The sequence below is a fragment of the Cnephaeus nilssonii genome, assembly GCF_951640355.1.
Source record: "Cnephaeus nilssonii genome assembly, chromosome: 19".
Classification (NCBI taxonomy): Eukaryota; Metazoa; Chordata; class Mammalia; order Chiroptera; family Vespertilionidae; genus Cnephaeus; species Cnephaeus nilssonii.
Window position 1 is genome coordinate 8,784,790 of NC_137090.1, and position 67,597 is coordinate 8,852,386.

The 67,597-nt window shown below is 57.9% G+C and overlaps 5 protein-coding genes across 6 annotated transcripts; 1 reads left to right on the plus strand and 4 right to left on the minus strand.

The window, feature by feature from the left end:
- Window positions 1–5,553: 5,553 nt before the first annotated feature.
- PGAP3 (post-GPI attachment to proteins phospholipase 3) lies at window positions 5,554–16,696 on the plus strand. 2 transcript variants are annotated; one of them, XM_079797148.1, is made up of 8 exons: window positions 5,560–5,851; window positions 7,082–7,179; window positions 8,249–8,401; window positions 13,998–14,060; window positions 14,860–14,921; window positions 15,101–15,237; window positions 15,491–15,695; window positions 15,866–16,696. In XM_079797148.1, exons 1-8 carry the CDS (start codon window positions 5,671–5,673, stop codon window positions 15,915–15,917), a joined length of 951 nt encoding a protein of 316 aa, XP_079653274.1. In that variant the 5' UTR covers window positions 5,560–5,670; the 3' UTR covers window positions 15,918–16,696. The 2 variants fall into 2 exon arrangements, with proteins under 2 accessions (XP_079653275.1, XP_079653274.1); XM_079797149.1 differs by lacking the exon at window positions 8,249–8,401 and having other exon boundaries at window positions 5,554–5,851.
- A 1,594-nt stretch (window positions 16,697–18,290) lies between these two features.
- PNMT (phenylethanolamine N-methyltransferase) lies at window positions 18,291–19,722 on the minus strand (the record flags this gene model as incomplete). The annotated part of the gene is made up of 3 exons (XM_079798648.1): window positions 18,291–18,732; window positions 18,824–19,031; window positions 19,527–19,722. 3 exons carry the CDS (start codon window positions 19,720–19,722, stop codon window positions 18,291–18,293), a joined length of 846 nt encoding a protein of 281 aa, XP_079654774.1.
- Window positions 19,723–21,886: 2,164 nt separating this feature from the next.
- TCAP (titin-cap) lies at window positions 21,887–22,681 on the minus strand (the record flags this gene model as incomplete). Its single annotated transcript, XM_079798962.1, has 2 exons — window positions 22,464–22,681; window positions 21,887–22,280 (listed from the first exon to the last, which is right to left on the minus strand). The coding sequence occupies exons 1-2, from the start codon at window positions 22,571–22,573 to the stop codon at window positions 21,887–21,889; spliced, it is 504 nt and encodes a 167-aa protein (XP_079655088.1). The 5' UTR covers window positions 22,574–22,681.
- Window positions 22,682–24,195: 1,514 nt separating this feature from the next.
- On the minus strand, window positions 24,196–43,806 carry STARD3 (StAR related lipid transfer domain containing 3). The gene is made up of 15 exons (XM_079798381.1): window positions 43,669–43,806; window positions 33,730–34,002; window positions 30,782–30,859; window positions 30,320–30,397; window positions 30,144–30,197; window positions 29,420–29,537; window positions 29,124–29,222; window positions 28,842–28,897; window positions 28,373–28,465; window positions 27,643–27,705; window positions 27,384–27,479; window positions 27,034–27,113; window positions 26,838–26,942; window positions 25,700–25,793; window positions 24,196–25,275 (listed from the first exon to the last, which is right to left on the minus strand). The coding sequence occupies exons 2-15, from the start codon at window positions 33,949–33,951 to the stop codon at window positions 25,171–25,173; spliced, it is 1,341 nt and encodes a 446-aa protein (XP_079654507.1). The 5' UTR covers window positions 33,952–34,002; window positions 43,669–43,806; the 3' UTR covers window positions 24,196–25,170.
- A 790-nt stretch (window positions 43,807–44,596) lies between these two features.
- On the minus strand, window positions 44,597–53,882 carry PPP1R1B (protein phosphatase 1 regulatory inhibitor subunit 1B). Its single transcript, XM_079798142.1, has 7 exons — window positions 53,469–53,882; window positions 51,455–51,515; window positions 51,129–51,151; window positions 50,638–50,713; window positions 46,954–47,151; window positions 45,456–45,575; window positions 44,597–45,368 (listed from the first exon to the last, which is right to left on the minus strand). The coding sequence occupies exons 1-7, from the start codon at window positions 53,547–53,549 to the stop codon at window positions 45,319–45,321; spliced, it is 609 nt and encodes a 202-aa protein (XP_079654268.1). The 5' UTR covers window positions 53,550–53,882; the 3' UTR covers window positions 44,597–45,318.
- Window positions 53,883–67,597: the final 13,715 nt, after the last annotated feature.

Below are 67,597 nucleotides of genomic sequence, written 5' to 3' on the forward strand. Positions count from 1 at the left end.
CGCAGGTTCGATTCCTGGTCAAGGGCACGTAATTGGGTTGCAGATGTCTCTCTCTCTCTCTCTCTCTCTCTCTCTCTCTCTCTCTCTCTGTCTCTCCCCATCCCTTCCACTTTCTCTAAAAATCAATGGAAAAATATCCTCGGGTGAGGATTCACAGCAACAACAACCAACCACGTGTTGGAGGAGCTCGTTCCTAAAAGTGTCCCTGGACTGTGTGGCCTTGTACGGGCTTCACTTTGTCGTCTGAAATACGGGAGTTTGATTGAATGGTTTCTGGTCACCGAGTTTCACGATTTGGAGTAGGGAGCAGTGACCCCTTCAAACCCCCATGCTTCTCCCTTAAAGCCCTCTTGAACCGTCCCGCTGCCAAATTTCCAATTCTTTATTTCACAAGCACTGGTTCTTCCCGCTCCATTTAGCCCTCCAGAACCCGGAGCCCATCCCCCTTCTGCTGGACATACCACTGGGGCTGCGAATGAGGATCTGCTGGCCTTTGATTTGAGGAAGAGGAGATAGTAGGGGGGGGGGTGGGAACAAGTCTCCCCAGAATGCACCACCCTGGCAGGCAGTTGATTTGAGCTGAAAACAGTCAAAGCCCAACAAACGCTGAACGAGTTGTGGTTTCACCTTCCCTTCACCTGTCCACAGAGTCAGTCAGGAGCTCCTGCTTAGGAAGCAGCCTTGGTTAGCACAGTCGCCTTCGCACATAGGAATGAAGTGTGGCAGGCAGGGGGGACCCCAGCAAAAACCTGTGTGCCAGATTACCCTTGTCCCATTGTTTCTAGCTAGCCCTGCAAGGATTTGTTTGCTCGGTTTTTTTTACTATGAATTGCCTACCTCCCCTTCTTTGGCCCAAAATCACATAGATACCTCGTCTTGCCCATCGTCTTAGGAATTTTCATGCTTGTGTGAATTCCCCGTGAGCACATATTAAAACTTGATTTTTTTTCTTGTTAATATGCTGTATATCTTTTAAACATTTTATTGATGTTAGAGAAAGAGAGAGGAAGAGAGGGAGGGAGGGTGGGAGGGACATCCATTTGTTGTTCCACGTATTTATGCAGTCATTGGTGGATTTCTGTCTGTGCCCTGAATGGGGATTGAACCCAAAACCTTGATGTATTGGAACGAGGTTCTAACCAACTGAGCTACCTGGCCAGGGCTCATGCTGTATGTCTTTTGAATTATTTCACCAATCACAAGTACTAAAAGAGTAAGGGGGAAATTTCCTTCACCCCAACACTAAGAAGCTTCTAGAAGCATAAAACTATGGCAATCATGATGACCTGATTTTGGGGGACAATTCTGGTTTCAAATAATTTTATTCACTGAACCCATTGTTTTTTTTTTCTCTTTTTCCTCGCCCTTTGCAGCCAATCATTCTTTAAGATCGGCCAATTTCTCTTCCAATACGTCTACGATTTTCCCGGTTTCACCTTCCTGAGGGCCACCACCCGCTGGCCTAAGCCCACCAGTTGTCCTTGAAGGAAGCACTGCCTTTGATCTCCCAGTGCTGCTCTCGTCCCCTTTCAATCCCCCCCCCCCTCCTTCTTCCCCGCAACAGTGAAAGTAAATGTTTTAAATAAAAATCAGATCACTTAGTTCACTCCAGGGCTAAAACACCTCCCAATGGCTTCCCCTGGCCTAAGCCTTTCACCTTGACCTTCTTTTATGTTTTTCAAAGATGCCAAGTTTGTTCCTGCCTTAGGGCCTTTGCACTGGCTGTCCACTGAGCCTGGAACAATCTGCCCTGAGGTGTTTGCAGAGCCGGTTCTTTCTGGTCGTGCAGGTTTCGGTTCAAACTGTTACTTTCTCAAAAAGGCTTTCTCTGACCACTCAAGGTAGTCTCTCCCTCCCTCCCCACCCCCTCACTTTCTCTCTCTCTCTCACTATTACATGATCCAGTTATATAACTCAACACTTGTGACTATATACAATTTTTAAAACATTTTTTCCTACCCTAGGCAGTTTGGCTCAGTGGATAGAGCGCTGGCCTGTAGACGGAAGGATCCCAGGTTCGATTCTGGTCAAGGGTGTGTGCCTTGTACCTCGGTTTGGTTACAGGCCCCTCCCGGCCGGGCCCTGGTCGGGGGCGTGCAGGAGGCAACCAATCGATGTGTTTCTCTGGCATCGATATTTCTCTCTGCCTTACCCTCTCTCTTCCACTCTCTAAAAATCAATGGGAAGATATCTTCGGGTGAGGATTAAAAACGACGACAACAACAACAACAAAACACATTTTTCTTTCTTTTTAATTGGTGATATATACAGATGGTACAAATTTTAAAAGGTATAAGAATAAAAAGTGTCCCTCACTTCCCTGTAACCCAGACACAGTTTCACTCCTGTCCAGATCCAACAACTATTTCCACTTTCTTATGTCTTTCTAGATATATCCTCTAAAATAACAAACACATGTACTCTTATTTTTCTTCACATGAAGTAACATGTATAGACACACACATATACACACACACACCATTCTTTTTATTTTGTTTAAAGTATTACACATAGTAGTACATATATCTCCCTTTTTTTCCCTATTGACCCTCCCCCAGCCTCCCTTACCCCCTGTCACATGCCCTCATCCCCCCCAAGGTGACAAAGACCAGTGGGCAGGGGCCAAATCGTGCAGGGCTTGGGGAGTCATTGTGCTTATAGACATGCATACAAGTCCTTCAGTTGATCTCTTTCCCCCTCTCCCCAGCCTTCCCGCTGTAATTTGACAGTCTGTTCGATGCTTTACACACATACCATTCTACATCTCTCTTTTCATACTTACCAAGAATATGAATATTTTCCCATGTCAGTGCATTACAAATCTGCTCCATTCCTATTAATTGTTGTGCAGTATTCCATTGTAACTGAATGGATCTCTCTCAGTTAATGTAAGCCATTCCCTATCAACATACATTTCATTGTTTCCTTTTCTATTGAAAATAACCAACAATGTTGCCATGAATAGCTTTGTACTTATACCATTTTGCACTTGTGTAGATATACCTAGGAGAAAAGTTTCTGGTTAGAGGGTTTGTGCAAGTTGCTGGTTTAAGGGTGATGTATAATTGATAGTCTGATAGTGCTAAATTATCCTATATGGTGATCATACCAATGTGCTCTTACATTAGCAGTGGAAGTATCTTAGTCTTTTGTTTGATACTTGTTTATTGCCTGTCTCCCTTCTCTGACCATGAGGACAGCGTCCTGTTCACTCTGTATCCAGAGCCTCACACCTGGTAAACTGCAATACATATTTGGTGAATGAAGAATCTTCATTGTAGGCTGTCCCCCAGTTTTTGTTCTAAGAATATAGTCAGTTCGCCTATGAGCCTGCAGCACACTGAACTGTTTGCTTTGTCTTTCTCCTCCCTAGACTGGGAACCATTTCTAATGCGTCTTTCTTTTTCCGTGTGCAATGGCTGACACACAGTAGTGCTCAATAAGCCTGAGTTGAAGGAATGAATTGATGACTTTGAAGGCCATTACTCACATAGGAGAGTCAGGAGCACATGAAGCTCAGTGGGGAAGAGGTGGCCCTGGACTGAAAAGTTGGGAGGGGGAGAGGCCCCGGAATGATCTAGAGATGCAGGGCGGTGCTGAGAGAGAAAACCCACAGGAGCTGTCCTAGAGAGAGCACACGCCATCTCCCACCAGGACAACACGACAGAAGTCTCCACCCTCGCCCTCCACCTGACCTTTGGATTGTTTTCTCCATCAGGCATGTAGGTATGAGTTATCAAGAACCTATGAAATGTTTGAGACTGCTGAATTAAATTTTAAAGTTAGCTCCAAAATATAAGAAAAATATAAAAATTAATATTTTATTAAATGTATATAAAATATAACAATATGTCAACTATTAACAGCAACTCAACAATATATACTTATTTGTAAGTTTTATTTAATGTGGGATATTGACACATTATATTAATGTGTTTGATATAATATAGAATGAGGTTTCTGAAACTGGAAAATTGAAAGTGTTTTTTAAAAAAACTTATAGTGCCTGGCCTGTGTGGCTCAGTGGTTGAGCATCATCAACCTATGAACCAGGAGATCATGGTTCAATTCCCCATCAGGGCACTTCCCCAGTGTGGGGCATGCAGGAGGCAGCCGATCAATGATTCTCTCTCATCATTAATGTTTCTATCCCCCTCCCTCTCCCTTCCTCTCTGAAATCAACAAAAATATATATTTTTTAAAGTAAACCCTTTTAGTTAATTTGGAGTTCTCTCAAAGAGAGACTCCTGTATTATAAAAGGACTAGTCTAGCAGTTGCCAAGTAGTATTAGCACCTGATTGTTTCTGATCAGCTCCTGGAAGGGCTGAGGGGTTGTTTTGTTTATTTCAGCTTTCCAATCGGTAACCACCCTGCTCAACTCCAGGGGACACTATACAAATACAATATGAATGGTGCCTCCTGGAGTCGGGCCTTACCTCACTTGTGCTGGAGGTAAGGGCTCAGGAAATGTTTGCTTAATGTGTAAGTGAACGCAATCCAATTTTACTTCCTGCTCATTTCACCTCCCAAGATAAAAAGAAAAAGTTGACTAGGGTTAGGGTGAAGAGAGAGAGTAGGAGAGGAAAGTCAGTCATTAACACACACACACACTAATTATGCATCTAACTACGAGGCTTCCACGCTTCATTGAGATGGGTGTGATGGGTGTGTGAGTGTGAGTGTGTGTGTTGGCGGTAGTGCAGGATGGGGGAATGCTAAGGCCAGTATCCTGTTCCTAAAGTCCTCCTCTCACTCTTCCTTGAAACATTGCACCGCTCCTTCCTGTTTTCAGTGTGTTCTGAATCACGCTGGCGATTTGACAACCCTGGAGCTGCACCCAAAGCCTTACGTTTAATTACATTGCTCATTCATTTAAACACAAACAACTCGTTCTTAACGCCTGCCTGGGGAAAACAGACCACTGCCTGGTATATCACCCCCCACGTGGTATCACCCTCAGCAGGGGTGTTTGAACGGAGACCAGGAGGATGAAAAGGAGTGAGAATAAGACGGAAACAGACGGGACAAAGCCAGGAGGCTGGAGAGACATGGCCCTTTTGAGGCAGGTCTGGGGCAGGGGGCTGACGAAGACCAGCGGGCAGGGGCCAAATCGTGCAGGGCTTGGGGAGTCATTTTATCCCGAGGTAACAGGGAGCCAGGAGAGAATTTTACGAAGGAAAGCGACAGGGTCAAATTTGAATTATTGGAAATGGAGCGCGGACTGGAGGGAGAGGAAGGAGAGGCGGGGAGACTCGTTGAGACGCTACTGAAGCGACCGATGGTCTTCAACCAGGGCTGGCGTTGGAGCCAGAGGAGACGGAGAGGGCAGGCCGAGGACGTTAGGAAGTGAAATCCAACAAGGCTGGTGACAGAAAAACAGCCCGACCTCAAACAGAGGCCCCGGGGAAGCAGGAAGATGGATGCTGATAAAGGACCACTTTACTTGGCGCCTTAATCCACCTGGCGTCCTCCTTCCCTAAACCCAGCCGCCTCTTTATATGGAGATGACAATAAAGCAAGGGGCGGGGCAGACGCCCACGAAAATCCGGGTACTTTTTATTTAAACGAAGCAGACGTCAGCGGAGAAACGAAGACAATCAAAGTACTTCCGGTGACTCCGGATGTGAAGACTCCTAAGCTCCTCCGCCGGCGGAGGGCCAAGGTGAAGGATGGCCGGGCGGACCGCGCGGCTGGTGCTGCTGGCCGGAGTGGCCACGCTCGCCAGCGGCTCCCAGGGCGACCGCGAGCCGGTGTACCGCGACTGCGTGCTGCGGTGCGAGGAACGGAACTGCTCAGGGGACGCGCTGAAGCACTTCCGCTCCCGCCAGCCAATCTACATGAGCCTAGCAGGTAAGCCCCGCCCCGTGAGCCACGCCCCTCGCCTTGGCCCCGCCTCTCTCACACCCCCGCAAATACCCTCCTGCAATGTCTGGACCTTAATTTCCTGCCCAGGAGCCGTTGGGACTGTGAGCGGAGCCCCAGGATTACGAGAGGCTCATCATTCAGTTTTATTTTTCCAGAAACTCTCATTTACTTTATAATTATTCGGTCAAACGGGTACTTATTTAATACTTCAGAGTGCAGGACCCTGCAATGTCACTGAAATCAAACCAGGGTCCTGCCCTTCCATGCTCACAGTCCCCATGGGGACGAACTTCTCAAGTGCAAGGTGCAGGATGATTTGAGCCATAAAGGATCTTTAGATTAAGCAACAGGACCATATAGGGGAGGAAGGATTCCTTTCTAGCGTTGAGGGTTTGGGGGCAGCGATCTTAGAACATCTCGAGAAGGAAGGGCTTCCCCGGGGGATACCTTACATTTGGACCTGTGGCCATCGTGGGCACCTTCTGTGTGACAGGTGTCAAAATAGTCCATTTTAACAACCCTTGGAGGTGGATTCTGATTTTACAGATAGGGAACTCAGAGAGGTTAGGTGCCTGCCCAAAGTCACACAGCCGGTAAGTGGTATGTAGAGTTTCCAGTTCTGGCCCGTTTAACGACAAGTTGGTTCTCTTTACTATCCCTTTCCAATCTAGACCGAGGAAACGGAGCGTGGAGGCTCTGGGCAGATGAAGGCACATCCAGAGGGCTTAGTTTACTCAGGGAGCAGGATGCATAAAAAAGGAGTATTGGGCAATAAAGTTGGAAAGACAACTTGGGGCCTTAAAAGTCAGACTGAAGAATTTGGGCTTTGTCTTTATAGGAAGGGGTTAAGATGGCAAGTGTTCCTCCCTGGTGAGTGAGAACAAACCCTGAGTTCAGGAAAGGCAAGCATAAACCCAGGAATCCATAGATGAGTCCATCAGATGCCAAGATCCTCGTCTTGAGTGAAAGGAGAAGAGAAGAAACATCTCTGTTTGCTTCTTGTATACCTTCACTCCTTAGAGCAATATATGCCCCTTTCCTTATGTATTTGTCCCATCTCCTATCCATCCAAGCGGGAACCTAGGATTTTGAGATTTCTTCTAGTTCTCTTCAACCTGCAGACCCTGTTGGCCTGCATTCAGGTTTAGGACCTATTCAAGCTCTCTCTGTGCCTCCCATACTGGGTGGTTCACTAGGCCCATTTATCTGTTTCAGGCTGGACCTGTCAGGACGACTGTAAGTATGAGTGTATGTGGGTTACCGTTGGCCTCTACCTCCAGGAAGGTCACAAAGTGCCTCAGTTCCATGGCAAGGTAAGTCGGAGGGTCGGGGAGGTAGATGGTGGTAGTGTAGCAGGAGTAATATACCCCCCCCCCCCAAGTTGGACTACACAATCTGAAGGGTGGGGTAATGTGTATTTGTTACAGGTGCCTGTTCTTCTCGGAATATGCTGGTTTTCATATGGGAATCGGGTGGGACCAATGTGTCCTGCCTCTAGGTTTGGAATAAGATGTAGGGTCTCCTCAGAGAGTGGTGCTGGGCTTCTTAGAGTTGTGGGATGCCCACCTTGCTGCAGGGACGCGTTCCCTCACCGACCACAGCATCTTCTCTGTTGCTTCTTCAGTAGGAGCCTGGATTAAGATAGCAATACCCCTCAGATTGCCTAGGGAGGACCCTGAAATCAAACCAGGGTCCTGCCCTTTTGATAAGATATTTTTTAAATATATTTTTTCTTGATATCAGAGAGGAAAGGAGAGAGAGATAGAAATATCAATGATGATGGGGGGGGGGGGTCAATCGGGGAAAAAGGAGACATATCTAAAACTTTAGACAATAACAATTTTTAAAAAAATATCTATGATGAGAAAGAATCATCAATCAGCTGCCTCCTGCACGCCCCCTACTGGGGGTCCAGCCCGCAACCCAGGCACGTGACCTCCTCATAAGTTGACGCTCAACCACGGAGCTACACCGGCCGGGCATGATCCGATAATGATCTTGTTCCAGTCCGTAGTTGGCAAGAATTATTCTCCCCGGTTTGTCACAGAGTAAGCTGTGGCTCAGAGGGCTGTGGTCAGAGGTAGAGGAGGGATTAGGACCACTGTTTCTGGATGGCAGGACTATGCCATACTGAGCCATCTATACCGGCCCACCCAGTCTTCCCAGAGACCAGGCTTACAGTGCCGAGTGCTGGCCAGGATTGAGGGGTGACGCTCAGCCAGGGAGGGAGCTGACTGACTCAACGGGACTGAACGTGAGGCTTTGGCCAGGTCCAGAGCTAAGGGCCCAGCTGAGGAACTGTTGGTGCAGCAAGCCAAAGATAGGTGGGGCCAGCTGGGGGTCGCTTGCCCCTCAGGCCCCCTCCATGTGTTCCTTTTCCAGTGGCCCTTCTCCCGGTTCCTGTTCTTCCAAGAGCCAGCTTCTGCTGTGGCCTCTTTCCTGAATGGGCTGGCCAGCCTGGTGATGCTCTGTCGCTACCGCACCTTCGTGCCAGCCTCCTCTCCTATGTACCCCACCTGCATGGCCTTCGCCTGGGTAGGTACCCTGGCAGGATTCTCGCTTTACACCCTCGTCTAGGAAAGAGAAACGCTGAGATCCCCACTCTCACCCTCTAGGGCTCCCACCCACCAAGCTTCCCCTCTGTTTTCCAGGACTGGAGTTGCAATTGAGGGGTGGTCAGGCCTGGGGAGACAAAGGGAAGGTGCTGAGTCGGGCCTTGCCTTTCCAGCAGAGTCCCAGGCCAGGCTGTTTGGGAAGGAAGGAGAGAGGAAGGAGACCTCGTTCCTGCCTACAGGGGGAAGCCACTAGAAGCACCAATAGGGCAGCTGACAAACACAGAAGGGAGATGGTGGTAGGAAGCCACAGGTCTTTCCAAGGGCCCTTCTGGAGAACTTGGAGCAATCTCATCCCTAGCCCCGGCCAGAAGCGGTGGCAGCCACAGCACTCCCTCAGCCTGGTCTTAGACCACCCGGGGGACAGCCGAAACAGGTTCCATCTGAGTATCCGGAGGAGGCTCTGAGCTTCACAGTGTGACTGGTCAGAGCTGCCTCTGTCAGCCTTAGGGAAACAGTCTCCACTCACTCCCCTTCCTGACATAAAAGCAGCCATTCATTCACATGTTGAGCACCTACTGTGTGCCACTCACTTTGTTGGGTGCTGGAGATCCAAATGCGCATAAACACAGATGGTTCCCTGCCCTCTGGTACTAATCCCACAGTTGAATGTAGAAGTTCAGTGGAAGAGAGGTGCTGTAGGGGCATGTGATAGGGGACTAGATCTGAATGGGACAATCAGGGAAGGCTTCCCTGAGGAAGGGGCAGGCAAGGAAAGGTCGGAATGGTAAGTGAATGTTAACTAGGTGAATTCAGGGAAAAATGAAGTCATTGTCTATGGAGAAGACTCGGAATGTGCACAGGCAGGAGAGAGCTCAGGTTATATGAGGACCTAAACGGCCAGGAGGCCTGCCGTGCAGGGAGCCAGGAACTGGGGCGTGAGCCTGGTGAGCAGGTGGGCCGTGGACAGGGCCAGCCCATGAGGAGCCTGGGGGTACATTGGGCACAGCCATCGCCAACCGGTGATCCGCAGGCCACTGGTGGTCCGTGAGGTCCGAAAGGTTGGCGACCACTGCCTTAGGGCACTTCAGATCTTGACTTGCAAAGCATTAGGAAGCAATGAGGATCAGAGAGGAGTTTCATGAATAGATGATTTGGAAAACTCATTTTGGCTGCTGTCTAGAGAACAGATTGGAGGGGGCAGAAGTGAATGCAGGGGGCTAGCGGGTTTTAATATATTTTTATTGATTTCAGAGAGGAAAGGAGAGGGAAAGAGATAGAAACATCAATGATGAGAGAGACTCATTGATCGGCTGTCTCCTGCACGCCCCACACTGGTGATCGAGAAGCCACCTGGGCATGTGACTGGAATCGAACCGTGACCTCAGAGGGTCCCAGCTTGTCTTCATGCCTTGTGGTCATTTCAGGAGTCCTGTCTGCATCTCCCTGATTCTCGGATCTTTCATTCCACTGTCATCTGCCACTCAGCTTCCTTCTTGCTGGGGTGTCACACTTCCCAGGAGTATCCGAGGACCCTCAGGACAGAGCAGGCGCTGTGAGGTTGGGAGAGGCAGGCACTTGGGGCCTGTGTCTTAGGGCGCCCTACAGAACACTGTTCTGGGGCATGGAATCCCCTCATGCCATCTGTAGGCCTGAGGGACAGAGTATCAGCATCCACGCTCCCTTTAATGATCCAGTTTGGATTTTACACTTGATCTTTCGTCCTGTGTTTGCAGGAGGGAGGGATCCTGCCTGTGTGGAGGGTGTGGCAGTGGACTTTGTCCTGGGCTGGGTCCTCTGAGCAGTGGGGCTCCTGATTTCTGTTGGGGTGGGGTAAGAAGGCCCCTCACCTGCTCCAGGTTAGATGTCGGGGGGGGGGGGGGCGGTTGTCTTAATCTTTTCCTTTGGGAAATGAGGAGGCCCTGCCCCCAGCAGGGCTAATGCAGCGTTGAGGTTTAGGTCTGAGCTCTGCTGGGCTGTGGGCAGGGTTCGAGGGAGCCCTTCAGAGCTCCGCATACCACGGACCTTTGACTGGATGGCACTGGGAGCCCCTGCTCTCTGCCAAAGCTCGGAGGCCAAACCAGTTCCTTGCTCCTTCATCCCGCAGGGAAAGGACCTCAGGGGTAGAGGTGAGAGTGGGGTCCCAGGAACGCCCACCTGCAGGGTGATTTGTGGAGGTGGGGGCTGCCTGTGCTCTTCTCCTGCTGAGGAAACTTCCAGAAGAGATGGGTTGAGGCTGCAGCAGGATGAAGGTTAGACTTCAGGAAGGACTTCCCAACCATCAGACAAGAGCCCTTGAAACCAGCAATGGCAGGAGATCAAACAATCCTTTTGGATGGTGTAAAAAGCCCCCCTCTCCCCCTCCATCCGCCTCTTCCCCGTCTCTCTCTGGAGTGAGCTGGGGCAGGCTTGCCCTGCGTGAGGCAGGGGGTGAGACACCGTGGCCTCTGGGGGGGTGGGGGGGCAGGATGGCAGCAGGCGTCATATTTAACATTCTGCCTCCCCCACCTCTGAGACACCGAGCTATTTAAAGACCCACTTGTTCCCACCACCACGGTGTCAGTGACAGCCCCGAGCACCGGGGCTTAGCACAGGGGTCGAATTCCTGACAGATCTGGCTCGCTTGGCATCCAACCAGCTTCACGGCGGTGATATTTTTGTCTCAGTTTTCTCATTTTCCAACAGACTGAAACAGTCTCCTGCTCGCCCTCCTCCCAGCCTTCCCCGTCCCCTTCATTTCCACCCTCACTGGCACCCGGCCCCTGGCCTCCCCTTCCCTCCGTGTTTACAAGAAGTTCTTGGCGCCTGCTGGGCCAGCCCATCCTCTGACTGGCCAGTCACCTCCTGTGCCTCCCCGTTCTACTGGAGCTTAGCTAAGGAGCCCAGGAACAGCGGGACACTTGCATCGCGGGGGCTTTCCCTTCCTTCTGCGTCCCGTCCCTCTGTCCACTTCCCTTGAGTCTGATTACAAGCTGAGTGAAGGGAGCTGGTGTCTCTTCAGTGCCTCCTGGTGGGATCGTAGCTCAGGAGCCAGGAGGCGGGGGCTCTTCCCATCGCTGAGGTGTCTGTGTTCTGGGATCAGAGACCCGTGGTTGGACCTGGTGCATTGGGACCCTTAAGGAAGAGGAAGATGGGGTCAGGTAAAGGGAAATGGTGGGGGGGTCAGCTTGCTGGACATGATGGAGGAAACTGACATTTATGTGGCACCTACTGCATACCAGGCCACAAGTAACAGCAGCCTTTTATTGAGTGGCTCCTCTGTGCCGGGCATTTCGCAGACATCATCCTCAGGACCCTCAGGCAGTGAGTACTATGATTAACCCTGTTTTGTAGGTGAGGCAACTGAGGCACAGAGAAGCTATTTGCTCTTTAGGGGCTAAGTCAGAACCTGAACCAAGGGCCCGTCTCTTTGTAAAGGCTCCGGCATTCTGCCCCCAGCCTGGAACTGTGGGATGGGCCGGGCAGCTGTGCGGAGACCACCTCCTCTCCACCTGGACTTGCTTGGCCTATAGGGAGCGTGGGAGGCGGACTTGGCCGCTCGGGTCTGTGGAGAGGCGTGAGGGTCTCATGCTGGTCGTCAAGGTGGGGAGAAACAACCCCTCATGTTGTACCCTGTCCTGGGCACCGGGCTGTACACTGCACCTGTATTACTCCTTAAATCCTTGTCAACACTATTATCATTCCCATTTTACAGATGAGCAAACTGAGGCCCAGCAAGGCTAAATAACCTGTCCAAAGACACAGAGGGAATGCAGAGCTGGAATTTGAACCCTGGCTGTCTGGCCTTAGGCCCTTCATTCTTAATGACACTGTCTTTCCTGAAGAGGAGCTCCCCAGAATGGGACACTACCCAGTGGAGAGGGGACTTTTCAGGGGTACAGAGGCAGTTGAACAGGGGACTAAGCAACCCCCACCCCTGTGCCCTACAGCTCAGCCCTGGCCTTGTGCAACCCCCCCCCCCCACTCCCCTGCTCTCAGTGTTCCAACCGCCACTTAGCTCAGTCTTTTGTCGCCTCCCCCTTCCTGCCGGATTACAAGGAGGCCTGGCTGGCTTCCAGTCCCTTCTGCCTTCCCCTCCACCTCCCTCTCGCACTGGCTCCAGGGCCATTCTCCCCAAGGATGTCCCTGTTCCAGGCCTGCCTCGGAGACCTGGCCCACGTGATCACCTGGGTCTCCAGCCCCGAACCTGCTCCTCTCCCCAAGCTGACTCTGAGCATCACACTTTGTGGGAGCAGCGTCCCAGAAGCCCCCCTGTTCGGTCCCATTTCTGGCCTCCAGACCATGCCTCCATCACCGCCTCTGGGGAGGGGGCAGCACGAGGGCTGGGACAGGAAGCAGCCGGACCCAGAATAACCACCTGCCGTCAGGGCTGGAAAGGGAGGACGGAGCACGGGCAGCCTCCTTTGGCCCAGGTCTTGAGCGTAAACAGCGAGATTCAGCCCAGGACCCCGGCCAGACAGGCTGGCACAGGAGCGAGGAGAGCCCTGCTGGCCCCGCCCCATTCTCTCAGAAGCCCCCTGGGGCCTGCATGAGGGACCATCCTCCGGTCCGAGCTTCCTGCTGCCGTACCTGCTGGAGAGTGGCTTCTTAGCCTGCTCCCTCGGTCCCCTGCCGGGCCAGTGTTCCTGGTGTGCTGGACCCATCTCCGGCTGGATTGTCCCACCCTAGCGCATCCCTCCCTGCCCCCGGGGCATCCAGGCTGGCTGCGGCTTCCTTTGACTGGTTGTCGCTGAGTTCCCAGCCCTTCCGCCCAGTCCCAGTGTGTATGCCGCCCCAGCCCACCCGTCCTTCAGTAATGTGGGCCTCTCATGGATACAGCGGTCCCTAAACCAAGTGCCAGCACCGAGCCCACGTGATCTGGGGCTCATTTGCCAGACGATGTGTACTCTCTCCCGGCAGTTAATTTCCAGGAAGGAGGCACCAGCTGCTCCCCTGGGCCCCTGACCACCCCAGCCTCTCCAGCCCTGCTCCTCGCTTCTCCCAGAACTCGGAGCCGCAGCCACTGGGCCAGCGGGTTGGGCCGGCCCAGCCAGGAGGAAGCTGGGCTCGGCTGGCGGCTGGCGGAGCCTCCTCCTCAGAGACTTGGCCCCAGTGAGATCTGCCTGATCTCCCTCTCTTGCTTGCTTGCTCCAGACACACCCCAAGCTGGCTCGAGCCCCTCCACCCCACCCACTTCATTCCCGCCCCCAGAGGCTGAGGTCACTGGCTCCCCTGGCCCAGGTGGGGCTGTCTTCACCTGCCAGTTGGGGAAGGAGGCGAGGCCCCCCAGGGGCTGTTGTCTTAGGATTGAGTAACCAGGGAATTTGACTTGGCCAGAACTGGTTCCCAGGCCAAGCCAGAAGCCTGTGGAGGCTCCAAACCCCCACTCCCTTGGGGGGTTCAGGTGGGAAGCTGGGCCTGAGGGAGCTGGGCCAGGAGGGAGGGGAGGGGCACAGATTTGTGTGGGGGGCTCCAGGAGCAAGTGGAAGCACATTTCTCTGCTCCGAAGAGCCCCTTCCCAAAAGCGAGACAGGTGTGAGCCCTCTGTGGGGGTCTTTCCCACCTTGGGGTGCACACTCACCAGCCACCTCCCTCCTCAGGTCTCCCTCAATGCTTGGTTCTGGTCCACAGTCTTCCACACCAAGGACACGGACCTCACAGAGGTGAGCACCCCTCCTGCTCCCTCTCTGCGCCCAGAGGGGTGGGGCGGAGCCGGCGCCTAGTTTTCCTGCTGACTCTGCTGGGGAGCCTCGCTCTGCGCTGGGCATTGTAAACCTGTTCGTGCACTTGAGCCTCACTCAGCCCTTGGTGTGATGGTTATTGGCTCTTCTTTTTTAAAATATATATATTTTTTTATTGATTTCAGTGAGGAAGGGAGAGGGAAAGAGATAGAAACATCAGTGGTGAGAGAGAATCATTGATCGGCTGCCTCCTGCACGCGCCCCCCTGGGGCTCGAGCCCCTGGGCATGTGCCCTTGACCGGAATCAAACCCGGGACCCTTCAGTCCACAGGCCTATGCTCTGTCCACTGAGCCAAACCAGCCAGGGCTGGGCTCTTCTTAGCTGATGAGGCAGCTGAGCCTTGGAAAGGCGAAATCACGTGGCCTGGGTCGCCCAGCAGCGAAAGGGCGCAGAGCCCACAGCTGTGGGGCTCCGACTGCCTCCGGACCCAGGCACGCTTTGATGCCCTGGAGTCTCGGCAGGCACCCTCCGCCAGTGCCGCAGAAGCTCCCTGCTTGAGCAGTGAGTTAAAGGGGTGTGATGTGCACACGCGGTTCAGTCTGTTACCTGCAGACGTGAAGCAGCAGGAGACACCAGCCCCACGGACCATAGACGGGGCCTCGGCCACCCCTCCTTGTCCCAGTCCCCGGAGGGTCCCCTCTGGGTCCTGCCCTACAAGAAGCCCCGTCCACCCCCCACTCCCCTCCCGCGGGCCCCTCATCCTCTTCTCCCTGTCCTCAGAAAATGGACTACTTCTGCGCCTCCACCGTCATCCTCCACTCCATCTACCTGTGCTGCGTCAGGTGAGCCCACCGCGCTGCGGGCCCAGGCCCGGGGAGGGCTGGAGGCCTGCCCAGCTGGCCTGTGGGTGGGGGAGAGGGGCAGTGGCTTCCATGTGCTGATGTTGGGGTGAGGCGATGCCTCCGGGAATGCCCCTGGGGACGGGCCACCCTCCGTCTGAGCGGCTCTGGATGGTGGGCAGGACTGTGGGGCTGCAGCGCCCAACGGTGGCCAGTGCCTTCCGGGCTGTCCTGCTGCTGCTGCTGACCGCGCACGTCTCCTACCTGAGCCTCGTCCGCTTTGACTATGGCTACAACCTGGCGGCCAACGTGGCCATTGGTGAGACAGGGCTGGGGCCCCGGGGGTGGCACAGCTGCAGAACTGCTGGCCTCGGGGGAGGAGTTGGTGCTGTTCCTAGAGAAGGAGGTTCTAAGAACCTTGGGTGGGGAAGGGAGAAGAAAGGGGAGACTGGGTGGAGAGTCTGAGGTGATCCTGGGGTCAAAGGGCCCAGGGACAGGGGAGGCTTTGGGTGGGGGGTTGGAGAGGTCCAGGGAGTGAGCCTCTGCCCCCCCCCCCCGCCCCGCACCCCCAGGCCTAGTGAACTTGGTGTGGTGGCTGGCCTGGTGCTTGTGGAACCGGCAGCAGCTGCCTCACGTGCGCAAGTGCATGGCGGTGGTCCTGCTGCTGCAGGGGCTGTCCCTGCTCGAGCTGCTGGACTTCCCGCCTCTCTTCTGGGTCCTGGACGCCCACGCCATCTGGCACATCAGCACCATCCCCGTCCACGTCCTCTTTTTCAGGTGAGTACTCGCTGCCCGGGGCTCGCCTTCCTTGTGCCCTTGCTCGCCACTCTTAGGGGAGACAGTTCTCCGCTGCTTCGCCCCCTGCCGGCTTGCCTGCGCTCACCCCGCCCCGCCACCAGGGGGCGCCCTCGGGGCTGGGCTTCAGTGGCTCCTTCCTCCGCTCACAGCTTCCTGGAAGAGGACAGCCTGTACCTGCTGAAGGGATCGAAGCTGGACTGAAGGCCCGGGAGCCAGTCTGCCCTCGTGGGGACTCTGCCCGCCCCCTGCTGGCTCCTCTTCTCCCCAGCCCTTGCGGTTATTTATTTTTTGAACTTAGACATGAGGGTGTGGGCCCAGAATCATGTCATAGGCCCACCACCTTGCTCGCCCCACATGGCCCTCACAGGCATGTGTTGGGGCCTGGCCTCTGAGCATCTGGGGCTAGAGGATGGGCAGCCCCTCTGGTTCCTGAACTGAACTGTGTTCTCCGCCAAGAGGAGAGCTGCCTCTGCTTTCCCGTCAGCCACCTCCCCACAGCCCCTCACCGCCTGGTGGTGGCCGGAGACCTCTGTCCAGCTGGGAGACCGGCCACCAGGCCTTCTTGGATGCAGTGGGATTTCCTCCTGTTACCCCCGTGCCGTCCTCCAGGGACCGCTAGGTGGCACTAGACGCTTGCTCTTTGGCTGCCCATGTTTCCAGGCCGGATGCACTCCACCCCATGGGGTCTTGAGAGACCAAGCAGTTGGGACCGGTGGGCACAGGCCTGAGTGTGTGGGATGCTGGGTGTGTGGGACAGTGTGTGTGAACCCTGGCCTGGTGCAGTGTGGAGAGTGGAGGCGTGGGGTGTGAGTGGTTTTAAAGTGTGTGTGTTGTTAAGCCCTGACCGGGTCTTAAAGCTCAGCTGGTTAAAGCGTCGTCCCGATGTGCCAAGGTTGGGGGTTCAGTCCCCAGTCAGGACATATACAAGAAACAACCAGTGAATGTATAAATAAATGGAACAACAAATCGATGTTTCTCTCTCTTCCTCTCTAAAATCAATAAAAATTTAAAAATAAATAAAGTGTGTGTGCTGGGGGAGCAGCAGGTTAGTGTGGGTTAGGGGAAGATACACGGACTGAGTGTGAGTGGGTGGCCACAGTGAGGGGAGGTTGGAGCAGGATGAGGGGATTCAGTCACCGTCAGTAACCATTTATTGAGCACCAACTCTGCACAAAGCCCCAAGATCTGGCTGGGGGTGTGGGTGTCCCGGCTGCATGTGTTGGTGGATGTGTTTGTCTGGGACCCCCCTCCCTTTGCAAACCACAAAGGGGCCCCACACAACTCAAGATCACCCCCCAGAACCAGAACCAGCCCTTTGGGAGGCAGAGGGAGGAGGGAAATGGGGATCCTCTGGGCCCCTCCAGCCTCCCTCCCTCCCCCACCCCGGTGCCGGGCCTGCTGAGCCCTTTTGCCAGAGCCCTGACCCTCAGCAGGGGGAGAGGCAGTCTGAGGCTGGCTGAGGCCACACTCTGCCTGCACCCTGGCAAAGGTGAACCCCGCTAGTCGCTGGCAGTCCCCGTCCATTCCTGCTCCACAAGAATGTGCAGCTCCAGAAACTTCCATCCAGACGCAGTCTCTGTGATTGGAGCAGGAGCAGGACTCCTGGTCCTGTGTGTTTCCCTGCGCTCACCTATGGATTCTTGCTCTTTCCCTGCCGCCTTGTCCCTCCTGGGGGTAGGGGCACTATGCTAGGACTCCAACTGCAGGGACTTGGGTGGCCCATGGTAATTTATTTTGATCCTGAGAAATCTTTTAAGGTCGGACGGTAGCAGGGACTTACTTAATACACCAATTTTCAGCCTCAGCTGCCCTTATTCAGCTCATGTGTGAGAGGAGGACGGGCTGGAGGGGAGGGGGAAACAGTGCCGGCTGGAGGCAGCGGACAGGTGGGGTCTCTCTGCCTAGGTATGTGGGGGCGGGGGGGGGATGGCAGGGACCAGACACAGAGCAACAGCAGAGCCCACAGAGCCCCAGTCCAGCTGTGGGGGGGCTGGCGGAGGGAGCTGGTGCCTGTTCTTCCTCTCACTTCCCTGGGTCTTGGTTTGTGCCTGGACTGTAACCCTGCCCCTTGCAAGTTCCACTTCAGCCTCCTAATTCCCCATCCCACCTCCCCTCTGGTCTGAGCCATTATGAGCGGCACCTGCAAACAGGATAACAGGACCTGCTGCTGAGTGTGAGAATCAATGGACTAGTACAGTGGTCGGCAAGCTCATTAGTCAACAGAGCGGCAAACCGCGGCTCTCGAGCCTCAGTTTGCCGACCACTGGACTAGTAGGTGCCTGGCACACAGCAGATGCTGGCTGAGGTCCCTCTGACCTAAGCCTGCCTTAGTTTGGGGAAGATGCATGATACAGAAATCTATGTTCATGGAAGCTTCTGGGAAACAAAGGCTAGGGTGGTGCTCCGCCCCCCCCACCCCCCCAACACAAGAGAGAGCTCTGGGCCCTGTAGCTTCCCAGGAGAGCCACAGACAGCACTGACACGCAGTAGGACAGACATTTCTTTATTAGGTGCCGCCTCAGGTAATAGGGAATCTGATGGCTGAGGGCTGCCGGCACTGGGTGCAGGGGGGCCTCACACCCCCACCTTCTTCTGGGCCCAGGCAAAGAAGATGCCCTTGACATCGTCTACTCCTGTCCGGAGATGGGCAGGCATGGTGTAGGTGCGGAGGTCTCGCACCTGGTAGCCGCTGCGCACCAGGGCCTCCCTCACCTCCTCCTCACACAGGGGCACCACCGCTAGCCGGGCCTCCCCCGCCAGGTACCAGGACTCCTCCAGGGCCCCGATGAGGAGGAGGTGCCCCCCAGGCCTCAGCAGTGTAGTGATGTGGTCCAGGGCCCGCTGGAAGCTGGCGAGGTCAGGGCTCACCGCCTCCAGGCAGAAGGTAGAGACCAGGGCGTCGGCAGGCAGGGGCGCCGGGCTCCCCGCGCCCAGGGGCTGGGGCTGGTGCACATCGATGGGGAGGACCCGCTTCACCCTGGCTCGCAGCTGGCGCTCCTTCTCCTGCCACGACTCACTGCGGGGACAGAGGATGTCATCAGGGCCCGGGGCCGCCCCAGCACACTCCACGGGCGGCCCCTGCCAGCCCCTCCTGCCCCAGCCCTTACCCCTTGCCCTCAATGAGGCAGACGTGCTGGCTGTACACGCTCCAATCGAAGGCCCCCGGCTCCTCCCGCAGCCAGAGCCGCAGCTCCTGGCGGTTCACTTGCAGGAAGTCGGTCATGGTGATGTCCTGGAAGTGGGCGCAGGCGCTGAGCAGCTGGTAGATGGTGGGGCCTGAACCGATGTCGATGAGGGTGTGTCCAGACACCTCCCCTGGATGGGGCAGAGGAAGAGGGTCCTGGTGCCTGCCTGGCCCTGCTTCTCCCGCCCTCCTCTCCTCCTCTCCCGCCCTCTCTTGCCTCTTCCCTGGTGTCTCTTCTGGAGAAAGCGTTGGCTCTGGAGTAGGACTAACCAGAGTCCTAACAACGTACCTTGAGAAAGGAGCTTAACTGTAAAAGTGTCCCCGCCTTCTAGGGGTACTAAGTGGGGAAAGCCTGGGGTGCTGGCCGTTTCTCCCCGTGTCTCTTTCTCTCCCCAATCTCTGTCTCTCTTTCTTTCTCCGCGTCCCTCCTGATCTCTGTCCCGCACCGTCCCCCTCACCTCTCACTTCTGAGCATCCTCCCCTCCGCACCCCTGTGCACGGGTCTCTCTCCCATCGCTCCTCTTCCTCCTCTGTTGTCACCTCCCAGCTCCCCGCTCCACGGTCCGCACTGGCTCTCCCCGCAGCTCCCCGCTGACCCCGGGCCTGGGCGCGCCCCCCGCGCTCACCGGTGGCGAAGGTCTGCGCCAAGCAGCGCAGCTTCCAGGGCCCGACGCCGGCCGGGCTGCTCAGGTCCCCCCGCGGGGGCGCGTAGTTGTTGCGGAGGTAGGCGCCGGGCTCGAAGCGCTGGTAGGCCGAGGCCACCTCCGCGCGGCCCGGGTGCGAGTCCTGGGCCGCTCCCGCAGCGGGACGTGGGTCTGCCATGCTCCTGCTGCCACCGAGGCCCACCCGGTGCCCCGCCGGCCTCGCAGCCCCTTTATCTGCGGCCGGACCCCCGCCCCATCCCTCCGCGGCGAGGGGAGGGGTGGGCTGGGGCGGGACGGAGCTCGGAACCGCCCGGGGCCACGCGCGCTGCGTCCCCCCCACCCCATCCATCTCCCTTAGTGTCCGGGCCGCAGACACGGGGGCGGGGGGGCGGCGGCCCCCGCGGGAACCTCTGTCCCCGCCCCCGCCCGCGCTTCCCCCGCCGCCCTCCACGCTCGGCCCACCCGGCCTGCTCCAGGGCCCGCAGCTCGGCTCCCCACCCCGTTACCCTGCGATCCCCGACCCCGCCGGCCCCCCGCGGCCCCCGTCGCTCTCCTCCCGCCCCCACGGCCCTGCACCCCCTTTGCCCGGCCCGCCACCCCTTCTCTTCCGCCATCGGCCCCTTTCCCAGGCCCCCGCTCAGCGCTCTCCATCCAGGGCCCGGCGCCCCGTCGGGCTCCCCTTCCCCGGGACGCCCTGTCCAACATGCACCCCTTTCCGTGGTAAGGGCACCCCAACTCCCTCCTGCAGGCCGCTCTTTCGTACTTTCCGACCCCTCCTCCGTCCCCCGGCGCCCTCCGCCTCCCCCCCCCCCCCCCCCTGCGGACAGGACAGTCCGTCCCGGCTTCCGCCGGTGTCGCCCCGGGCCCGGAGCGGAGCGCGCCCCGCCCGTCCGATGCCGGCCGCGATAGGAACGGCGAGCCGGGCTAATGCACTTAGCGGCGGAACAGCCGGGCCTCCCGGACGGCCTGCGGGCTCGGAGCCACTTATCTGGGGGCCGCCGAGGGCGGAAGGCTCGGGACGTTCCGGTCCCGTCGGGGCGCGGGCCCCAGGTGAGGGCGGGAGGGCGCAGGGCCGCTCTCCAGGCTGCGAGGGCGCCAGGGGCGCGGCCTCAGCCTCTGGGCCCCGGGATCTGGGATCCCGCTGGTCTTGGGCTGCTGACCCCCCTCCCTTCCCAGCCCACTCCCGCGCCCTCTGGGGGAGGGGGCCAGGCCAGGCTGCCCAGATGCCAAGGCCTCCTCTTAACCTCCCAGCAGGAAGTGGATGCTGCAGCCGGGCCCCAGGGTTTTCCTGGAGTGGGACCCCTGTGGGTCAGCCCAGCGCCCCCTGCCCTGGGCAGGCTACCATCCCCTGGCCTGCTCCTTGCGCCATCCGCCAGCCAGGTTGGAACAGGAGTCGCCACAACAGCTGCAGGGGGCACAGACAGGAGCCTACCCCCACCCCACCCCCAGCAACCTACCCTGGGCTCCCAGAGAGGGAGCGGGGAGCGCCTGACCCCAGCCAAGGATTGCCTGTCTGGATTCAGAGCTGAGGCAGGTCAGCCTCGGGGTCACTGACCACGTCCACACACCGAGACACAGCCAAGGACAGTCTTAGCGCCAGCTCCCTCCATATTCTCCAGGAGATCAAACAAACCCTGCATGCCAGCTGGCCTCCTGGGCACTGCCCTGTGCCAGGGGACGGGACATGGAGGCCAGACTGCACAGCAGAGTCAGCGAACCAAAGGGGGACTGGACAGACAGCTCCTGTTTACAGCTCTACCCCCGCCCCCAAACATGGGTGTACCCACTAGCTCTGCCATATTTAGCTCAGATGCAGGGCCTGTTCCCAGCAGTGAGCATGGGGAGGGGGGTGACCCCAATGGGTGCCCCCCCCCCCCCAACCACAAGGAGAGACATGAAACTGGAACACGATTGAGCATTTATTGCAGCGCTAACAGAGGGTGCTGGGGGCTCCGCCCTGCCTCTGCCCTCGTCACATCCCCCTCCCTCTGGTCTTCTCCAAGCCTTCCCCAGCGCCTTTCCCATCGCCTTCCACTCTCCCTCGTCCTTCTCTGAAGCTGGGTCACCCCTCTCAGGCACCTCTTTCCCCCATCAGCATCTTTAGTCCCTTCTCCTGGGCTGGGGCTATTCAGCTGTGCTGGCCCTAGCTCTCCACACTTCGTGCCCACTGTCTGCTCCCGTCCCTTTGGGAACTCAGGGGGACCAGGCATCCTGGCCTCTGGCTCCCTCCTCTCCTAGCCCCCAACTCTGGGCAAACTACAAAGCATCCAAGGCCAGCAGCTCCCCTCCATGGTCCTAGCCAGGAAGGGCCCAGCCCAGGGAAGCGGGAGACAGGGTCCCTCTCAGCCTCTCTGTGCGTCCTGGGACATGGAGCGGGACAGAGAGCGACGGAGGGTGCCTGGCTTGCTGACAGGCACCACGGGGGGCAACTGCTTGGTGATCTCCGCCATGTCCTGCCGCTCCGTACACTGGCCACTCAGGGCTGTCTCCAGGGCCAGCAGCTCCCGCAGCTGGAGGGGGGTATCCTCGCGCTCCTCCTTGGCGGCGCCCACCTTGGTGGGGGTGAAGATGGGCAGCGGCAGCACGCGCTGGTAAGGCAGCAGGTACTCCTGCAGCCCTTGGCCAAGGATGCCCATGCGCATCACCAGCCAGGGCGACTGCTGCACCAGCGCCTGGCACTGGCCCTGCCGGTGGTAGGTCTCATGCCGCTGGGCATCCTCCTCATGCAGGGAGCACCTGGGGGGAGGGGGAGGGGCACTGAGCTCCTGCGCGTTGCCTTCCACTTATGGGCTGGGCAGGGGACCCGGTGGGTGCAGGAGGGGTGACCCCACCCTGAGAAACTTTGTGCTGGGGCTTCCTGAGGCTCAGGAGGGGTGCTGCTGGGGAGGAGAGGGGGGACCCCAGCTGGCCAGCACTCACCCTTCCTCAGGCCGCGTGGACAGGGTCAGATCCTTCCATTCGGCCCAGAAGGCCTCTCGGCGCTCACAGTCCTGCTCCGACACCTGGCAGCTCAGCTCAGACGTGGCCATGATCAGCCTCACTCCCTCTGCTCCTTCCAGGCCCTTTAAATAGCCCCTCCTCCCCTCCTCCAGGGCTATTTTCAGCCACTCTGGTGTCAGATGCCATAAGAGCCAAGACTCTGATGGGGGACATTGGGCCCAGGATGGGGGGTGGGGTGCCTGGACTTTTGGCTGGCCCAGGTCAAAGGTCAGCTTCTGAAGCGATCAAGATACTCCGGTGGGGGCAGGGGTGTTCCGTGCAACACCCCCAGGTGCCTGACACTCCTTGGACACTGTCTGAGACCAGGCACATGCCCAGCCTCGTGCCACCTTGGCACCTGCTCTCGGCCCCACCCCTCCCCCTCAGCCAGGGAGGGCAGAGGCTTGACTGTAAACAGAGCAGGAGAGTGCAGGCACTGAGGCCCCTCTGGGCTCTGTACCAGGCGGCCAGGTCCCGGCCCATTGCTCTCCTCTGCCTGGGTTCGAGGGCACATCCCCGACTATGCCCTCCCCAGGAAGGGACAGTGCAACCACATCCTCGGGGGTCGGCACGTCGAGGCCAGTTCTGGACTGCCAGCACCATGCCCGTGGCAGGGATCCTGGCGGCTCACTCCCCACCCGGAGCTGGGCAGGAACCGTTTCCTCCCCCACGGCCAGTGGTCAGAGAAGGGGTCTCCCAAATCCAGCCAGTCAGGGTGGAGCAAGGTGTGGGAGTGGCCCCCAGCTCTATTCCCAATACCCCAATTGGGGTAAAACAGCCTGAGGGGGCAATCCAGGGGCTCCAATGAGGGGCAGTCAGCAGACCTGGCTCTAGCCCCAAATCAGCCATGAACAGATGTGACAATGGGGCAGTCCCTGCCCCTTCCTGGGCTTCATTTCCCCCCACTTTCTGGTCACAACAGCCTGACCAGAGCCCTGGGGCCTGCCAGCTCCAATGTGGCACCTGGGCAGGGCCTGGGCCTGGTCACGGGGAGCAGGATGGCTGCTGGGCTGTAAGCTGGCACACAAGGTGGTGGGCGGGGGAGGGGGGGAGGAGGAACGTGGACAAAGCACCAGAAGAGGCCGTGACAGGAGCGGAGATGAGGGCCTGTGAGGACAGCTGGCACCCACCTGGGGCAGGACTGCATACTCCTGATGACTGAGGCGCTATACCTGAGCTTGGCATCTTTAATCTCGTAATAGCCCTATGACATAATCATAGTGAGTCTCATGTTTACAAAGGAAATGGAGGCTCTGATGCAGATCTGGCCAGGGTAACACGCAGCCAGGACCGAGGTGGGCCCTGGGCTCTACGCAAGGTGGCTCCTTTGGGAGCCTGCAGGCAGGGAGGGGGGAGGGCAGCACCCTGGCCCTCGCCTGGGATCTGACTCTTGTGTGGCCAGGCACAGGGGTACGTACGAATGGAGTGGAGATCCCAGCGGTGCCTCGGTGCCCAGGAAGCCCAGACCCCTCCTCCAGGCCCCTGCTGGTCATGGAACCCCAGAAACAGCCAGGGCCTGCTGGGCCTCCTACCTCCTCCCAAATCCTGGCCTGGAGACCTTAACCTGACCTTCCTCACAGGAAGCCTGGCAGGGGTGGGTGGGGCATTTTTCTCTGCCCTGTCATCTGCCCAGTTGAGCCATTCAGGAAAGCGTGTGTGTATGCTGGGGGCCTGGGGGGGGGGGGGCGGCGGCGAGGGGGGAGGAGTCCAGAAACTGAATCCCACTGGCTCCAGGGGGTGAGAGAATGCGCCATGGATCTGGCCACGGTGGTGGCTCGCTCCTTCCCTCCCTCAAGTGGCCAGCTGGAGGGCTTGCTTTTTTTTCCTTTGGAGTTCATAGTTTTATTTTTTGTTGTAAATATATATTTTTATTGATTTCAGAGAGGAAGGGAGGAGAGATTGAAACATCAATGATGAGAGAGAATCACTGATTGGATGCCTCAAGCACGCCCCACACTGGGGATTGAGCTCACATCCCGGGCATGTGCCTCGCAACCCGGGCCTGTGCCCTGACGGGAATCGAACTGTGGCCTCCTGGTTCATAGGTTGACACTCAACCCGCCTGGTGAGTTCATATTTTTAATTGGCTCAAAATACAAAGGTCCCCAAGGAGGCCCTGGGCGGAGGGAGAGACCCTGGGAGAGGCAGGGGTTCACTGACAGCACCCACCATCCCCACCTGCCACCCGCTCCCCCACAAGTACATGTGGAAAAAGGTCCCAGACCCTTTAAACAATCCCCAAACCGTGATGAGAGCAGGCAGATGAAGGGGCTCCTGCACCTGAACCCGGAGACAAGGCCGCTCTGGCTCCATCCTGCCCAGGGCCCTGGCCCTCACCCACCAAGTCTGAGGCTCCCACTCCACACCCTGCCCCGGGCTGGGCAGGGGCGCCATGTAAACATCAGCAGGACAGACGCCACTTGCCCCGGTGCAGAGCCCGGAGTCTAGATGCTGACCCCACAGCCTGCTCATGGCCGTGGCTCAGGCACAGCGAAGCGCGGCAGCTTGGGGTCAGGGGGTGCCACGGGAGGGCACGGCTTCGTCCTCCTGAGGCCAGGTCCTCTGTGGGCAGCCCCGCCGGCCCCCTCTCTGGCTCTGGAGGCTGTGGCGACCGAACCCTGGCCCGCAGGGTGGCAAGGGGGCACAGTTATGCCCGGGCCCCCAGCTCTCCGATGCGCTGCCGCAGGTGGAAGGCAAATTCAAACATGGTGGCTGCGAGGCTCTGGTGGATGAGGTACCGGGGCAGGCGGCCCTGGGGAGGGAAGGGAAGGGAAGGTGGGGATTAGCTCTCAGCAGGGCTCCTCCCTCAACTAGGGCACCAGCAGGGAGTGCTCTGGGCCAGAATGCAGGTGCAGCTCTGGAATGCCACCGAGGCCACCCTCGCCCCCTCACCCTTGGCAGGAAGAACATCCTGTGCCCAGGTCTTGGCACCAGCCAGCCAAACAGACCTGGGAGGGGCTAGGCTGGCAGCCAGCCACCCCTCCTCGGGGCCTCAGGAGCCAGAGGTAAGAAACGAGAGGCACAGGCCCTCCGGCTACTGAGGGCAGCAAGATTTGGGGCTTTGTGCCCCAAATCTAAGAGTAAGAACGGAGGTGGAGAGGAGGGCGGGGCAGGGAGCCCCGAGATCACACAGCAGAGCCTCTGCACGGAGCCTGCCTGCAGCCCCGGCCCCTCACCTTGAGATCTGTGTTAAGGATCCAGATGAAGGTGCAGACGCGGGGGTTGCTAGCCGACTTGAGCACGACGAAGCCCCCAGGACCATTCTCGCCCCTAAGGAGAGAGGCACCACTGGGGACTCCGGAGCCAGGCGAGGCCCCTGACTCGCCCCCCCATTCCTGGCCCACCTTGGACGTGGGCGGAAGAGGGAAGGGATCTGCTGGTCCAGCAACTGCCACCCTGCGGGAGCCCAGAGCCCACGGCTGCCCATCCCCACCTCCTGTGATGCTCAAACACTCCCACCGCAGCTGCCAGGTCTGCACACCTGGCCGCCCCCCACCCGCCCAGCCCTCACCACTGTCCAGTCATTCTAGGTCAGCTCTAGCTGTGAGGGGTGGCCGGGCGGGCACTTCTAACCCCTGCCCCATTCAGGGAGCAGAGCAGTGCTGGTGGCTTCCAGGAGGGGGCGCCCTCTCAGGAGGTGGTCAGGGCCTGGGCTGTATTCACATCTCACCCCATTTAATCTGCCCACAGCTCCACTGAGCACCCTTAAGCCCACTCCACAGATAAGGAAGTTGGCACCCCAAGAGGAAACTAGCTTGCCTGTCACCCAGCAAGTCCGGGTCGTGCTGAGACCAGAGCCCCAGTCTGATACCCAAACAAGAGTGCTCTCTGCGGCCTCAGGAAGGAAGGGGAAGGGGGGTATCTGGGCGGAGGCCGCCTGTGGCTCTGGAGTCTAGGATTAGACAGACGGAGAACCGTGGGGTGCCTGGAACAGGCCGCAGGCACTGCGTCACCCCTCTTCCTCTGGCAGACTTGGAGCGAGCGCTCAGGAGAAAGGCCAGGTATGGGGACAGGGAGAGGACGGGGGAAGGGTTCTCGAATCTCCAGCTCGGGAACGGGGCGGGCCCTATCCCAGGCTACCCCTGGAGCTGCCCAGAGAGGGTGGCATGGGTCCAGACATGAGTCCCCCAGCCTCCAGCACATGGAGCAGCGGATCAGCAGGATTAGGGGCTGGGAAGGACAAAGCCCAGTGGGACAGGGGACAGGAAGGCGACCTCAGCAGGAGTCCCCAGCTGTACACACTGTCCCCGCCCTGTCCTCACCGCCGCCCCGGGAGGGGCTGCCTGGGATGGCCCTGGGCCAGGCACGGCTCACCTGACGTATTTGTGGGTTGGGGGCTTGGCGCAGTGGGTGGTGGCGATGCCCGAAGACAGGTATTTGTCTCTGCGCCGCTCTATGCGTCGGACATTCACAAAGTCCCTGGGGGAGGGAGGGTTAGGTCAGGGGGTGCCAAGCCCAAGATGCAGGGGCAGGAGGCCTGCCTGAGAGGAGGGGTGTGGTGGCTACTCACCTAGGGGAGACCACTCCGCCCGCGGCCCCCGCAGACACGTCGTAGGAAACCAGGGTGTTGTCTTCCACTCGATGCAGGATCTGCGGGTGTCAGGGGGACATGAGGTGCGGCCCATCCCAGGAGACCCCAGCCCCGCCTGCTCCATGCTCAGGTCCCTTTACCAACAGCCATTGCCATCCACTTTCCCAACCCTCTCCCGTTAACACTGTTGCCATCACCCCCACTTCACAGATGGGGAACCTGAGGCACAGAGCAGTTCCATGGCATGACCCTGGGCGCCTGGGGCAGCTGGCCACGCTAGGGCATTGCCCTGACCTGCCATGTCCTCGGCCTCGGCCTGGCCCGCTCACCTGGCAGGCGGTCACCGTCTTGTTCCACAGCACCATCCTCTCGGGCTGCAGGATCACCTCCTGGTACACCAGCTCCGCGGGGCAGGGCAGGAAGGTCTAGGCGGGGCAGGCAGAGGGCTGGGTGGTGCCAGCTGGGCTCGGGCACCCCAGCCCTTCCCTCTTGGTGGCGAGAAATCTGCCAGCGGACCCCCCCCCCCCCGCCCCTACCTGGAGTCCCAGAGGCTCCGGGACCCGCCAGACACCCAATTCCCTCCCTCACCTTCAGGATGAACGTCTTGCCATGAAAGGGAACCTCGATGGTGTACACAGTGTCCCCGTATTCCTGTGGGAGGGACAGAAGGGGGGCCGGGAGGTGGGTGGGCCGGGAGGGCAGGGAGGATGGGCTGGTGGCTCAGGAAGGGGAGACAGGTATTTGAGGTTTTTAACAGCTCAGAGCAGAAAATTCCAGGAGTCTGGGGATACTCGAGCAGCCAGCAGCCGTTATAAAAACAGTGGTTCTGACAAATGTCCGGCAACAGGGAGGGGAAAGCTGTTCATATCACGTTAAAAGACAGGAGCACAGCTGTGGCCGTGACCACGAAGAACCGAGTCTCCAGGCCCATAAGGGCTGCCGGAGGCACTGGCCAGAGACAGGGACGGGCGTGTTTCCCCTGATTCCCAAGCTCTCCGCCATCTTTTTAGGTCATATTATTTGATCATTCAACAAAATACCAGACACAAGCCCGGCTTCCCCTTCAAAGCTGAGCCCAGAGAGCAGAGCAGAGCAGCAGGGAGATGAGGATGGGGGTGGGGAGGTTAGTGGGGGGCAGCGGCCATGGAAACATCCAATCCAGCCTGACCTCCTGCCAAGAGGCCGCCCAGCCCAGCCCCCTCTCCTGGGGCAGGGACAGGGCTCCGCCGGGTAATCCCCGGGCTTATTCTCAGGCCTCAGAATGGGGAGGGAAAACTCCCCACACGTGGGCAGGGCAGGCGGGAGAGAGGCTTCTTACATTATTCTTCTCGAACTTCCAGTTCTCCTCCTGGGCCAAGATCTGGTCCACCACAGCCATGGCCTCCTTCCCCTGGTGGATGTACTCCCACTCCTGGTCGGGGAGGGGAGGCGGAGGGGTCAGCCGGGGGCTGGTACCCCACTTGGCTCGTGGCTGGTTCTTTCCCTAGACACTCACACCTCTCACGGAAGCCTGACCCAGCCGGACACGGGGTGTGCACCGGTCTCCCAGGCCCTGGGGGGTTCTGGGGCCAGGAGCTGCGGCTCCGGCTGCTCCCCATGGGGGCCCGGGCATGAGGCGGACCAGTGGGCCTGACAGCAATGGGGCTGACACTCAAATGGGCGCTGACTGGCATTCAAGCTGCTGAGGTCTACCCTCTGCTGGGAAGCCCCTGCCCACCCTGGCTGAGCCCAGCCTGGCCCTTGTCTGCGGTGCCATCCCAAGGGAGGGTGGGTGGGCAGCCAAACACCTGGGCAGAGAAGCTTTTCTTCCCGACAGCTTCTTCATCTGATTCATTGTCAGACCCTGCAGAGAACGAGCACAGATGACAATGGGAGAGGTGGGGAGAGAGTGCGGGGAGGTGGCGGGGTTCAGGTACAAACGCAGGATGTGGGGGTGGATGGAACTGTGTGGGAGAGGGAGCTGGCTTTCCGCAGGGAGACCATAGAAGGAATAGAAAGAGCAGCCCCAGCCTACACCACTCCTCACAACGCCCCTCCCTGAAGGCGGGTCCCCACCCACCAGCCCTCACCTGCAAAGGATTCTGGGGGTGAATAGAACTGGCCCTCGGAAAGAGCTCCGGAGAAGAGTAGGGGTCCTCGGGCGACAGCGGCCTGGGCAGCAAGGTACCCTGGGAGAGCAGACACGGCAGCCATTGTCCCACACCAGCGACAGGCCAGCAGCCTGGTCCCCCTGCCCCGGGCTCACGCTTAGGCTCCTGGGAGCTACCCAGGTTGGCAAGATAGCTCAGAACTGGCTCTGAGGCCTGAACTTCTCCTCTCTGGGGGCTGGCATGACCCCACTGCCTCCCTTACCCCTGCCACTCACATCGCTCCTCCTCAGCCTCCTGGGGGAGGACCTTGAAGTCAAGGAACCAGGTCTCCAACCAGGCAAGGACAAAGGACACGATGGGGAGCAGGTAGCCGAATGCCCCTTTGCTGAGCAGCTGTGGAGAGAGGGGGCTGGGCTCTCTCCTCATCCCAGAGCAGGGCCCCTTCCTGGGACAGCCCACTCTGGCACATCCCCCACCCCTGGTACCAGCTGCTTGGGGACCCTCTGTGGCACATGCTCTGAGATGAATGAATTCTACAGCAGGATAGACTGAGGTTAGACTGGAGGAAGAACTTTCTGTTCTTGGGGCTGTAGGGGGCAAGGGGGAAAGCCAGTGAAGATGATTCATTGGGGCCTGGCCAGTGTGGCTCAGCGATTGAGCATCGACCCATGAACCAAGAGGTCACTGGTTTGATTTCTGGTCAGGGCACATGTCCAGGCTGTGGGCTTGATCCCCAGTAAGGGGCATGCAGGAGGTAGCTGATTGATGTTTCTCACTCATCAATTTTTCTATCTCTCTATTCCTCTCCCTTTCTCTCTCTCTAAAATCAATTAAAATATATATATATTTTTAAATAGACGATTTCTTGGAGTATCAAAGGAGAGGTTACCCCCTCACCCCAACTCAGTTACCCAAAATCAGAGAAATGGCCCCTTCTTAGGAGAAGCCCATCCCTCAGGCCAGATGCCCACCAGACCAGCCAGACCCTGAGCCACTGACCTCAGAGAGGATGACCTTGACAATGAGGAAGGCACTGGACACCAGCGTGGTGACCTGTCCAGGGGAAGGGAGGAAGGAGAGAGGGAAAACAGAGGCTGGGGAGTGAGCCCCCCTCCACCTGGTCCCCTGCACCAGCCCCGCCAGGGCCCAGAGCTGCCGGGAAAGTGGCGTCTTACCGCAATCACCCACCAGTGCCGGAGCCGCAGCACCGCGTAGCCCAGGAGCAGTCCGGAGAAGCGGAAGAAGGCCAGGACCTGGGGGTGGGGGGTGGGGAAGCCATCACAGGCAAGCCAACGCCCCGACCCCTGCTGAAGGCTCCCCGCCCCTCCAGCCCGGCACCCCAGGCTCCCTCCTCATGGGTGGGCACACCTTGGGAGAGAACAGCTGAGCCAGTGCTTCTTTGGGGACAACTTGGATGTGACCTTCTTGGACCCGAGTCTTAGCGTCCCCCCCCCCACACACACACTGGGGGCTCTCTGAAGGTGGGGACTCACTTAGGAGCCCTTTTAAAGACTGAGGACTCCCTGAGGGTGGGCGCCAAGTCTCCCTGCTCAGGTCAGAATGTGCCGCAGGAAGAAGAGTCTAGCCAGAGTCGTGTCCCTGCTCCCTCTCTGCTCCCAGGACCTCAGGTCACTCACAAAGATGTCAAAGAAGGAAGTTTTAAATCTGTAGTGGATGATCTCCTGCTCCAGGTTCTTCCGAATCCCTGTGTTGGTCTGGAAGAGGAAGACACGAACAGCTCTACAGGCAGAACCCAGTCCCGGGCTGCCCCACCCCTCCCGGAATGGGGAGGAGAGAGGAAGGGTGGAACCTGGAAGAGAGGCTGTAGACACTAAGCCACCACCCCTGGGGGTCCCCGAAGCACCAAGGGAGCTCAGCCAGAGGCCTGGGACCCCAGCACTAGTACCCTCCCCCTAAGGATCCAGGCAGCCCAGGCAAGCAGGGGTCAAGCACTGGCGATGGTGGGCACACCACCCGGCAGGGGTACCTGTGGAGGCCGGGGGCCGTGCCAGGGGGCACTGGGCCCTATGCCGTAGGTGGGCTGGCCGGTAGGTAGGACGGCTTAGCCTGCCGCACATAATTTCATCTCCCTCCCACCACTTCGGTGCTCCATCTTCCCAGCCAACCATCCGTCTGGGCTGATGGGGGCGGGGGGTGGGCAGTGGTGTCAGACGGAGCCCCAGGTGGCAAATCAATTGATTAGGTTTGTGCTTAATGGGCAAAATCCATCACGCTGCTGGAGAGGATGGCGTGGAGTGAGCAGACTTGTCCTCACCCCTGTCCCTGACGTAGCCACCCACACACTTTCAATGGGACCCCGAGACCTTGGCTGGGGAGAGAGGGGGCCTGGACAGATGTCGGAGCCAGGCTGCAGCCTGAGGGGGAAGGCCACCACCGCCGAGACCAGGACCGGGGCTTCTAATCTCTGTCAGGCGATCTGAGTTGGGGGGCGGGAGGCTGGTTACAGATACAGATGTTCAGACCACAGAGTCTGAATCTTAGGGTAAGCGGAACATCTGGAATCTTTATAAAGCTTCCTGATGATTCTGGTGCTGAGACAGGGAGCCAGCACTCTGGACAGCCTCCCCGCCCCCACTGATGTTATACCCCCTGCAACCCTGCATACCGACACCACATGCCTCTACCTCAAGACTACCCTGATCTCTGTGGAGTTCAACACCCCCATGCCTGGCATGACACCCCACCCCACCCAGGCCCTGCCCTCCTCTTCTCCTCATCCGCTCCCTCTTGGGCTCCACAGCCCCTCTCACCCCTAACAGTTGCTATCCCTCAAGCTCTGTCCTCCACCTTTCCTCTCTCTCTTTTTAAAATATATTTTTATTGATTTCAGAGAGGAAGGGAGAGGGAGAGAGAGATAGAAACATCGATGATGAGAGAGAATCATTGATCAGTTGCCTCCTGCACGCCCCACACTGGGGACTGAGCCCACAACCCAGGCCTGTGTCCGACTGGGAATCGAACCATGACTTCCTGGTTCATAGGTCGACACTCAGCCACTGAGCCACACCGGCTGGGCATCCACTTGTTCTCTTTACAGAGAACTCTCCCTCTGCCTGGGCACCTGCCTGCACCAACTGCATCCGGACTCCGGAGAGCCAAGTCCCAGTCTCTGGCAGCAAGACCTCAGGACCCTGCTGGGTCCTTGTAGCCACTGGGCCACAGTCTGTTAGAAAACTAAAAAGATACATGTGCCAAAATAGGAAATAAAACTACAAAATTGAAAATGAATAAAACTTGAAGTGTCTCCCAAGTGAAGCATTTTGTTAACTCTGCTAATGGCTAAACCCAGCACCCTAAACATTTTCATCACATTTGGACACGATTGGGAGGTTAGGGTTCCTCACTTTGCAAGAACTCCCACATATGCCTAATGACGGCCGCGCTATCACAGCCAATACAGCCGGATAATCTCAGAAGTACAACCATCAAGACATTTCCAACTCCTTCCTGGCAAGCACTTATACCCTGAGGAAGGATGTGGGGGAAACGCGGTGCTTGCTCTGATGTTGGATGGACCTTCAAAAGGAAGAACGCTAAGATTTAGGGAGCTCTTTGAACTGCCCTGAGCCTTGCTGGGCCTCGGCTTCTCATCAGGAAGATGGTCCCCAAGGTCCGTGTGGCTGTGGCTCTATCGAGATGAAGGTGCCAGCTCATCTCTGTGGGCAAAGGACAGTCACCTCCGAGCCCTGGTTGCCCTCCAGCTCCACATGCCCAGAATCACACTTACCCTCTTCACCCTTCAACCAGCCCCTTCTCCAAACTCCTCGCTTCTATCAACAAAGTCCTCCTTTTCCTGTCACCCGAGCTTGAGACCCGCAGGAAGGGCATCTGCCGTCCAGAACCCTTACTTTACGGAGGACGCGAGGGGAGGCTCAGAGAGGCCGCGTCCCTTGCCGAGGTCACAGTTAACACAGAGGAGGAGCTGGGACAAGCCCGAGTCCGGGAGGCCCTGCTCCCGCCGCTCCCGCCTCTGCGGTCAGGTCCTGCTCTGCCCTGTCAGCGCCTAGAGACCAGGCCCCACCACCAGCTGGCCACCGGGGCGGGGTGGACCCTACACTGAGAGGCAGCTTTGTCTCCAGGCTGCTGGTGGCATCTCACCAAGCCCTGAGAGGCCGAACGGGAGGGTCCTGGAGTTCCAAAATGGGGAGGGAGAGCGGGGAGTCACTGAGAACTGGGAGCTTACACTGGTTTGCCCCCCACGGTACCCTCTGCTTTTAGCACAGAGCCTGGAACACAGTAATGGCTCAAGAAATGTTTGCTGAGTGAATGAATGAAGCCAGAAAGCAATGTAGGGCAGAAAGAAGACATGTTTCAATGTTGGGGGCTCTCCTTCTTTGTAGAAACCGGGAGGTTCAAATCCATCCTCCACGCTGGCTGAGGGACCTGACACAATGACTCCACCCCTCGCTCTCTCAAGTCCAATTTCCTCGCTGGAAGGTGAGAGCAGCTGTTCTCCCCATTCTTCCCTTTACCCGGACATCAACCCCCCGTACGGCAGGTGGAGTCACCGAGGCCCAGGTGCCCCCCAAGCACAGCTTGTGCCTCCAGCCTCCAGCCCACTCACGTTCAGCTCGATGATCCAGAGCAGGGAGATGAAGAGCAGGTCGAAGGTGACAAAGAGACAGAAGGTGCGGCGGACGTCAGAGATGGCCTGGCGCTTCTCGGGAGGGGGCAGGAAGAAGTGCGAGGAGAGGCTCTGCTTGTGGGACAGAGATGAGCTGAGGGAGGCCACGGCCGGCAGGCTGCGCTCCAAGTCGCAGGACAGATCCCGGGACAGTTTGTTCATCCTGGTGGGCCCCCACCTCAAGGCAGGGAGGGTGGGGCCTCAGAGGCACAGCTGCGGGAGGAGGCAGGGGGCTGGGTCAAGCCAAGCACCTTAGGGTCCCGGAGGTCCCGTTAACCTCCTTCGCCCTTCACACACAGCCCCCAGGCGCCCACTCGCTCCCCAAAACCTCTGACACACAAACACACCCTCCCAACCCCAGGCCAGGGCCCGCTCTGCCCAAATCCCTCCCAGCAGCCCAGCTTCCGGGCTGAGAGGTGTGATCATCCCTCTCACTGTCTCTTCCTCTCTTCCTTCCTCCCACCCCCTGCAAAGCCCAGCGGCCCAGGTTCACCCTGGGGGGGGGGGGGCTCTGGGGTCCTCCCTGGTGTCTGGGGACGTAGCCAGCTCCTGCCCAGCCCAGCCCCGAGGTTCAGCCTCTGGTGTCAACAGCCGCCCCTCTGGCCGGCCCCACCCCCACCCCCAGGAGAAGAGGGCCCAAGCTCTGTTCTTTGTTTTCCTAGCACAAAGCCACATTCCCTCCCAGGAGCCAGGCCTACCCTCCCACCCCCCAATCCGGGGCAACTGGGAGGGACTTCCTGGAGCAGAGTCTCCCAGGGCTCTGGGTGTGCAGGGAGGACATCTCCGTCCCTTCTGCTCCACCCCACCATCCCCACCCGAGGCCCAACCACCATGTCTCTCAACTGGACACTGCCAATGCTCCTAATGGGCGGCTCCAGGCTGCCTCTCTCACCTGGCAACAACCCCTTCTCCACACAGCGGCCAGAGAAAGCCTTCCAAACATCACGCCGATCCTGCCATTCCCAGCCTGCAACCCTCCACCGTGGGGCTCCCACTGGTCGGAGGGGAACAGCACCCTCCTCACGGCCCCGCGGGGGAGGGTCTGCCATGCTCCTCTCGGAGGTCCTCCCGTCTCACCGCTCCACCCGGGCCTTCAGGTCCCTTCACCCGGGCCTACTCGGGCCTGGGGCCTCGCTCTCTCCCGCTGCCGTGTGGGCTGTCCTCCCAGCCCTTCCAATGACAAGCCGAAAGCCCTCTCCTCGGAGCCTCCCACCCTCCTGCCCGGTCAGTGTCAAGCTTGCACCTCCTCAGTGGACTCATCACCATCTGAAACGTCTTCTTTATTGTTCTGCAAACGCCATGGGTGCAGGGCCTCACCCTGACGTGGTCGTGGTCCCTGCTGCCTCCTAGAGCCCCGCACAATGCCTGGCACCCAGGAGGTGCTTAGTGACCGATTGTTGCCTAAGTGGGTGACCCAGAGGGGCTCCTGGCCCTCAGCCACGTGCTCCGCAGCAGAGAGGACCGGGGCAAACCCTAAAGAGAAGAACCAGCCCCTACCCAGGAGCTCCACTGCCCGTAGGACACTGGCCGTGGCCGTGCCTCATGCCCACACAGGGCAGGCTGGCTCTTCCTAGTCTGCAGATGAGACAGCGCAGCTCAGAGAGGTGAATGGACGGAGCCATCCCTTCACGCCTGTGCGCCTATGCGGCTGACATGCTTATGAACTCCAGAGACAAAAGGAGCCCGGGGCACTCCCTCCCTGGGGCATGCCCATTGCAGCCCCAGGCCTAAGATCTCTGCTCCACCAACGTGCTGCAAGGGACCTCAGAGGCCCCGCTCCTGGGTGGGGGAAGAAAAGGTTCCGTCTAGAGCCTGAGCGGAGCTGACTCAGCATCGTGGGGCCTGAGCTTGTAGGACTTGATCAGTCTCCCTGAGTCTTCTCACCGGCCAGCACAGGGGACAGATTTGGGGGCCAGTGGAAGGGGAGCCCTGGATATCTGTCCCTGATCCGGGAAGGCAAGATCCAACATTTGCTGGATCTACTACCTGCCACAGTCCCTCAACCTACGAGGTCCAAAACAAGCCCCCAGTTTGTGGCCGGCAGGAGGTTCTGAGCAAGCCAGCTCACCCATCCCTGCCTCTGCGCGAGCCCCAATGACGGCTCCCAGCAGAGGCACCAGCCCAAGGCCACCCCCCAATACCACGCTCTTGGGGTCCCCATAACAAGCTCCTCTGGAGGGTACTGAAGGAAAGCTGAGCGCAGCTCTGGAAGGAGACCGAGAGGAGGGATGTGACAGGCCGCTGGCAATGGGACCCACACATCTATCAGCAGGACCCGGTGCCAGACGCACGCGCAGCGCGTCCCTCACTGTGGCAGGGCCGCAGCTCCAGGGCGGTGACATTTCCTTGTCTCTAATAGCCCTCCCGTCTCCTGTCAGACCTGTCTCCATCTCTCCCCTTTCCTGTCTATCTTCGCTTTGTAACTGTCTTTGTGCGCCCTCTCCCTGCCCGTATGCTGTCACCCCCTCTGGGCCTTCCTCCCCATCTCTCCCATCTGAGTCTTCTCTTCTCCCCTTCTCTCGTTTTCTCCTGTGCCTCTCTCCTGGTCTCCTCTATCTGCCTGCACCTTGTCTCTCTCCCTCTTCCCTTCTCACTTCAGGGCACTATGGCTTCCCGACTCCCAGGCTGCTCCTGTGTCTGTCTGTCTGTCTGTCTGTCTGTCTTTCCCCCTGGCTTTCTCCCTCCCTCCCTCCCTGGGGACAGGACTTGGGTGGCAGCAGCTTGGGTGTGAGAAGCGCTCAGAGTGGCGAGAGCGCTGACACACACACCCAGACATCCCTGATGAAGCGAGAGACACAGATGAGGGCTGAGAGCAGAGGTGTTGGGGAGCCTGGAGCTGCAGGCACAAGGGTGTGAGGAAGCCAAACACGAGGGCGTCTGAAGCAAGGGAGGGGGTGGCTGCCCAGAGTCGGAGGGAGAGTTTCTAGGATCTCCCTCCCGCACGAAAGCAGCTCAGAGTCCAAACAAGTAAGAGCGTGTAACAGCGAGCAGCGGTCAGGACAAGGCCCGAGGCCCAGGCTGGGGCAGCCACTAATCCCGAGAAACTCTGGGCAAGTCCTTCTCACCGAGGAAAAAGGTCCGTGGTTGGTTTTTTAAAACCTCCCGTTTTTAAGCAAGAGAAACGAACATAAATAAATAAATAAGTAAGTAAATCCCTACTTGGAACCTTCCTGTATGAAACAGAAACAGGATGGGCTGTTCCGGGTCCTGCCCCAGAAGGTGGCCACAGAGCGCCTCACCGGGCAGACTTTCTACAAACTCTGGGGTCACCCCGAGGCACCCCCGTGGCACGCTCTGGGGTCACCCCGAGGCACCGCCGTGGCACGCTCTGGGGTCACCCCGAGGCACCGCCGTGGCACGCTCACTCAGAAGATATCCACAGACCCTGGCGCGCCCTCAGACCACCTGTCAGTCTGAGCGGTGAAAACCACCGTGGCCTGGACCTGCCCTTCACAGTCCCCAGAGCACTTGCTCTCTGGCCCCCTGGCCCTGGACGGTGGGAGGTGGTAGAGCAGCTAGGCTTGGCCTCCGTGCCACCAGGCCCACCTCCTGATGGGGGGAGGCAGGCATGAGTGCTGTGAGGCTGGAGCCAGCAGGGCTGCCACCCAGGCCCCCGGGTGCGGCCCCTCCCTCCCACCCCCACCGCCTGCTGTCACCGGCCCCGCCCAATCGCCTTCCGAGGCGCCGGGAGCGGAGCAGCACGTGTGGCGTGAAGAAGTCCGCCCGAGCTGGCTGCAGGCTGGATATTCATCCTGTCTTTGCAGAAGCTGAGCTGCTAAGGCTTAGGGAGAGGCGGGAAGGAGGGAGGGAGGAAACTGGGGGTTTTATCATCCTAGGTTGGAAGGGAAAGGGGAGGGGAGGAAGAGGCAAATCAGGTCTCCGGGCAAGGTGGATGAAGTATGGTAGCAACCATACTTAGGAAAAACTGCTGTTTGGATTTTAACGCTGCTATTCTGGCTTCTGCACGCACTTGCTTGCTTGGACAATAGGGTGGTCACCTCAGCTTCCAGACTGAGACCTGGAGACTCACAGAGGTAATTTTCCTGTGCCTGTGGACCAGGACTACAGGAGATCGATTCCCACTGACTCAGTAGCTCCAGGAGTAGAAACTGTAGATAACCTTTAGAGATTACTGAGTCCGCTTAGGTCTGCTTCTGTAAAAACCTGCTTTCCCAAGATAGGACCACATTCCAATAATGTCCAGCAGGGGCTGGGAACCCCCCTGCAGGCTGTTTCCAGCCTTTAGAATTTAGAATTTAGAACAAAGGAAAATTTTTGTGGTTTGGACCTTTAAAAGGACTGCCTACAACTGGGACGGCGCGGTCATGAGGGTGGCCACCTGCGTGTGGTGCCCTCGCGGCCGTCCTGGCCAGTTCAATAAATCCTTGCCTGCTTTTTTAATCAATCAGCAGCCTCCGGTGGTCTTTATTTTGACTCCTGGGTTCGACCCCACAACAGTGGAAAGCTAAGCCCTCACCCCAACCCCCCACCCCAGGCCCCCAGGAACAGCTAGTACGGCCAGTGCATCAGGAGCCTTGGGTGGGGTCCAGGACTCCCAGCAGATAACAGCAGGCAGCTGAAATCCCGGAAAGAGACCTGGACTCTGAAATCTAGGTTCAAATCTCAGTCTGCCCTTAACCAGCTGTGTGATCTGGGCCAAATATCACTGCTCTGCGATTTGGTTTCTTCAGTTGCATTAAATAAAGGCAACAATAAAATCAGCAAGTCCTCACTTATCCTCGAAAGATTCTGTGACTTTAAGGGAAACTGCGCAAAACGAGACTAATTTTACCACAGGCTAAATGATATAAACAAGAGTTAAGTTCCTACGGCAACACCTTGCGTTATAATGAAAGGATGTTGAACCACTGAGGACCTGCTGTACTTAATGCCACAGAACTGCACACTTAAAAATGGTTCAAATGGTAAGTATGTATTTTACCACAATAAAAAGGCAACAACTGCTACCTCCTAGGGCTGACATCTATGAGGCAGGTGCTTAGAGATGGAACAAGTAGCTGGCAAAGCCCTTCAGGTGTGTGAGGGGGGGGGGCGCGGGGGGAGGTGATTACACTATAGCGAAGTGTAATAAAATCACCCCAAAAGGCCTTGGTTAAAACCCGAGCTCTCCACAGCACTTGCCGCCCCAGACCTAGATGCTCAGCGGTCTGTGTTTAGGCCTGTCTGCTCCCACTGGAATGCAAACGTCAGGACAGCAGGGTCTCCCAGGGCTCTGCCCACGGCTGCGTGCCCAGGACCAGAAGGGCACCAGGCTCACAGCAGGGACTGAGGAAACGTGTTGAAGGACTATTGACACGCTTCCCGCCAGGAGCGCACGCACACACGCACACACGCACACCCTGCCAAGTCCAGACCACCTCTCCCGGCGCTGGGTTCCACCCTCTGCTGGTGTCCCGCCTGGTCCGGGGCCCACACACCGCCCCCGCCAGCTGGCAAGGAGAACTGGTTTCCTGGATCCCCGCAGGCAGGGTGGCCGCGCCCCTCCCCTGAGCCTGGACTGGTAAGGAGAGGTGAGTTAAATTCCTGGGGGAGCCAAGGTCAAGGAGGAAAGACTGAGCAAGACCCCAGCTTGACCCCTTCTCTTGTTTTGTTTTTTTTTTTTTTTTTGGGGGGCGGTAATAGCACTACCCCAATAGTCTCCTGACCACTAACTGCTCCCAGGACACCCTATGGCCGGCTGGTCTTCCTTCTGTGCCTCCGCTCCCATCCTCTCACTCTGGGCTGACCTCCTCCCACTGGGGAAAAATTCTGACTGATGAGAACAGTTCAAATGTCACCTCCCAGGCAAAGCTGTCCCTCTCCCCCAGGCTTCCCCAACTCCGGATCCCGGGACTCTGGCTCAGCATTCCCCTTACACACAGCCATCTCTCTGGAGCCCTTGGGGCCCAGGCCACACTGTCTGGCCATGGTACCTGTCCCGTAAGTTCTCTGCTCTGTGGATCCGCAATGCCCACCCTGTAACAGGAGGAAGGGCATGAGTCAAAAACCCAAAGCCACCTTTCATTAGGCTGGCCCTTAACCACATCACCCTCTGAACCTCAGTCTCCTCATCTAAATAACGGGGACAGGACAATATAGTGCCCACATCACAGAGCTCTTAAACAGGATTAGAAATAACACATGCAAAGTGCCTGGGCCTAATTAACAGCAGCTATTACTACCACGAGGGGCCGTGGGTTCGGGGTTAGAGGCGGGGCCCTGGGCCAGGCATGTGCAGGCAGGCCCAGCACACGGCGCTTCTGCCCAGACTGAGGGTTCCATCGGTACTGCTGGGTCGGAGGATGGGCTCTGGTCTCAGGGAGCTGGCCCAGGATGGCACAGCTTAGGCTCTCCTGTAAGTCTAGGCTCAACGGCCCACGCCCTCAGCCTTGGTACAGCTGGCTGACAGCCCCTACTCTGCCCCACCCACCGAGGGTTTGGGAAGTTTCCTGGACAAGTAGGAGTTCAAAGAGAGGACACGGCAGCAGTGACAAATGAGACTGCAAAGCCGAGGCCAGAGTCCCGTTTCTCCCTTCCTTCTGGGGAAGTGGACAGGGAAGAGTCAAACCAAAACAGAAACTATATTCATCACTGTCCCCTCCCCTGCCCGGCCCGGGAGGTTCTGACGGAACAGTTTACTGGAAAACCCTAACAAACCGAGACCCACTCAGCCCTCCTGCCCCCTCCACATGCCAGGCCCTGTTAAATGTCAGGATGCCCCCAGCTCCGTGATTCTATGACCCTGGCCGATTCGGGGGCTGGTGAGTCAGGCCCTACCCCACCCCTTATTGCTGTTGAATAAAACCTGGGGCTAATGAGATCAAGTTCTCAAGGTCAGTCTGGAAAGGGCGGGTCATCTTCCGGGAAAGATCACAGTCCCCATCAGCCCACTCAGGGGAAGGTCCCTGCAGGGGTGGGGGTGGGGCCACTCAGACTCCTCCCAGCACCAGCCCTAATGAGACAAAAGCCAGGATCAGTCACTTCCCAGCCAGAAAAAGTTCACCATGGGGATACACAATTGATCAGATGTGATGGCCTCCCTGTCCCTTGTCCCGATAATGTGGCTGCTGTTTTGGGGGCTAGGACTCTGAGAACACAACTATGGACCTGGAGTTAGGAGGTAGATCTTAAGTCCTTAATGAGTGACCTTAACCTTAGCTGCCAAGTCTCAACTTCCTCATCTATAAAATGGAGCCAACAATCTCTGCCACTCGATAGAACAAGGATGAGCGGTCAAATGTACCGGATTTTTGTCTTACCTGCGAAAGTCCAAGTGTGCGAGAGCCCAAATTAATGCAGCGCACACACGCTAGATAGAGCCTACCATGTGCCAGACACGGCTGGTCCCTGGGGACACTCAGCAGCTCCTGGTCTGGTAAGGGAGGCTGACAGATAAATAACAAACAGTGCTACGCTGTGATCAGCACTTTTAGGGAAGAAGGAACAAAAAAAGGACTGTGGGCTCCAGAAAAAGGAGCATCTGACCCAGGCTCGAGTGCATGAGGTTGGGAAAGCCACAGGGAGGAGCAGCCACCTGACCTCGGCCTTGAAGAATCTAGGCATCTGTTCCTGGAGGCCAGGAGGGTGAGCGTTCCAGGCAAGAAAACAACCTGAGCAAAGGCCCAGCCTCTGCTCAGGCACAGACCCTGCCCACAGACTGAGCCTACCCCAGGGGGCTTGCCCCCAAATTCCTGGTACCAGGCCTCTGGACCACCCCAGGGCAAGGTGCCTGCAGGCTCCTAACCCAAGGGGCGCTTCCTCATGGCCAATCTGGAAAAAGAATCCCCAATCTCAGCAGGAGGTGCCTCTGTCCTTCTGCCCATCCTCTCCCCGACAAGAACTCAGTTTAGAGGACCCAGCTCTCCGTTCTCTGAGCACAACAGAGTTCCCCCCCTACCCCACCCCCCATTAATTTCCAAACCACCCTTGGTCTTTCTCTGCCTTGGGTTCCCAGAGCTCTGTGCACATTTCTCTAGAACTCATGCTTGCCATGTAACATCCATTTCCAAGTTCATTACTGAGCAGACAGACATCAGGGCTGGGTCTTTTTCACTCTGAAATCCTCACTCGATAAATCCAGCTCCTGCCCCCAATGCCCTCCACCACAGTATTTAACTTCAGGACAAAAAGCCAAGCTTTCAGGCTCCGGGACAGAGAAAGTAAACCACACCAACTGCCCTCAAGCAGCTTATGAAATGAAAAGTCATAACCACTGCTCTGTATTGTTTTTACATAAACAATAACAGATAACATTTGTTGAGTACTTGTAGGCTCACTGTTTTAAGCCCTATACACACACATTACTTCATTTAATCCTCCCAATCATTCTGTGAGGTAGGCACATTACTATCTCCATTTTACAGATGAGAAAACTGAGGCACTCACTTCATCAAGGTCACAAAACAGTATCAGGGCCCAAGAAGCCTGATTCAGGAGTTTGCATTCTCAATCACCATGCTATTATGGACAGGGTGCTGCAGGGACATAGAGGAGGAGTATTTAGTCTTGGGGGCTGGGGGAAGGGTGATCCGGGGGCGGTGCTACCTGAGCAGAGCACTCAGACAGACAAGTAGAAGGCAGCCTGGCAGATAAGAGAGGAGGCTTTCTATGTAGAGGGGCTGGTGTCTGCAAAAACAGAGAAACAGGAAATAGCAAGTGCAGCCTGCAGCGCCATATTACTGCACCTTAGGGAGCACATAGGAGACTCAGGTCATCGAGAGCACTGCAAACTGCGCTAGGAACTCAGCCTTTCCCAAAGGTAATGGGAAGCCATCCAAGGGTGTTGGGCAAGGTAGTGACACTAGGAGACTTGTGTTTTAAAAGGATCCCAAGGGTTACAGTTTGGAGAGTGGGTGCAGGCAGCCAGGATTGGAAGTTGCTGGGCAGCCACTGCAATCATCTGGTGAGAAACACACCAACAAAGGTGGTAACAGAAAAGAAGGAAGTTCGCTGGGCTAGGTCTCCTCTCAGATGTGGGAACTGAGGGAGAAGAGAAACTAAGATATTGCCCAAGTTTTTCCCACCAGGATGGGGTGTGGCAGAGGAAGAATGAGTCTGCAGGGGAAAAGGCCCTTCAAGTTCAAACGCGGTGCGCTCCAGCTGCAGTGGAGCTGCCCTTCTGGCAGGCAGCTGGGTGGCCAAGTCAGGGGCTGCAGGGAGGGCTGCCCTTAAGTTGTAGGTCTGGGCGCGTTTCGGGTATGTAAGTGGGGTAACGCTGGAGCCCTGGGAGTAGATGAGACCGTCCAAACTCAGTGACAGAGTGAGGGGCTGGAGCAGAACGGGCACCTCCACTGTCAGAGCAGCAGGAAGAAAACAAGGAGCTGCTGACGGGGAGGAACCCCCCAAAATGGGAGGAGGGCATGTGCCAGCTATGCAGTTAGGAATGAGTGTTCCTGTTGCTATGCACCTGTAAGAACTCAAGAAAGACACTTTAAAGGGCCCTTCTTTCGTCAATTAGAAAGTCACTGCACAGGAAGTTGAGGCCGGATGTCAGGCAGACGCAGATCTACCGGAACGCGTAGATCTTTTCCTCCTCATTAGGAAACTCTGACCCCTCCCCATATCCAACTCCTGCCCTTAATACCCAGACCCCGTTCCCCTCGCCTCTTCCCTCACAGTCTACAGGGGGGCTCTGCAGGGCGACCCGGGCCGCCTTCTCCAGGCCCTCTCGAGGGGGCGGGCCGAGGAGGGCCAGAGACCTCCGACCCCGCTCTGGACGGAGGGAGGCCGAGCAGAGGAAGGGGGCGGAACCTGGGACGCGGGGGGGTGTGGGCAGGGTCGGACGGAACCAAGAACGGACGCCGGGCAGGAAGGCGGGATCCTCTAGCAAGACACAACCCGGTGGCACTACCCAGCCCCAGAGACCTCTGCTGGACCCACCTGCTGCATGTCAGCCACCGGCCCGGCTCTTCGGCCCCAGCCGAGTCAGCACCACGGCCCCGGCGGCGCCTCAGAGCGGAAGGGGATCTCGCGACGGCACCACTTCCGCCGCTGAGTCCGCCCCGCAGAGCGAACGGGGGCGTGCGCAGCTGAAGCCCCGCCCCCTAGTCCTCCAGCCCCAGCCCCAGGGGCCGGAAGTGGGGGCTGCTGCTTAAGTTAGACTTGCAGAGGGTCTTCCTAAGCGTGGGGAATGGGAAAGAAGCTCCGGACGTCGTCTTCATTGGGCCACATGGGCCTGGCACAGTGGGAAAAGGGGGAACTTCCTTGGAAAAAGTGGAAAAAGGCCTGTGGTGCCGGGAGAACAGGATCTGGAAAAGTCCACAATTGCTCTTGAAACACTTCCGTTCTCTTTCCTCCCCAGCCTCTTTCAGCCATCCCTAGTGCCCCGAGCTTGTTTTCTTCAGGAAGGACTCCTGGATTAGAGGACTGGACAGTAGGGTCAAGGCCCTGACTCTTTTTTTTTTTTTTTTTTACATTTTAATTAATTTTTAATCCTCACCCAAGGATATTTTTCCATTGATTTTTACAGAGAGTGGAAGGGAGGAGGAGAGACAGAAGAGAAAGAAACATCGACGTGAGAGAGACACATCAATTGGTTGCACGCACACCTGACCTGGGGCCGGGAATCGAGCCCGCAACGGAGGTACATGCTCTTGACCTGAATTGAACCCGGGACCCTTCAGTCCAAGAACCAATACTCTATCCCTTGAGCCAAACTGGCTAGGGCAAGGCCCTGACTCTTGGATGAACGCCAACCAGGTCTTCCACATGGGGAGGGGACCTCCTCCCTTTCCTTTTCCCTGAAAAGAGGAGTCTCAGCACAGTTATTTACAAAGATTTATTACAGCAAGGAGCGGTTCAGGTCTGGAGTCAGGGAAGAGGGGAAGGGGGCAGAGCAGCTGGAGGACAAGAAGAACCTGGCTCCCCTCAACATGTGCCCCCCCCCCCCAAGGATGTATACTAGGTGGCATTCCTGGCATCAAAGCACAAACAAAACGCAACAAAGCAGGCTCTGCCAGCCCGTCTTCCAGGCACCCAGGCTAGGGAGCAGGGGTGATAGGGGAAGATTCCCAAAATGAAGACACTGTGGAGAAGGGTGCCTGAATCCTCAGCCCTGCTAGAAGCCAGTAAGACGGGTGGTGACTGGGAATCCCCATAGGAGGAGAGGGGATGGAGAAGGATCTAGGGCACCTACAGGTTCTCTGTACCCCCCTTTCCTCAGATCTTAGGGTCCTGCCCTGTGGTTTTCCTGTGCCCACGGGAGAGGGTCTGGGAGTAGAATTGTGAAGGATGGACCTTTGTCCCTCGATTACTAGATTTTCCAAGCAATTTCTCTCGCATCCTACATCCCACTGGGTGGATAGGGGAATAACTGGCAGGGGTAGGCATCAGGCAGCAAGTGCCCAGGACTCTGGGCATCAGCCAAAAGTGGGCAAACAAGCAAACACAGACCAGCTTTAGTCTTCTAGAAGTCAGAAGCCGCAGCCCTAGCGAGTGAGGGGAAGGGAAGAAAACAGGGTGGGGATAGAGGGTTTCTGCGGAACAGTGATGCCCCCTCCACTTCCTTCTGGGAGATGCAGAGCTGAGTGCCTATGTGCCAGGCTCAGGGTGGGCAGGGCGCTGTGGGTCTTCCCCGGGCTCTGCAAGACAAGCAGAAGGACTCAAGGCCTGAACACGCCTACCAAGATCCCAGCTCCGCCTCCCCGCACCCCACTCCCAAGCCTCACCACTTCGTGCGGGGTCTCTCGCTTGGTCCTCAGAGCTTCCATCTCTCTGGGGCTCATCCAGAGGGGGCGGACGCTCCCAGGGCCCCTCCAGACCCTGGCCACAAGTTGTCTTCTGCCCAACTGGGGACGAGGGGGAAAAAGATGAAACCAGACTCTGAGTGTCCACCTGACTGTCCTGGATCAGGAGCTGAGTCTCTGATGGCTGAGGCTAAGCTTTCTGAGGCCATCATGGTATAGCGGAGAGAACCGTGGACTAGGACAGCTCTGCCAATGACTAGCCACGTGACTTAGGTCGCCAACTGGTGGTCCGTGAGGTCCGAAAGGTTGGCGAACGCTGACTTAGATAGTTCAGTTTATTACCTCTCTGAAGGGGATGGTAAAAGCGAAATTGTGTAGATGACCTTAAATAAGAGGATAAGTAATACCCTGCCCAACCCAGCGCTGGCACCCGGGAGCCACTCTGGGAGCGGTGGCAATTGATATAGCTCCTCAGTAGTCTTGTCATTCAATCCACTGCCCTGTTGCATTTCTGGAGGGAACAATCTCCTCTATTCTTTCTACCTGTTCTGGAGGTTTCAGTGGGAGTTGACTTAACTAGAGCTTTCGCTCCCATGGCTGATGTCCTGACGGCCAGAGATGCAGAGAGAAGGCCCAAGACATTATGTTTGGGTGTAAAGACTGGGCACATCAAGCAGGGATGCTCAATCGTTTTCATCCCCATAAATACATGTGCACTTGGAGGAATAGATGTATGTGGTGCAGCCTTCCATGTCTGGGCATGGGACAAACAGCCATGAAGGTCTGGGGTCTTCCTGCCTAGAAATTCTCTGGGCCTTGGGGCCCTCTGTGGAAATCGTTGGGTCTGGGGCCTCTGGCCCTGAGGCCCTTTCTGTAGGTCATAGCCCCCCCGCCCCCCTTCTCTCTCTTCCCAGGTAGCTGGGGTTGGAGGTGGGGTGGACCAGATGGTTCTTGTATCCTAGATTCTCCATCTAGACACTAGAGGGCACCCTCTCACCCAGCTTAGGAAATAAAAGAGGAGAACCAGTCACCCAGTCCTGGAGAGGACTTACCAGCCAGCCCCCTCTGCCTCCCAACAGAGACTTCATCCTATGTTCAGAAATGCAAGTGATGGGGCCGTTGGACACTCTTAGTCCTCTACGACTGCATCTCCTCGCACCCCCTCACCACCACGGAAGGGAAGTCCTTCCTTGGGTCCAGGCGCAAAATTCATATGGCCTTGCCTTAATTCTCAGGGAAGAGAGGAAAATTGGGAAAAACCTGATTGGGAGAGGGGCTGAGTCGATGTGAGCTTCCCAGGTGTCAGGTAAGGCTGAGTGTGAGGTATCCTGTGGGGTGAGCGGATGGGGAGGCCCCTGTAGTGATTGCACTTTACACGTGGGAGAAACTGTGACCTGGGAGGGGGTGCCCTAGGGCACTCAAGGAGGACTCCACCTGGCCGATGGTGGTGGGACCCAGCTTCACAGCCCCTTCAGCTTACCAGGCCCCCGGCTGCCCTTCAGGACTTCAGCCTGGCTGTCCTCCTCCTCCTCTTCTTCTTCATCGTCCTCCTCCTCTTCTTCCTCTCTTGGGTAGCCCAGCTCCCGCAGCTCCCCAAGCTCATCCTCCTCCTCCGAGGCCTGGTTCTCGCCCAGGTTGCTGATGGATTGCAGGTGAGACTCGGCAATGCGCTGCACGGCTGCCACGGGGACACCCAGGAAGGCAGGGTCAGCCGGGCCCAAGACCCAGCCCCTGCAGCTGGAGAGGCATGTGGCCCAGCCCCCAGCCTCCTTTCATGGCCTACGTCAGAGCTACCCCTCCCCCCCCCAGGGGTCTAGGTCAAAGGCTAAAGGCTATACAGGTCAGCCTGCTGGGGGTCAGACCAGGGCTGAAGCAGCAGGGGGTAGACTGGATCAGATTTGGCTCTTAAGCTGATTAAAGGTGCTGGCCCCCCAGAGGCTGGCCCCAGGCCAGAGGGTACCAGGCCCCAGGCCAGAGGGTACCAAGCCGGACAAGACCAGGCGGGCACAACAGCAGCTTAACATTCCCTGGCTGGGGAGCTTGCTTCTCCAAGGACCTGGACATCGTGTCCATCAGCTACAATCCCAGGCAGAAGGCACAGAGCCCTTGGGCCAGGGCCCAGGGGATTTGTCCCTTTCGGTGTCTGGGGAAGTGCCAGCCGGCTTAGGGCTCACTGCTCACCCCTGTTGCCCTATTGTGGGGCTTGGTCAACACCCCCTGGCACTGCCCCATCGCAGGTGCCACCCCATGCACCTCTGCCCAGTCTCTAAGGGGTAGGAACAATCCTGACACTGCGGACATAATAGTCTGCAGCCCGTGAGTCTGTGCCTGGGGATGTGGTGTGCTCAACGCGGCCCCCACAATCTTGACCCACATCCCCAAGCTTCCAGCTCCCTCTGTGGTGACCTAGAAAGCAGCCAACACCACCCACCCCCCCAACACCACCGAGGCCTGCTGGGATTGGGCCTAGGAAGGGAACTGTGTGGGCAGTTGGAGACAAATTTCCAAAAGATGGAAAGGGCCAGGTGGTTCAGAGAAAGGGGCGAGGGCTGGGGGATGCTGGGAGAATGGCAGAGGTTGAGGGGACGCTGTGAGCCGTGGCTGGGGGATTCTGGGAGAATGGCAGAGGTTGAGGGGACGCTGTGAGCCGTGGCTGGGGCAGAGGCAGCAGGAGGCCAGGAGCTGGTGGGATTTTAGGGCTTTGGGGTCACTAAACTCACAGCCCACAGACAAGATGCTGATGAGCTTAGGGCTGGGGTTGCCACAGTTCCTTCTTGGTCTGCAGGCAGCCCCTCCCTCAGAAAGCCCCGAGGGGTAGATCCAGGCTGGAAACCTCCGGTGCAATGAGCAGGGCACCACAGTCCTGCCAACTCGGGGACAGGCACAGAGGGTGCATTGTGTGTGCCCGCTGCCCCGCCCTGCCCGGTGCCTCCCGCTGGCTCTGGGCAAGCTACCCAGGCAATAAAAGCACAATAAATTGCCCTGCCCTGGCCTTGGGGACACGCGCGGCAAAGCTTTGCCTTGAGCCAAGTGTGAGAGCTGGGCCTGGGAGAGACCCCCTCAAGCCAAGACTCAGAGCTGGCCACCCTCTCCCAGGGGCCCTGGGCTTCTCCCCTGCAAACCCGACCCTGTTAGGTGCTCTCTCTTGCCCAGAAAGGGGTCGAAGCCTACAAAACAGTGCCCTTCAGGTACAGAAGGGTCCTCTGAGGGCTGGAGGGAGGGGAGGAGGGAGGAGAGAAGGCGGCACCTCCAGCAGCCTCCCTCTCCCCCAGCTGGAGGAGGTGAGCTCAGTTCGTGAGCCAGAGCGACAACAATCGGGGTGCGCAGAGCCAATCTGGCACCCCGTGGGCCTCCCGCGTGCACAGCGCCCCGTGCCTGTGCCTCTCGGGGCTCTCTTGGGTCTCACCCTCCCCCTTCCCACTGCCTCCTTTTTCTGTCTCCATCTCTAGGGCTCTGAACCCCACCCCCCACCAGGTCTCCTTGTTAAACAGACCCTGGTCTTCCCGCCCCTGTCCTGGCCCATTCCACTACCCTGCTTCTCCCCACTCAGACTCGCCCAAGGCGCAGTCCAGAGGGCGGGGGGGGGGGGGGGGGGGGGCCTCTCTGGCCAGTGCAGAATGCCAGAAAGCCGTGGCCCAGCCTCTTCCCCAGCCTCGTGCTCACAGGCAAGAGCACACGGGATGGCTTTTCCTCGTCTCCACTCACCGCCCCCACAGCCCAGGGCAGGGAGGAGAGATGTCTTATATTCTCTCCTCAGAAGATGCCACCCACACCCCACTGCTGCTTCAGGGGGCAGCCTTCCCCACATCCCTACAGGAGGGAAGTCCTTCCAGGGGCTGGACCACATGCCTGCTTGCTGTCCCCCCATCTTCCTGTCCTGGCGGAAGAGAAGAAAGGGTCCCTGCCCGTCTCCTCTCCTCCCAGCCTCTCCTCCTGCTCCCAACCCGGGCAGGTGTACCGGAGGACCTTGGCTAGAGCTGGGAACTCATTCAACCCACCAGGAGGGAGCTCTCCGCACACCCTTCCCACACCCTTCCGGTCTTCCTCCCTCCGTCTGTGGGAGGAGGGGGCTGGCCAGGCAGGAGGAGCACAGGCGGGAGTTGAGGGGGTGGTGGGAAGGCATCCTAAGGCTGAGTAGGCACCTGCCCCACACTCCACTCTGCCCAACCTCCCCTTCCAGGTGTATCTCCCACAGCTCTCCACTTCCGGCCGGGGCTCCGGGCGATTTCACACCTCCTCCCCTTTGCACACCTCTTCCCTCTTCCTGGAATGCTCTCCCGGGCCTTGCCAGCCAGTTGAATTCCTGTTCATCCTTCAAATCCAGAGGTACACATCCTCTCCTCTGGAACTCTCCCTGACCCTTTGAGGCAAGGCCCCCAGGAGGGGAGGGGCCAAATCTCACTCCTGTTTTGCCAAAGGCCCACACTCGGTGCTGGGCTAGAGAGTGGCTTGCCTTTTAATATAGAAAGGAGAAGCCCCGGGTGCAGACCTGGGCAGATGTTAGTGAATGGGAGAGGGGAGCAAGGGGTGCAGCCCAGAGAAGGAGGTGCCCTTTGGAGTGTTTGTGTGTGTGTGTGGCAGGGGGGGGGGGGGGGGGTCAGCTGCACTTGCAAAGGGGAGGTTTGCAGCTGAGTGCCTCACATTGGTGCCTACTTGTTATTTTGGCCACCTCTTCTCTTTCACCCCCACAGGCACCCTTCCCAGCCTCTGGACGCCTTCATTTTTAAAAAATCCTCAACCGTGGATAATTTTTAATTGATTTTTAGAGAGAGGGAAAGAGAGGGGGAAAGACAGAGAGAAATATCGATGTGAGAGAAACACATCAATTGGTTGCCTCCTGCATGCGCCCTGACCAGGGCCCAGGCCGGGGAGAATCCCTCAACCCAGGTACGTGCCCTTGACCAGAATCGAACCTGGCACCCTTCGGTCCCCAGGCCGATGCTCTCTATCCCCTGAGCCAAACTGGCTAAGGCTGGGCACCTTCTTTTTTACAAGAACAAATCAGGACCAAATTGGTCTCTAAGTAGAGGTTGGGGGAACACAAGACACCCCCCCCTCCGCACTGACAAAAGCTCAACACTTCACCTCCCTCCCTCCCCCAGTGTCAGCCCAGTTCCAGGGGTCACAGGGATGGCCAGACTGATGGATGGGTGGGGGACAGTACCTTTCAGCGATGGGGGTGTGTAGGCACAGGGGTTGGGTCTCTTCGACTTGAGGTGGTGCCCCTCTCCTGAGGCTCTCTGCCCGGGAAAGTGCCAGGTTAAACAGGCTCACCCCTTCCCTTCCCCCTCCCTGCATCCCATCCCACCCTTAGCAACCGGGGCAGCTGGTCTAGCCTCTGCTAATAGGTCTAGGTGCCCCTCAGGTCCTGCCCCAGGCTGAGGGCACCCCATGGCTTTGGAAGGGCCTCCTTAAAGCTGTGGCCTGGCTCAGGGCGGGGACCCCAGGTTCTGGAGGCCTCACCCCCAGGCTGAGCAAACACCAGGGCTGAGGAGGATCTGCTACACGTAGGGCGCCGGGCATTCCGGCCCGAGGTGCTGATTGAAATGCTGATTGATATGCTAATGTGTCCTCCCGGGTGGTTTCCTGCCTTAGCCGGGAAGTAATCCCAGCCAGCCCACCACAGCCCTCCTTCCAGCTGCCCTGGACACTCACCTGGTGCGGGGAGGCCTCCTCCTCTGAGGAAGGCCATCCAGGAACGCAGGGAGGAGGAACAGAGAAGAGGAAGGAGAGGGAAGAGAGAAAAGAACCTGAATTACTTTCCCCAAAGGGCCAGGCCCGGGAACGGGAAAGTGTGCCCTTTCCTTCCCAGTGCTGGGAGGTGCCTGTCCATAAATGAACCGGGGAGAGCTGGGCTCCCAGACTTTACCCACTCCCCACCCTCCTGCTCCATCTCCTCCTTCTGGACTTTGGCCAGGGCCCCAAGAAGGCACCAGAGTTAGGGTGGGGCCGGGGCTGGGCCGGGGAGGGAGGGGGCCCACCTGGTGAGGAGTGCTCAGAGAGCCGGAACAGCATGGCAGGGGTTGGTCTCCGGCGCCGGATCTAAGGAGGCGAAGAAAGAGGTGGGGAGGAGGGAGGATGGGGCCGACACCTGCAGGTCCTACCCTCCCCCCCACTCCCGCCTCAGGCAGCCGGGAACAAACAGTGCTTTGGAGTCCCCCGGGAACCTTTGAATCAAAGCCTGTCAGAGCTGACAGGAACTCTCTAGCTCACCCACCCCTCTCATTTTACTCGGGTGAAAACCCAAGGCTCAGAGAGGTTTGGCAAAGTGCTCAGGGCCACACAGCACACATCAAGGCAGAGGAAGAAGGAGAGAAAAACCTGCCACTGACTCGCACCCATGCCCATCCCACTCCAGGGCTGCTCCACAATGGGCATCTCCCTTTCCACCTTGCCCTGGAAGGCCCGTCCTCGCCCGTTTTTTGAAGACTTCGGACCTGGGGAACCGGACCTGGCTGTGGTGCTCCATGGACTACGGCACCGCGTGGCCCTGCCCACCTAAGGTCAGCTCAAGGGCTCCAAAGAAACTGGATCCAGCTGCAGAGGGAGGCTGAGCCAGGCACTGCAGGCACCGCCACCTCACACAGAGGCTCAGGTGCGGGCCTGAGCTGCAGACCCACAGGGGCCTGGGGGTATTTCCGGGGGCCTCGGTCTGGGCCCCTCCAGCAGTCTCTCTCAGGCTGTGGAACTCTTAGTCCGTCCTCATAAAAAACAGCAGCCCTAGCCTGTTTGGCTCAGTGGATAGAGCGCCGGCCTGCAGACGGAAGGATCCCGGGTTCCATTCTGGTCAAGGGCACATGCCCGGGGTTGCGGGCTTGATCCCCAGTGCGGGGCGGGCAGGAGGCAGTTGATCCATGGTTCGCTCTCATCATTGATGTTTCTATCTCTCTCTCCCTCTCCCTCTCTGAAATCAATAAAAATATATATTTTTAAAAAATTAAAAAGAAAAGAAGAAATCCAGTGAGATTGTTGACATCATAAACAACAACAAAAAACCCACACACAAACAAAACAGAAAACAAAAAGAAAAGTCGCCCTCCGTCGTACATGAGCCAAGCAGAATAGTTAGGGCCTGGGGTGGAGGGGGCACAGCGCACTCCCAGGCACTGCCCCCGCCCCAGCCTGGCAATCAGACCAACTGTCAGTTAATTAGGTCCCCTCTGAGCTCCAGGGAAATTCACAAAGAGAACCAGGTGAATGGAGCTGAAACGGCCTCCTCCCCTGCCAAGCTCCCACACTGCCCTGCAGACCCACAGCTGCCTAGGCCTGGGGCCCACGGGACGCCATGGGCCCCTGTCTCCCCCCAAAACGACTTGGCCCCGCGCTCCCTGCTCAGTTAGGAGCCCAGTGCGACCCAGCAACAAGTGAATGGGGCCAGGCTGGGGGGGGGGGGACCCTCCTCTCCCTCCTGCCACCCCCTCCCCACCTTTCGAGGCCTCCCAGCCACCAGGGAGGCCCTCCCAGAGACCTCAGTGGTCCCTGGGGACAGGTCTGGCTCCTGGGATGAGCGGTCACCCCCGCCCCTGTTATGGCTCCGTCCAGGGCCTGACAGCAGGAGGCTCGGGCGACCCCGGCCCGAGCAGACAGGACGGGCCGAGGCGGAGGGCCGTGGGACGGCGGGGCTGGGGCCCCCGCTCTAGATCCTGGGACAAGAGACCAGGTTTGTCACTTCTGACCGGCGCGGGCCGGGGCCCGGGCCCAGGGGGCCGGTGGTGGCTGGGTGGGAGGACACTGTGCAGGGTCCGGAGGACAGTCCCCTCCCAGGGCGGCCCGGACGCGCCTCTCCCGGGATTCTCGGGCGCGGGGTCAGGACCGAGGCCCCGGGAAAAGTTGCACGTGTCTCCGGCGAACTTCAGGCGCTGCTGCCCGCAGCCCCGCCGGGTCGAGACGGCGCGGGACTCTCCGCGCCCCCCCGTCCCCAGGCCAGCGTGGACCCCGCAGCGCCCGGGGCGCAGGGGAGCCCGGGGTGTGGGGGAGTGGGGGCGGCCCCCTTACCATCTCCACCTGGCGGGGGTCCAGCTGGCTGGGGGGCGCGGGCACGGAGAACTGGATCTTCTTGCGGTCCTTGGGGTCCATGGCGGGCGGGGTGGTCGGTGGGGCTGGGGTGCGCGACTCCGGTCCCGGGCGGCGCTCCCGCTCGGCTGGCCCGCGCTGCTCCGGCGATGCGCGGGGGGAGGAGGAGGAGGTGAGCGCGCTCCGACCGAAATACCGCGGCGAGGGGGACGCGGAGGAGGGTCGCCGCCGCACCGATCGCCTGCCCGGCCCCCCGCCGCGCTCAGCCCGCGCCCCGGCCCCTCGCGCCTCCGCCCGCGGGCTCCCGGCTGCGGGTCCCTGCGCCCCTGCCGCTCCCTCCTCCCCTCGCTCTTTCCGTGTCGCTGGGCGTCTCTCGGCCGCCCCGCGCTGCCTCTACCTCCCTCTCTCCCTCTGCGTGTCTCTCTGCCTCGGCCTCCCTCCCTCTCCCCCGACCCCACCCCTCCGCCCAGCCTCGGGGTCCCCGCCCGTCCCCTCACCTGGGACTGGCGCCCGGGGGCTGGATGGGAGGGCTCAGGGGAAAGTGGCCAATGAGCGCCGAGAAGCGAGTTCTCCCCGGGCCGGGGGAGGGTGGGAGTGTGACCAGGCCGGGGGAGCAGGCTGGGGGGCCCCCTGCCGTCTCCCCAGAACTTGAAGCTGCATTATTGATGGAGTCCAGCCGGGAGGATAATGTGGGGAGGCTGAGGGGGGGACGGGGGGGTGGGGGGGGGGAGGGTGGAGGTTCAGCAGGGACTCTGGCTTTAACCCCTTCGTGGCCCGGGCACTTGGAGTTTTACGGGGAGACCTGTGAGGTCGTGAAGAGAGTGCCCCCAGCCTGTCACGCTGTGAATGGGGGTGCCCTGGAAATCGAGGGAGTGTGAGAGAGCGGGGTGTGCGTGGGAGGACACGTGTCAATCATCCTGCAGGGAGTGTGTGCGTGAGTGCCAGCAGCCCTGTGGTGCCTATAGCTGGGGAGGGTGTGTGTGTGGGGGGGGGGGGGGGGTGAGTGCATGCTAGTCTGTAAGTGTGTCAGAGTGTCAAGGATGCAGTGTGAGTGGCAGGGTGTGGGCGGACTGTGTGTGTGTGAGGGAGGGTGTGGGTGTGGGGGAGGCTGTCAGAGGCTGTCAAGGTGATGAGCATGGGTGTGCCCGCTTACAGGGGGGCACTGTATGCACAGCTCTAGCCTGTGCAGGGGAGGGGATGAGGTGGTGATCCTGTACAAGGCACACTGGATTCACGTGTCTCCTGCCTTTTCTCCCCAGATCCAATGGGCGGGAGACAGAACCAGCCCAGGGGCACAGAGTTGGGGGTGTTGGGGGGCTGCCTGTACCAATACACACACACATGTGCTATCACATGTGTGAGTTCGGTGCATTCCGGAACAGAGCTGAGGGGAGAGGGGTGTGCTCATTTCCGAGGTGTGAGCCTCTCTCTCCCTCCCTCTCTCTCTCAAGATGTTTGTGTGTTTCTGGAGGGGCAAAGGGGAGGCCCCTGGCCCTGTGGGTTGCACTGTCCCTGTGTGTCTGTCCAGGCCCTGGGTGTCTGCAGGAGCCATGTTTCGCTCTGCAGGCCTGTGGGTGAGGGCCTGAATGCCTCTCTCTGGGGCCGACCGGGTGCGTGTGTCGATGTGGACATTGTGCGTGTCTGCCCGGGGTTCTGTTTGTGCTGGCCACGTTCTCTCCTGGCCACACGCAGGCCTGCATCCATCAGGAGCCCTCCCCCCACCTCCTGCAACTTTTCCACTCTAGCCCCAGCGTGCTGGGTCCTGGCAGAGGCCGAGCCAGGGGGGCGGGAGGCCAGAGGAGTGCTGGGATTGGGGTGCCCCAGAGTCAGTGTTCGCTCTGGGGGTGAGGGAGAGAGTGGCAGGAGGGCAGTGCTTTGCTCATGAGAGCTGAGAGCTCTGGCTACTCAGCTCCACACCCCTCAACCCCAGGCCTGGCTCAAGTCCCGCTGTGTTTGTTGACTTATATGCTTGTTGGGAAACAGCGGATGCCAGGCTGCTGGCCCAGGGGTGTGGGCATCTCTGGCAGCCCCTGGCTTGGCCCAGACCCCCCTTCCAGATGGGGTGTGGTGGGGAGTGGCAAAGGCCAGTTTGGCAGCACCTTGCGAGGGTAAATAAGGAGGTTCTGAAAGTCCGAGGAACATGACCGGTCAGGCAGTAATCCGAGTGGCCGCTGGGCCAGGGAGGGTGAGGGGCTTGTGGCTTCCAGTGCTGGAGGGTGGGAGGGGCCTGAGGTGGGATAAAGGGGTCAGAGGGCAGCTGGGCAGGTGATGAGAGGTCAGGGACAAGCAGGGTCACCACTAGTTGCACCTTGGAGCCCATGAGAGCTGAGATGGCCTTGGGGACCACAGCGACTGCGGCTCGTTTGAGCAGGGAGGACTGTTTGTGGAGGTTCTGCCAATAACCTCAGAGTTCTGGGGAGGCCTGCATCAGGAAAAGGCCCCTGACCCAGGCTGGGGCAGCTGGGAAGGGAGACTTCCCTCTCAGCCAGGCCTGGAAGATGGAGTGTTTGGGGATGGAGGGGAGGGTCTGTACCCTCTTCCCCCAGCCTTCCTGGCACCCACAGCTCTGGCTGCTAAACCCTGGGGTTAAGAGGGGTCGGCAAGCCTAGCTGACAGGGGTACAAACACAAGGGACAGACTGACAGGAAAGGGGAGGAAGGGAAGGAAGGATGACAGAGATAAGAGGGGAGAAAGAGAGAGAGAGAGAGAGAGAGAGAGAGAGAGAGAGAGAGAAAGGGGGGGAGTAGAAAAAAGGTGAAAAGAGACAGAAAACACGTGTGAGAGATGGAGCGACAAAGGGAGGAAGAGAAAGCATCACGACAGAGAGGCAGGAGACGAGATGGAGAGAGAACAAAAATAGCTCGGCATTAAGATAATTGCAGCTCGCAGCTCTGCCCTCCGCTAGGAATTAAATGAGGTTTTATTACTTTGATTTTTCTCTCCTGGATCCTACGCGACTTCTCAAGAACTTGGGGAAAAGTTTTTCAGGTGGGCGGTCAGGTGGTGGGGGCTGCGTGGGTGACAGAGGAAGGGAACAGGACTTCTGGGAGCTGGGGGAGGCATGGGGAGCGGCAAGGAGAGTGGGGAGGGGCTGGGAGGGGTGGGGCTGGGAGGGGAAGGGAGGGGAGCCTGTGTCAGGCACATCCCAGAGGGGCTGAGAAGCAAGGGGCCAGGGTGACCTCCATTCTCTTTGACTTAGAATTAATCATATGCAAATGAGATATAAAAATAATATGCCACTCTTTGGGTATTATTCTTGAGTTAGAAGCACAGGCGATCAGGCCCAAGGAACAAATTCAAGACCTTGTTTGACGTAACTCTAATTGAACTTTGGATCTTTCTACTTGGACTGACCAAAAAAAACCCTCTTATCACAGGCTGTCTATTGATGCACAATAGGTGTAAGCACACTATTTTTTTTAAAGATTTTTAAATTGATGTTTTAGAGAGAGAGGAAGGGAGAAGGAAAGAGAGAAACATGGAACCGCAACCCCCGACTGAGAGTCGAACCAGCAACCTTTGGATGCACAGGACGATGCCCAAACAACTGAGTCCCACTAGCCAGGGCCTGAGCACACTACGTTGAGTGCACAATTTCTCTTCACATCACTGCCTGGTGCTTGCCGCCGTGCCCGGCATACAAGAGGGACCACGTTAACTGTCTCTGGAAGGTGAATTGTGGAGGGTGGTATGAGGCCTTTGCCCTGTTTCTCGGAGGTGGGGAGAATGGACAGTCAGGAATATTCTATTCCTTCCCCCAAGCAAGATTCAGGCTCATGGACTGAATATAAACTGGGGAGCTGGGCAGACCTGAGGAAGAATCTTAGGCCTATACCTTACTGTGTGACTTTAGACAAAGTTCTTAGCCTCTCTGGTCCTCAGTTTCCTTGTGTTTCAAAGCCCAGCTCATAAGCAGCAGTGACAATTCAATAAGAAGTGAATAGAAGTCAGCAGGGAAAGAGGAAGCCCAAATATGAGATGGATTGACTCCATGAAAGAAGCCTTAGGCATGAGTCTACAGGAGCCGAGCATGGCTGTTCAGAACAGGACATTGTGGACATCTCATTCATAGGGTCACCAGGAATCAGAGCTGAATCAATTGCATGAACACACACACACACACACACACACTCGCCCCAGCCCAGTGCAGGGCTCCAGGTAGGTCATCAAGAAAGTTCCAGCCAAAACCAGTTTGGCTCAGTGGATAGAGCGTCGGCCTGCAGACTGAAAGGTCCCAGGTTCGATTCCGGTCAAGGGCATGTACCTTGGATGCGGGCACATCCCCAGTAGGGGTTGTGCAAGAGGCAGCTGATCAGTGTTTCTCTCTCATCGATGTTTCTAACTCTCTATCCCTCTCTCTTCCTCTCTATAAAAAATCAATAAAATATATATTAAAAAAAAAAAAAAAAAAAGTAAGTTCCAGCTCTAAGGATGCAGTCTGAAAATGGCCAGCAGGTGGCAGAGTCGGCTAGAGTTTGGGCTGACCTGCTGGCACTTTGAGACTGTAGTTAGGCATCACACCCATGACCTTGGCACCACTGAGTTGAACCCAGCTGGCTGGGCTGGCATGAGGCAGCTGGAAGGGATGCCCCAGGAAGCCCTGGAAGCAAAGTTAGAGAAGCTGGGGAGCACTAGCTGGGCGCACTGGGGCATCTTTCCCTGAGCCTGGTGGTGGTGATGGGCAACGGGGTGGGGGGCGGGGGCAGGAGCGGAGCATTCCAAGTCCTGCCTCTGGAGAGGAGTGGACAGGGTACACTTTCAGCAGGGACAGTGGTGGCTCCAGGACAGGCAGGCAATCATCCGAGACTTCCACTCACACACCCATTCATTCATCCAGTATGCATCCTTTTGCTCATTCAATAAATTCCCATTGGGTGCTTTAAAAACACACACACACAACTTTATTGAGTTAGAATTTATATACAATAAAATGTACCAATTTTAAATATACATTTCTATGAGTTTTTTAAAATTTTATAGCATATAACCACGATCACAATACAGATATAGAACATTTTCATCACCCAAAAACATTCTCTTTTGCCCCATGCAAATCAACCTCCCCTCTCCCCTCACTGGGTGTATCATTAGTCTTAGCACACTATTTTGAGACATATCCTTCCCACCATCTGTCTTTGCACCATCATCTGCCTGCCATAGTGCCCAGAATACAGTAGGCACTGCATGCTGTAGAGGGGATGGATTGAGAAATGAATGAATGGATGAATATGTAAGTCAAAGACATTGACTACAGTGCATATACGGAGGCATTTACTCTCTGCTGGGCACTGGGCTAGGTCCTTTATATACACACTAGTGGCCCGGTGCATGAAATTCGTGCACATTAAAGGGGAATTAGAGGAAATATTTTAATATTGCTATTTGCCTTTTCTCTATAATATAAGTGTCAGAGATGAAAGAAAATTAGTAAAATGTATATGAAAATATTCCTTCTGTCCAGGTCTGGGGCGCGCCACGGGAACCAGAGTCAAGCCCCTGCCCACCCACATGCACCTCAAAATCTTGCAAGACCCAGACCCAGCAGCCCCACCCTCATTGGGCTAGATCCAGAACTGGCCAGCCCCAACCCCGTCAACCCCCGCTGGGTGGGGGTCGCAGCCTCAGGTCACCTGGCCGGGTGCCGGAGCGGGGGGTGCGGCCTGAGGTCCCCTGTCAAGCCCCACCAGGCAGGGGCGCAGCCTCAGGTCCCCTGCCCCGGCCCAGCACCATGCAGCCTCAGGTACCTGCTCATTGCTCATTGTGGGTGCAGCCATCTTGTTACAGTGTGACGGTCAATTTGCATATTCCCTCTTTATTAGATAGGTTACCTCATTAGTATCATTCCATTTTACAGATGAGGTGAATGAGGCTCAGAACCTTTTGCCTAGACCCAGAGCCTGGGTCCAAACACAGACAGTCTGACCCCAGAGCTCTCATGCTTTACTGCTGCCTTTAATACATCCAGGATGGGCAAGTGGAAGGTCGCCTGCATGTACTGCACCCACCTTCTCTCTTGCTCAGCATTAGAGGGGGTTTCTCTCTAGCCCAGCCTAGTTTGGACCCATCTGGGGTTGGCGGAAGCGGGGTGGTGGGGTGGGGTGGGAAGCAGAAATCAATGTGCCTAGGCTGCCCTCTGGTGGCAGATACGAGTACAGCGGTTTCTCTGCTTTCTGGCGCCCCCAGGTGGGGTGTTGCTGAGAAGAACGAACAAGCCAGCAGCCCACAGCGGGGGCAGCCTCAGCCCAGGGCACCTGGAGACTCCCTGCTCTGGCCACTGCCTGGTGCCCCCTGAGGTGCCAGCTGAGGCTGCCCCCGAAGAATGCCAGCTGCCGGAGCCCGCCGCCTCCCACCCCCTCCACCAGCCTCACACACACTCCAATCCCGGTCCAGTCGGCTGCTTCCATTCCCTGAAGAAGAGGCCCTAAAGTTAAAACAGCTGTTAATTTATAAACCAATTTTTCCGTGACTGCTTAATAAATCGCCAGCAGCTGCTCTGCCCCCTCCTCCTGCCCAGGCACCCGGCCCTGAGGGCTGCACGGAGAAGCTCAGAGCCGCCAGCCTCCCCTCCTGCCTCCTTCCCCCAAGTCCCCAACTTGCCCCCATTTTCCAGGAAAGTGGGTGGGCTTGGGGGAAACCCTGATGAACCCAGCTTCTTTGGGTTTCAGTGGAGTGGAGAGGTGAGGATGGGTTTTCTTACCTAGTGGGCTGCAGCCCAAAGGCCATCCCTACCCATGCCCTACAACCCCGCTTCCCCCCCCCCCCTCTGACACACACACCTAGACTCCCAGGCCCAGAGGTAGGTGTCAAAGGTTGCCTTAGTTCTGGGGAGATGAGGGTGTCCAGATTCCCTAGAGAGGTTTCCCTGAGCCCCTGGGAGGTAAGGGGACTCTGGGCTCATCCTTGAGAGTGCTGGAATCTCAATGCCCATATCAGGGTGGTCCCCTGACAGATGCTAACAACTCCCTGACTCTGCTGTTCTCTCAAGGGTGGGCTGGGGAGAGGCCCACACACCCATCCCCAGGATAAGGAGAGGAGGGATTTGGGCCTCCAGAACAGTCACTTTGCCCAACTCCCTCATATAGAAGGCACCATGAAAACCCACCTGGCGGGCACAGCCGTGTTCTTTTTTAATTGATTTTTTAGAGAAGAAGGGATAGGGAGAGAGAGAAACATCGATCTGCTACCTCCTTTATGCCCTCTGAGCCTGAAACCCAGGCATGCGCCTTGACCAGGAATCGAACTGACAACTCTTCAGTGCACAGGACGCCGCCCAACCCACTGAGCCACGCCTGCCAGGGCCACAGGCATGTTCCTTCTCTTTGCATCTGCAAATTCCAAAGACACTCAGGGGACAAGTCCTGCTGGCACTGTGACCCCTGACCCCTCTGGGCAAGGGGTCAATCTTGCCATGCCCCTGTAGCCATAAGGAGCTTCATAGAAAAGGGGAAGTAGGATGGTAAAGCACAGCAGGTCAGGAGTTCAAATCCCGGCCTCCCACTTTCTAGCTGTGTGACTTTGGGCAAGTAACTTAACCTCTCTTTCCTTCGATTGTCTCCATTTATAAAATAGGGATAATGACAGAATTATGAGAATTAAACAAGTTTATGCATATACAGTGCCTGGCACATAGGAGGTGCTTACAAAGTGACAGAGTATTATCTTCGCTTCCCCCTGCTGGATCTCCTCGGTCCCCCAAGTAGCAAACCTTGGGGTGGGGTGTTCAGGAGATTTTCAGGGGGTAGGTAGTAGGGGACAAAATTAAGAAGAAAACCAATTAGGATTCCTGAGTTGTATGGTTCTGACTGGGCTTTCTCATTCTGTGCCCTTCTCCCACCACCTCCCCCAATCCCTTCACCCCCACCCCTCCCTACTCTGGTAGCCACGCCCTCCCCCAGCCTGCTTCCTGGGAAAGAAGGGAAAGCTTACACACCCTCCAGCTCCTGGAGCCCCTACCTCTTAAGAATTAAGTTCTGCCCAGTCGGTATAGCTCAGCGGTTGAGCATCATCCCAAGAGGCCACCGGTTCGATTCCTGGTCAAGGCACATGCCCAGGGTTGTGGGCTTGATCCCTGTGGAGGGCGTGTAGGAGGCAGCCAGTCAATGATGTTTCTCTCTTTTCAATTTTTCTATCTCTCTATCCCTCTCCTTTCCTCTCTCTCTCAAAAATCAATAAACATATTTTTTAAAAAAAAAAAGATTTAGTAAGTTCCTCCCACAGTCTGTCTAATTGAAATCCTTCCATTTCTTCTCTTGTTCTCTAGTCAATAGGGGCGCCATGACCCTTTCCTGCCCCACCCCCACGGGGATGGGGAGGCATCAGAGAGCCTGCTGGACTCTTCTGTCACACAGGCCAATGGACTCCTCTTCTGTCACACAGGCCAATGGACTCTTCTGTCACACAGGCCAACGGACTCTTCTGTCACACAGGCCAATGGACTTTTCTGTCACACAGGCCAATGGACTCCTCTTCAGTCACACAGGCCAATGGACTCTTCTGTCACACAGGCCAATGGACTCCTCTTCTGTCACACAGGCCAATGGACTCTTCTGTCACACAGGCCAACGTGAGCCCGGCCTTGCCACATCCTCCTTGAGTGCCCAGAGCAGTTTAGTCGGCCTCTTTGGGCCTAGGGTTCCCCAGCTCTACAATGGGGAGAATCCCAGAGGCTACCTCCTGGGTGTTGTGAGGGTTGAACGCGACACTGCCCATGAACCATGACGTTCTTTGCATCAGGCCCGGCTCTCAGCAGGTGCTGAGGACGTGGTGGTGGAAAGGCAGGCGGCAGAGTGCGGTGGAAAGATGCCAGAGCTGGACCGTCTGGGGTCCAAGCCCACTCCACGACTCCCAGCTGAGTGACCTTGGCTCTAACCTTTCTGTGCTCCTGTGTCTTCGCCCCTAAAATGGGGACTATATCAGAACCTCCAACAGTGAGACACCTAGAGCTCTGGGATAGTTCTCCAGCTAAGTAAGTGTTTGCCCGAATCCATGGTATTGTTAGTTGCTGTTACTATCATCTGCCCCCGCCCCGCCCCCCAGCACTGCTGCTCTGCAGCTCTTCAGGCTCTGCTCCACCCAGTGGCTTGTTGATGGCAGAGGCTGGCAGGGGTGAGCAGATCCAGACCCTGGTGTTGGGGATTTCGGCTCAGGGAAGGCCCGCAGCTTCCACTTCCTCAGTGTTCCCACCTCTGGCGTCCCCTTAGTTCTGGTTTGGGCGCCATCAGGAGGCACAGCCCTCCGCCGCTTTGAGTCAATGGTCCTGCAAAGCAGCCAGCCTCCTCCCTCTGCCCAGGTCCTGACTACCTCCTGGAAATAACGCGGGTCCCGGGGGCCCACTCAAGCCTAGGACTGCTCTGCCAGGGTGCCAGCTGGTGCCCATGGGGGCGGGGCAGCAGTTTGATCATGTGGAAAGGGAAAGCTGGAGGCACCCCGAGCCTTGGAGGCCCCCACCAGAGACAAGAAAGGACTGGGGCATCCAGGACATCCTGGTAACTTCCTTCCCCTCCGGACAGACAGGGGTGAGAGCGAAGCTGGGCCTGTCCAGTGCCTCGGTCTCCTCAGCCATCCTGCAGGTGGAGTCTCCACTTCTGCTTCCCTCCCCCTCTCCCTCGCCCCTGCCCCAAGGCCTTGGCTTTGGCCTCTCACAGCTCCTTGCCCTCTTTCCTTTCTTAAAGAAACCGAGCTTAGCCTCCTTCTCCCCACCGGATTCTCTCCTTGGAAGCCTCACAGAAGGACACAGGGGCGGGGTAAAAGCTAACCCCTTGCTGGAGACCCGCCTCTGCAAGGTCTGGGGCTGCGTCCCAAGCCCGCCCAGGGCGCCGACCCCCGGAGTCTCCCCGTGCTCCCGCCCCCGCCCCTTCCAGCCGCCACTGGCCCTTTAAGAGCCTCTCTGCGCGCCGCCGTCCCGGATCAGCCAGAGAGACCATTAAAATTTTATGCAGAATGAAAATGGGCCAGGTCTCCAGCTTCCTCGCTCCCATCCAATGATTTATTACTCGCAAATACCACAGAACTAATTAGTATAGTAATTAATTAATACGCATTTGCATATTTGCATGTGCAATTAGTGCAGTGGAGTGATTACTGGGAGAATGAGGGGCCCCGGATTGTCAGATGTGAGGGGGAAGTGGCCTGGAAAAGAGTTAGTGGGAATGAACTTTGTAGGGAGCGCGAGGGCGGGGAGGGCGGGGAGGCGGGCAGGCGCGGGGCGGGGGCTCGGGGCGCGGGGGCGCCTGGCCCGGGCGCAGAGCCGCCCGCAGGCAGCGCCCAGCCGGGCCGGACCGCCGCCCCGAGATGCCCGTCGGGGGTCGCGACCCCGGCGCCCCCTCCCCGCCCCGCCCGCCCCGCGCGTGGCAAGGCTCCAAGCGTGCGCCTGATTGTTATGCATTGTGTTTCTGGTTGCGAGCGGAGCCCGCGGAATGGGGCTGGCACAAGCTGTTTCCCTGCCACGCGGCGGTGGCACTTAAAGGGGCAGCGTTCTCTTCCCGCCGCCGCCGGCCCGGCCCCGGCCCCCCGACCCCACCTCTGAGCCGTCTGCTGGACCCGTTTCCGAGAGGCGACCTTGGGCTCACGCCGGGCTCCGGGCGAGAGGGCACGAAGCGGCCGGCCAGGAGGTGGCGTGGCCCCCGGGGGCGGGGCACGTGCGGAGGGAGCCCCGCGGGCAGGAAGTCAGGCTGCGCGCTGGGCTCTGTGCCAGGCGCGCGGCGCGGGTGGGGAGGAGAAAACAGGGAGAAAGCCAGGAGGAGAAGGAGAGAGGGGCAGGGTCCCACTTGGTGCCAGGTGCTTCCTCCTAGGACAACGGCTCGCTTGGAATCCTCGCAAAGATTCTGTGGCGTAGGGCTCCTTCTGCCCATTCTACAGACAGAACAGAACAGCGTGGCAGGTGGCTCGTGATCAAGTGGTGAAGCTGGGGTTCCAGCTGGCCTGTCCAGCCCCAGGTGCTCAACGTGGTGCCAAGGGCCAGAGGAGAAAGTGGCATTTCCTTAGGAGACACCAGGGAGGACTTCCTGGTGGAGGAAGCACCTCGCTGAGCCTGCGATGCAGAGGAGGACACCTGAAGAAGCTGAGGGAAGAGAGATGCAGAGCAGAGGAACCCCATGTTTAATGTGACTGCCCCTCCCTGTGTATACAGGGATCCCCCACCCATCCATCAATAGAACTGCAGAGACCACGGGGCACTGGCTCCTGTGACTTGGGGACTTGTATAGACAGAGGACAGACCTTATGCACTAGTCCTTCCCAGGGCGCACTCCCTCCCTCTCTTTTTCGGAGTGTGCTAGTCCCACAGGGTAGAGATCATGGGGGCTTTGGAGAAAGGAGCACAGTTTGTAATAATGAGTAAGAGCATGTAGACTCAGAGTCAGAGCTTGGTTCAAAGCAGGCCCTGCCACGTACCAGCTGTGTGATGTTGGCCTTAACCGTAACCTCCACCTCTCGGAGCTTCAATGTCCTTGTCTTTAGGTGGAGGAAATAGCAACCCCACCTTCAAGGTTGTGACGAGACTGAAGTAAGGGGATGCCTGTGAAGCCAGGGCCTGGCACAGATGATGCTCACCACTGTCATTATGGGTTACAGACTACATTGTTACAGAGAGCTTTGCAGCCCCAGGGACAGCAAGACCCCAGAGTAGGACTCGGGGCCCTCATTTCTAGTCCCAGCTCAGTTATTGGGTGACCCCCAGGCAAGTTGCCCCCCTCTGTCCTCTGGTTTCTCTAAAATGGGGCACTGGTCCCTGATGCTCCCACCCCTAGACTGTTCCCTTTCCTCCCCATACCCACCTCGGCCCCTCAGGGTCCTGAAGCAGGGAAGTAATGGCTGAGTCTCATTCACACTGTCCTGGGCTCCACTCTCCCAGGGGCTGAGCCAAGAGATCTCTGGTTAAATTGTGACCTCCTGTCCTGATTGGTCACTTCCTGCATGACCCCCACTGGGGATGGAGCCCACAACCCGGCATGTGTCCTGACTGGGAATCGAACTGTGATCTTCTGGTTCATAGGTTGATGCTCAACCACTGAGCCACGCCCGCTGGGCCTGGCTGTCCTTTTGGTTCCCCTGTCAGTGCTGGGGGAGACGAGCAGGTGGGCAGGTGTCACTGTTCCCACTGTACAGGTGAGGAAGCATAGGGTCACTCGATTAGACCAAGGTGGAGACCCTGCTAAGTCCAGGACTGTTGGGACACCTTGCGCTCCCCCTTAGTGTGACTGCCTTCTGGTGTGGACCCTCGGAGGGACAGGGGCCGCACATCCTGACTGCTCACTTGGAAAACTGACAAGAAAGGCAGAACAAAGAGGTGGCAACGAACAGAACTCCAGGCACACATTTTAAAACATAAAGTCAATCAGGAACATTGGGCGGAATCAGCCATGTCTGGACGGGGCCGTGGGCTGAGGCAGCATCTTCACACCTGCTGGCTCCTTTAACACAATGGCCCATTTTACAGATGGGAAGCCTGACTTCCACGTCAGCGCTGGGATTGCGGGGAGGCTGATGGCGGAGGAGGGGCTTCCTATGGGTGGGTGTCCTGCCCTGGCTGCGGCTTTCCGTTTCTGGGGTAGAACTGGCACCTCCTCAAACAGTGGCAGGAGAGGGCTTGGTACCATGGCCACTTGTTGAAGATACTCTGTGTGCGGGGCTCTGGGCCTAGTTCCTGCCTTCCAGGGAGAGGCTGTCAGGTTGGGTCAGATGTCATGACCTATGAGGTGTGCAAAGGAGGGGCATCTAATCCAGAGAGACTTCCTAGAGGAGGTGATGCTTCAGCTTACAAGGCGGGAAAAGGGGGGAGGGCACGGCTCAGGCAGAGGGGACAACCTGAGCAAAGGCTCACCGGCATGAGGCTGTGGACGCGGACGCAGCGTAGAGCAGCTGAGGGGCAGAGGTCAAGACTGGGGTAACTGTCCAGGGAGAGCCGGACAGCAGCCAGATCAGGGGTGTCCCTAAGGAGCATGGCTTGATCCTAGGGGTTACGGGGAGCCTTTAAAGGTGCCTTTCCGGAGGAGGAGGGGTTCTGAGATCTGGAGGGTAGCTTTGGGGAATAGCATCAGCAAAGAAAAGCAGCTGGAGTGAGACTCCGCCTTGGACATGGACCTCACCTCCCTACCCCTCAGGGAGTTCTTTTACCCCATGCAGGGTAGGAGTGGGGTGGGGTAGGACGGAGAGGGGCTCCAAGTCTGCTGAGAGGTATGGGCCCAAACAGGGTTCCGCAGAGGCGACCCCTGCCTCGCCCCCAGGTCTCCAGCTGGGCAGGAACCACCTGGTGAGGGAGACACCGTGGTGCCTCATGTGACCTCAGAACCAGAGCATGAGCACTCCTGGGCTCAGCCTCCATGCCCCAAGCCCTTCCTCTGAGGGCCACTGGGAGGAATCTGTGACACCCCGCCCCATCCAAGTCCACCTCCCCAAACTGAAATTTGTGCAAAAGACAGGCGGAGAGGGGGCTCTGGGCCGTACTGCTGTAGGAGATTCTCCAGAGGAGTACCCCAAACCCTCGAAACCAGCCAGGCATTAACACAACAAGCATTTATTGAGCACCAACTCAATACGGCCTGTGTGCAACACTGGACTACTGAGAGCTATACACCACCCTGGTCAAGTCAGGGAGGCAGATGGGTAAATGGATCCTCTTCACAAAGGGTGGCAGTGCTGGGGCTGCCCTGCCTGGGGCAGTCAGGGAAGGCTCCCAGGAGGCGGTGTCCATCCAGGACCCAATTGACAAAAGGGAGACTCAGGGACCAGCACCCATCAGGAAAGGAACTTCTATCAGAAAAATGGGTCTCAGCCCTGGCCGGTTTGGCTCAGTGGATAGAGCGTCGGCCTGCGGACTCAAGGGTCCCGGGTTCGATTCCGGTCAGGGGCATGTACCTTGATTGTGGGCACATCCCCAGTGGGGGGTGTGCAGGAGGCAGCTGATTGATGTTTCTCTCTCATCAATGTTTCTAGCTCTCTCTCCTCTCCCTTCCTTTCTGTAAAAAATCAATAAAATATATATATATTTTTAAAAATGGGTCTCAGAAGCCAGAAGTCAAAGGTTATGAGGCAAAGGTCACTCTACTTTGGGAGCAAGGGAATAATCCTGAGGGGGCTGGCTTTGCTGAAGGACCAGGAGGTCTACTCCGTCT

Coding starts and splice junctions, on each gene's coding strand:
- PPP1R1B (XM_079798142.1), bottom strand. CDS start 53,549: ATGGACCCCAAGGACCGCAAGAAGATCCAGTTCTCCGTGCCCGCGCCC. Junction 51,152..51,454: donor CTCTGAGCACTCCTCACCAG/GTGGGCCCCCTC, acceptor GGCCTTCCTCAG/AGGAGGAGGCCTCCCCGCAC. Junction 45,576..46,953: donor GAAGGGCAGCCGGGGGCCTG/GTAAGCTGAAGG, acceptor CCTCGTCCCCAG/TTGGGCAGAAGACAACTTGT.
- STARD3 (XM_079798381.1), bottom strand. CDS start 33,951: ATGAACAAACTGTCCCGGGATCTGTCCTGCGACTTGGAGCGCAGCCTG. Junction 28,898..29,123: donor ACCCCCAGAATCCTTTGCAG/GTGAGGGCTGGT, acceptor CGTTCTCTGCAG/GGTCTGACAATGAATCAGAT. Junction 26,943..27,033: donor GGCGGAGTGGTCTCCCCTAG/GTGAGTAGCCAC, acceptor TCCCTCCCCCAG/GGACTTTGTGAATGTCCGAC.
- PGAP3 (XM_079797148.1), top strand. CDS start 5,671: ATGGCCGGGCGGACCGCGCGGCTGGTGCTGCTGGCCGGAGTGGCCACG. Junction 14,922..15,100: donor ATCTACCTGTGCTGCGTCAG/GTGAGCCCACCG, acceptor GATGGTGGGCAG/GACTGTGGGGCTGCAGCGCC. Junction 15,696..15,865: donor GTCCACGTCCTCTTTTTCAG/GTGAGTACTCGC, acceptor CTCCGCTCACAG/CTTCCTGGAAGAGGACAGCC.